General features: G+C 40.8%; 1 long non-coding RNA gene across 2 annotated transcripts; it reads left to right on the top strand.

Annotated features, from left to right (window-relative positions):
• Nucleotides 1-14,765: 14,765 nt before the first annotated feature.
• LOC117802923 lies at nt 14,766-59,944 on the top strand. Of its 2 annotated transcripts, XR_004626429.1 has the most exons (4): nt 14,766-14,889; nt 15,084-15,192; nt 17,890-17,916; nt 59,698-59,944. It is a non-coding gene; the product is annotated as an uncharacterized LOC117802923 (long non-coding RNA). The 2 variants fall into 2 exon arrangements; XR_004626430.1 differs by lacking the exon at nt 17,890-17,916.
• Nucleotides 59,945-72,089: the final 12,145 nt, after the last annotated feature.

Raw genomic sequence — 72,089 nt, 5'->3', positions numbered from 1 at the left:
AGATGGAGCTGGTGTTGAACACAAATACGATGGACCACATTGTTATAAAAACCAGATTTTTAGAAAATACCAGCTCAGTCCTTACCTCCCTAATCAAATCTCTTAACCAAAAGGCACTCCAACTCCAGCCTGGAACACCTCTCCTTCCTGGTGTGAGCCTCCTCCAGCTAGCTGTCTCTTTCCTTGACTATCACTTCTCCTGGCATAATTTCCATGACCTTAGAACCATATGGCACCCCCTTTCAGAGTAGTCCCTCCACCATCCCCATGATGGTATTCACTGCTGAGCTTTCTGTTTTCTCTGATTGTGGCCCCAGTGAGGGCAGGCTTACCTGCTTTACTCACTGCTTGGCCCACCAGGAGAATTCAATAATTGTGTTGAATGAATGCAATGAGGTCCGCAGTGAGCTAAGAAGAGAATGCCGTATATAATAAGGAGTTATTTGGGGGGGTGGTGTTTTCAGAAATAAGATCTGAACAATGACGAGAATATACTTGGGTCTTTCTTTCCAGTGTCCTGGAGCCTGGCTGGGAGAAGGGGAATTCTGTATTGGGCAGCAGGTATGTTTATGGATCCTTATGATTCTCCTTTTTAAAGGCTAGATTTAGCTGGGAGATCCCAGTTGCAGATTGTCTCCAAGAACATCGTTGGTGAGGAGTGCAAGAACTTTGTAGGTGAAAGGGAGAGAAGAAACAACTGATGAGAGAACAGGCCAGGCACCCCAATCTCCTTCCACAGGCATTCAAGTAATTAAAATAAAAACAATTACTCATATACATAGAGCAGGTCAGCACATTTTTTTTCTGCAGAACAAAGGAAATGCACAACTCCTAAGAGGCAGTGATATAAATATTTCAGCCCATAGTACGTCCAGAACCAAAAGGTAAAATAAACTAGATTTAAACAAACAATTTGACATAGAACTGCACAAGGCATTGTGAAATTCTGCAAAATTGCAGATCCGATTTCCCTGGAATATACTCCAACCTAGCAAAACCCTGACAATTATTCATGTTGGAGGACTAGGCAGAATTGCAGACAATGGGAAAACAAACACTCAATCATCAGGTTTCAGAATGCCGTGGAGTCCAGAAAATGCCTATGTTCGCCTCTTTTACCCTGAAGCCTGGAGCTGGCCTCCTGATCCCTATATCTCCCAGGGTATATTTTGCCATGAACAACAAATGTGTGTTCACAGGAAAGGGGACTGTCTGGTTGCACTAAGCTCTTTGCCTTCCTAGTGGTAAGAAGAGGGTCTCTGCATTCCAGACCTCATACTGAGTTTGCCTTCTGGTTTTCTTTGTTGAGAAGTTACTATGTGCCAGGTCCACAGCAACTCCAAGGCTTTTTTTGTTGTTGTTGTTGTTCATTAAAATTTTTTAAAGATTTTTAACGAGACCCTGAGTTATGAAGTTGTGTTCTTCCCCACCTACCGGCCAAACATTCAGATGTTCATTCTGAAATCATAGATATGACTCACACCACTGCCTGCCATCCTTCTGTGACCTCCCATTGTCTTCAGGACAAAGTCCAAATTTCTGAGCCTGGCACACAAAGTTCTCATGCTCCATCTCTGCTTACATCTTCCAACTCATTTCCCAGAATTATATGGAGAGCCTCTGCTGGCTGGATCGTTCTACACCTGCAGCCTTGTTAGGACTGATTTCTCTCCCATCGCACCGGCTGTAATACCTCTCTATTCCAGCAGCCTTGTCCATCTGGGTATTTCTAGATAACCCTCTAGTCTGAGCTCAAGAGTTACCTTCTTGGTGGGGTGCCTGGGTGGCCCAGTTAAGCATCTGAATCTTGATTTTCACTCAGGTCATGATCTCAGAGTTGTGAAATCGAGCCCCATGTCCGGGCTCTGCACACAGCCAGGAGTCTGCTTAAGATTCTCTCTCTCCCTCCCCTCCCCCACCAAAAAAAATTACCTTTTTTGTGAAGCCTTTTCTCATTGTCATAGGCAGACCTTGGAATTCTTCCTCTTCTGTATATGCCCAGCTCCACACTGTTCAGACCTCCACTTGATCACTTAGAATGTTTTATCATTACTTTCTACCTTCAAATTGATTTCTTCCCCAAGGCTACCCCTCTTAGGGCAAAGGCTGTATATTACTCTTCATTGTGGTCCCAGGACTCAGCATACTGCTTAATGCAAAATCAGCACTTAGCAAATAATTGCTAGGCTATAAATCTAACTTCACTTTCCTGATAATTGTGATTTTTTTGGTTCAGTTTTCATTTATGCATTGAATAAGTGTCTGTTGAATTTCTTTTATGTGCCAGCCTTTATGCTAGGTACTGAGGACAAAATGATGAGTAAAAACGAACAAGGTCCCTGTTCTTATCAAGGACACTGGCTGGAGGAAGAATAAGAAATGATTCCAAACATCCCAGTGACGAACATACAGCTACGAATGAAGCCCTAAAAGAAATGCCGTTATCACAGCAATGTGAATGGTGGATCACTGTAGGCTCCATGAAGAAAGGGATAGGAGCAATGATTATACACTACTGATTTGGAGGTGGGGAGACAGATTATTTCAGAGAAAGGAAGTGGCGAATTCTGAAGTTTCATGATGAGAGGAAGCATGGTTTATCTGAATAAACATGGCGCTTAGAGAAGAAAGCTCTAGGGGACATTTGGCAATCTGGAGAAATTTTTGGTGGACATAACTGGCAAGTACTGTCTAGTGGGCAGAGACCAGGGATGTTCCTGAATTTCCCAGAATGCTCAAGACAGCCCGAAAGGAATTATCCAGCCCAAGATGTCAATGGTGCCAGTCCTGAGACACTGGGGAACAGATACAGAGAGACCATAAAAGCAGTTGTAGCCCATGTAAAATAGTCTGTAAGAATACTAGGAAGCTATTAAAAGACTGAGGGTAGAGAGATGGCATCATCTGGTTGCCTCTTCATTAAAATCATCCAGACCTCACTGTGGAGACATACTGGATAACTGTCTGATCTTGGATCAGAGAGGAACAAGAATGGATGAGAGAACAGTTAACAGAGTTTTGAACACCCAGGTAGGATAAAAGGTTTTGGACTATGTTTGCCTTCACTACTACTCTACCATCCATTCCAGTATCTTCCACTATTCCTATAACTATTTCTTTTATTGCTATTTCTTCTTTTTTACTCACATCTTACCTACAAGAGTGACGCCCAATCTGAAAGGTCGTGATGCCTAAACAGAATACCTTGCAGCTGGAAAGAGATCTGTCACGCCATGGAGTCTCAATTCTAGTCCAGCGCTCAAATGCTCTGAAGGCTGACAACCGCGGGGAGCTCGCTAGTCCCCAAGGTAGCTCTACCCTCTTGGAAGAACAGGACATACACCTCACTCTTGCCGGCCAGCGGTTTACGGGAAGCAGAGGGAAGGGCCTCACGGCGTTTACGCAGTCGCATGAGCCGTCACCCAGCTACTTCTCCATCTTTCGACGGTTGTGTTTGTGCTTCAACCTCAAGCACAGGCGCTGGCTTGTGGTTCTCCTAGCATGTCATCCCGCTCCACTGCTCTGCTGTGTGCGCGTGCTTTTCCTCTGCCAAGAATGCCCTCAGCCTGCCAGCCACGTCTGCGTGGTAAACCACAAAGTACCCTCCACAGCGATACTCAGGCGTGGCCTACCTTGAAGAGCTTTGCCAAAAACCTCCTGTGAATTAACCCCTAACGCTGTTCACTGCACACGCTTATCAAAGTAGAATGGGATTCCTGGAAAGTTTTTTTTTTTTTTCTTATTTATCTCTGGTCCTCAGTACTGTTCGCGTAGGCTCAAATTACCTGATAGCAACTTCCAGGGCTGGCATGGACTAAGAAAGGCCCCTTTCTCCTTTTTCCTTCAACCTAGGAAATTTCTCTTAATTCTGCCTCTTAAGCATACTTGCTTCTTCGTTCCTGACCATGAGGACTGACCTCCCGCTGCCAGCATGGCAGGCTGCCTCTATTTGTCCCATGGAACTTCATGCTCTGGATGGTCACTCTCTTCTGGAGGCCACGTCATCCAGCTCTCAGGCTTCAGCTCCCCTTTGGTTTATCACCTGCTCCCAGCTTGCACCTGACCCCGAGACCCCTTTATAGCCCCAGTGTCACCGTTAGCTTTCCAGGGAGGAAAAACCAGAGAAGATAGCACAGTCCTTAGGACAGAGTACACAGGTGCTCTATAATATCTGTAGAGACATGCTACAATCTTATTTACGCTTTTTAGGAACACATTGGATCCTACGTTTTTTCTATATCCTTACAAGCTGTTGAGCAACAAGAACACCAAGGGTCATGTGATAATTACAGTTCACATCCTGGAGATCCTTGACCAACAGACTACGTAAACTCTGAATTTTGGAAATAATTCTTTCCTGGTTACCCTTTTGCAATCTGCCTTTCATTTTGCTACTTGCAAAATAGAAAGTAGGGGGGAGGGTGTGTTCCTGGATTGTATCTCAGTCAGGTCTGTTCAGAAAGTTTATTTGGTGAGTTTCTAAGGACATGCGCCTAAGCCCATTCAGATCTAGTGAATTAGAATCTTCACGGGTGGGACTTAAGCACATGTACTTGGAGAAACTTCTCCAAGCCTTGCTGGTGGTCAGCCCTGGCAAAAAGCCACTACATAAGAATATTTCCAAAGTGTCTGTGATGGACACCTAAGCATAAAGTCCAGAAAGTTCGAGAGCTGATCAATGGATGAAGCACACACGTGGGCTCTCTCTCTCTCTTTTGGAATGCAGTTTATCCTAGTCTGACTGTCAAAATCCCTACTTCTCTCACGTTCCAGATATACACTGACTATATTCATATGGAGGGCCGCTGCTGTAGAGTTCTGCACTGACCCTTGTCCATCCAGAGGATGTGAAAGTGTACCTGCTTTAGCCAATTCTCTGGCACATGCTCGGATTTTATATACAGCTTGGATTACCCATTAAAAATCCTGTAATTGATTATTATTTCTTATTTCCTACTTGGTAACTTAAATGCAGTGCTGCTTCCTGTAAGTTTTTCAGATAAAAAAAATATTTTAGGGGGATGAAAACATGCTTTTAAAAAAGGGTAACCATGTTATAGCTAAGAAAATGGGCAAAATGCAACTGAAAAGCTGTTGCACTCAAACCCAGTTCACATTCTGAATCCTGTAGTTATTTGCTAAGTATTTTATGGAAAATCAGTTTATCTCTGCGGGTTTCAATTTCTAATCTGTGAGCTGGATGGATGAACATATAGATTCTTAACTAATGATGAAGTTCATATTCCATGACTGCAGTGAAATTTTTTTTTTTACATAATTTTATGAGTAGTGATGTGTGTGCTTGCCTCATTTCTATCCTAGCTTAAGGAGACAGTCCACAGGTAAAACCAATTAAAATTAGGGTCTCAATTGAAGATAGTGACTAATAATAAATGAAACAGCAATACATAAGTTGTAAGGATCCCTTACTCTATTATATTCTATTGTTACATTGACCTACCTGACTGCTAATTCAGAAAAACCTAGTGCTTCGGATTTGATACATATTCTAGCTATGCACTGCACAGTGATAGGAAGATTTCAAAACTGTCTGAGCATTGTCATTTTGGGATATTAAGTCATACAATTCAACCCAAAAGTCATCTTTAGTGCCTATAATATTCCATATTTTTGTTCATATTAATTTGTGTCACACCAACTACACTTTAGTCAAATTTCTATAGTATTTGCTAATGGGATGATCATAGACCAGTGTCAACTCAGTAACAAAATGGAGAATAAGTTAAAAAAAAAATCCTTTCAAAGATCATCCCACGTTTAAGATGGGAATATTCTCAATTCTTGGAACACCCTTAAAGATAGAGGGGTTTATAAATTACTACCTCTTTCTAGAATGAGGGAATCTGGGGGTATAGAGAAAGACTTGCTCAAAGCCACATAGAATAGCAACACTGAAACAGTTTTGCCCCTGCAACACTGTTACATCCAAGAGAACAATGCGTTTCTCGACATCCTTCCCCATCACAGCCAGTAATGTCACCCAGGAAAAATGTAACATGTTTTGAGAAGTCATTGGGTCACAGGCAAGAGAAGTAACTACTGCAAACCCCTCACCTCTAGTCCGCTCTTGGAGTCAGACTCTTGGAAAGTCTAGTTCCCTCTTCCTATATGAATGTCTTCATAAAAGATATTTAACCTCTGAAGTTCAGTTTTTTCTACTTATAATTGGGGGATTTCACTGTAGCCACCTCATACGGTGTCAGAAAGTTCATTGAGGGCAAAATCAAGTCCTTCTACAGATTTATCTCCATCTGTGAGTAGGGCACCTTACACATAGCACATGCTGAGTAAATATTCTTTTCTGACGGCTTCCTTGCCCCATCCTTGCTGACCAGTTGCCTTTAGGAGTATCATCTCCCAAATGCCATAAGGTATCAGCAGAGAGAACATGCACTCACACAATTTAAAAATTCAAGTTGATTTTCCCTCCTGATTCTCTCAGTTGTGGCATTCTCCTAGACAATCGCCTATCCCCACAGCCATTTCAACCCCTCTGTCGCACGTTCTCTTAGTATTTCCAGCTGCGTTTCCTCATTTCCTATCTGGCTTTCACGTTCTCCACTGGACCTGAAGGAGTTTCCAATTCACTGGTCATAGAATCTATCAGATCGTTAGTCTCTGTCTGTGAAGGATTTCCCACCTAATCTGGTTTTTGAGAACCTGCAGTTACCTGGGATGAGCCCAAGTAGCTCCCATTAGACTCCGTCAGAAAACTAGTGGGGGAGAGAGGGAAAACACTTGGATTTCTTGGCTCTTTCAGGCCTGACCCCAGTGACTATCCGAAGCACTTTCAAACCACATCATTGGAAACACGGAGTCAATTTCTCCCTAGGTATCAACAGATGTATGCTTAGAGTTGATCAATATTAAAGCCATCATGCCATATTTATATTTTTAATAGAGGAAATCATAATGGATGAGTAAGAGTGAGCAAAAGGTCTTCTGTACCTTTCCAAGAAGCTGAAAAAATTCCTCTGCTCCAAAATACCAGAACACATGCTTTTTTTTCCTACCTTAGTTGAACCTGACCCAGTTTTAAAATCTTGATTCATTCTTTTCATTTTTCAAAAAATCATTGTTCACTTGTTTGTTCATTAAAAAAATGGGGGGGGGGAGGAAGAGGAGCCATCTCTTTAAACAGACAGTACACCAGGCTACAGGCTCTTGCAAATAAATAAGATATGGTTTCTGCCTCCAAGGAAGACAGTGGATAAAGACAGATACACACTCAAATAAATATCAGCACAATGGAATAAGTGTAATGGGGAGGTGTGTGCATCGCGTGAAGAGGGCATCACGGAGTGAATGGCTATTTCTTGCAGAACACTGTAAGGAAGGGATTCTAATTTTGGTGATTTGATCTACTTTTCAAAAATGTAACAATCAACCGATGGAGGAAATTGTATTGAAGTCACCATGAAATTGGGTACATTATAGGAATTCAGACTTGATCTTCTAGGGAACGGGCAGCTAGTGGAAAAACCTAAACAGGAAAAAAGGCACTTAGAATGTTCACTCTGAAAACCAGTGGGGGACAGATTGGTGGGAAAGATCTAGGAAGTGACAAAATAGTGACGGAGTGGTAGCAACCATTCGGGTCAGGGATGACGGGTGTCTGAACCAGAGGGATGGGAATAGAAATGCACAGAAGAACGTGATGTACTTTAAAAGCATTTAGGGGCTGAAACTGATAGTATGGGCTGACTCATTCACAAGAGATGAGGAAAGGAAAAAGAGTATGGTTCTGTACTTAGGACTGAAATGTGGTTCTTAGGTATGAGGCTGGCTCAAAATGTCATATTAAGCTGTTTCGTTCTTTGACAACATTCCCCAACAAACAAGGTAGTCTCTTCCCTGGGCTATAGGTCCGTATCTTGTCCTGCTTTGGTCATAAGTGACCTTCTCAAAATAAAATTAAAACAGAATCCCTGTGGCTAGTTTACTCCCACACGTAAATCACTGACTTGCCTTGCCTTTGCTGAGACTGAAGGCCAAAGTTCTTAACATGGATCACCTGTGGCAAGATTTGGTCTCTGCCTGCCTCCCTGCCCTCGTCTACGGACTACTTCCCCAGTCCCCTGTACTCAAAGCGCCAACCACAGCGAACCTCCCTGCCCTGGTACTGCTTTATCACTGAGAAAGCAGTTTCCTCTGCCAGGAAACGCATGCGCTCCAGCAGGCTGCCTAGCAAACCTTCGTCCTTCCTCTTTACTCCCACCCTCCCCAGGCAGAGTTTCTGCCACATCATCTCCCCCAGGCCTTTTGCATCTACTCAATCAACAATACTTGCCACTTTTATTTGTTAAAACATATCCCTTAAGCCAAACACTATGCTTGTGGTTAGGATTACACCCATAAATCGCACCATCTAAGTTGCTACCATCTTAGGAATCACCCGAAGTAAGGACACATATTAAACAATCACGGGTTGTGTAGGTTAAGAAAAATACTTTGTACTTTGGGAGTAGAGCCTTTGAGTTTAACCAAGCCAGGGGTCATCCGTACTGGGTTATAACATAATTATAAGCATGGAGAAGGGAGCTTGGGTAAACACTCTTTGTATGACACAGAGCGATGGAAGGCTAAGGGACTCTAGAACTCAGACACTACACAGCCACACTGAAGTCAGGATGGAGACTCACTCATTGGAGGCAAGGGCAGGAGCTCCGACAGTCTGTGATACTGCGATTTAGCATAGGAAATCTAGACCGTAGTCTCCGCTTATCCACGGGAAATACGTTCCAAACCCGCAGTGGATGCCTGAAACCTCAGGGAGTAGTACTCAACCCTATTCAGACTACGTTGCTGCCTATAGAAACCTAGGGTATAAAGTTTAGTTCATAAATTAGGCACAGCAAGAGACTAACAATAACTAATAAAACAATTGCAACACTCTACTATAATAGAAGTTACGTGCAAGTGGGCTCCCTCAAAATATCTTACTGTACTGTACTCACCCTTCCTGCGATGGTGCGAGACCAGAAAAGGCCTGCGCGAGGAGACCAGGGAGGTGGGCGCCGCAGGTGTTGCGAGGCAGCGTGACGCCCTGTGACCTTCTGACGCTATGTTATGGCAGAAGGAGGAGCTTCTGCTTCCAGACCCTGGTTGGTGCAGGAAACTGAAACCACGGAAAAAGGAAACCACAGATAAGGGGGGGAATACTATTTGGCTTTTGACCCCATTCCTGGCACAGAGCCCTTAAAATCCTTGTTATTTCCTGTGATAAGAGCCTTAAATGTGCCTTTTTTATGTTAACGAAGTGACTTTTGGAAAGCCCATAGATAACAAGGATGGGGGCTGGTTGCCATGAGAACCAACCACATTGATTAGAGGGTTGGAACTTTCAGTCCCACCCCCTGACCTCCAGGGAGGGGAGAGGGGCTGGAGCTTGAATCAATCACCAATGGCCAATGATGTAATCAACCATGCTTACATAATGGAGCCTCCATTAAAAAAAAATAATAATAAAATAAAAAAGCAGGGTTCAGAGAGTTTCCAGGTTGGTGAACACATCTACACCGGAAAGGTGACATACCCACTTCACCTGGACAGAAGCTCCCACGCCCTGGACCCTCCCAAACCTCCCCCTATTTATCTCCATCTGGCTGTTCTCTGTGTAGGGAGAGTCTTTAATAAACTTTCACAGTCTTTAATAAACTTGGAAACATAAGTAAGAGTTTCCCTGAGTTCTATGAGCCATTCTAGGAAATTATTCCCCCCTAAAAAGGGGGTCTCTGGAACTTCTGATCCATAGCCCGTTGGTCAGAGACACAGGTGAGAAATAACCCAGGCCCACCACTGGCATCTGAAGTGTATAACGTATGTGTGTGTGGGGAGGGGAGGGTGGGCAGACTTGTGGAACTGAGCCCTTAACCTGCTGGCACCTGATGCTGCCTCCAAGGGTCAGAATTGAATTACACTGTAAGACACCAGCTGGTGTCTCAGAGAATTGCTTGGTGTGGGGAAAAGCCTCCCCATATTTGGTCACTAGGAATGTCAGAAGTGAAGTGTTTTATATGCATAATAAAGGAGCCCCCCCCCCCCGGAAGAAACACCCAGAAGGGAAGAAAGAGGTGGGATTTGCCTGACAAGGAAGAAAAATTCTGAGGTTTCCCTTTAGGGAGCCTGAAAGCTAGGTCGAACTTTCTGGGCTGTTTGACGTCTGACTCAAGGAAACAGAATTGTACTCCAAGCCTGGCCTGATTGGCAACTAGAAGCTGCTGTAAATTTTGTTTCTAGGTATGCACGTAGGATCTGAATCACACGTGTAGTGCATTCACAGGTCGGGGGCTGGGAAAGAGAAAGCCCAAGGGAGTAACTGAAAACTGAGAAGGAATCACGGGCTTATTGCCAATCTCTGCCCGTGGCTCTAGCAGACAAGAGGCTTCATGAAGATTGTGTGTATGTGTGCAGGTATATTTTAAATGAATACATAAATGGTCCAGTGATTGAGAGTCATAAATGAGTTAATAATTGATGTAATAAAATATAAGGAAGTTGATACACGCATACTGGAATGCACATGGGTGATGAAGGGGAAGTAAATAGGAGGAAAGTGAATATGCAATTGACGCAATGAATATGTACAAGAAACTTATTAAAATCAATTCACCAGGAGGAAAAAAAAAAAGCAAATCCTGTAATTTGTAGGAATACATGTGAGGATTAGACTTTTCTGTCTCTATCAAAGTCATAAATTCTGAAGTGTGCTCCCACCAGGAGAAGAATATAGTTCGGTGAATGTCTGAAGTTTGACTGTCCTATAGATCCTGTGATAGGGATGTAGGGGCCTCGACAAGATGGCCTCAACTTCCTGGAAAGACCTCTTGACCAGCATGGCCAAAATGAGAAAAACGGCAGGAATGGTGGGCTGGGATGTCACCAGGATGAAGCACACGGGCTGCCTCCCATGAGGAATTAGGTTTAGAGACATTAATTTACAAACATACCAAGGGGTGTGTGTGTGTGTAAGCCTAGGATCCTGTTTTTTTCAATGCTGAAGAGGAATATCTTATTAAAATGAATGCCTGTTCTCTTCAAACTCTCCCAGAGACTGAGATATACACCAAGTGCCTTGGTATTAATTTGCAATGAGAAATAGAATGGCCAAAGGCACTGTGATACGCTCATGCAGGATAGTGCCTCTCAGACATGGGGTTCTCAGGTGGCCACTTCATTGTCTCTTGGGATATATGAAAAATATACCCCCCGGGGTGCCTAGGGGGCACAGTCGGATTGAGCCCACGTTAGGCTCTGTGCTCAGCATGGAGTTTGCTTAAGACTGTCTCCCTCTGTCCCTCCACCCCACTCTCTATCTCTCAAATACATACATAAATAAATCTTTAAAAAATGCCCCTACAGAGTCAGTGTATTTGGAAATATAACCTGGAGTCCTACATTTGAGAACTACTGACCTAAGTCAATCTCTAAGGCTAGCTAAGTTTTAACTGGAAGGCTGGCATCGTTTCTATACTCCCAAGAACTGGTCCTCAGCTAAGACATCTGGGGGCCTCACTGTACCGAACCCTTTCAATGGGAGATCTGCCTGTTCGCTGTGCAATCTCCCTTGAAGTGCTCTTGAAAGGATATGTTGCTCTCTATAGGTCTTCCTTGATAACCCAGGTCTCTTTTTGCCTTACCCGTCTTTGCTCTGGCCTGAGAACTTTACGCTCCTGTTTTGGTAGACTTTGTTGTTTGCTTTTTTGCTTTGTTTGGGGGATTTAAACATATGTGCTCTAATTTAATCTCCTCTTTTTAGTGTTCTAGTGGTTACGGTAAAAATTACAGACGTAATTAACAAAGTCCTCAGTTAACAGATATTTTTATTCCCATGCTGAACAATACAAGGACGTTATTCTTCTCACTCCTCCCCAGCACATGTGGTATTGTCCTCCAGTATGTAAGCTGCAGCTTGAATGGCTTTTCTTTTTTAACCTCAAATTAAACACTATTATTGTTTTTCAGACGGTGTTTGTTTGGATATGCCCAAATGTTTGCTGTTTCTTTGCATCATAGATCTTATTACTGGGATTATTTTTTTTTTCCACAAGTACATCGTCTATAAATTTATTTCATGAGAATTTATTCATGATCTCATTGTTTATGCATATAAACATGTCCTTATTTCAGCCTTATTCCTAAAAGGTCGTTCTGTTGGCAATACAGTCCAACCCATTTTTTCCAGCACTTTGACAGTATTTTCCCATCTTCTTTCATTACTCTGGCCCTACTTGCTTTCTAGGCCTTTGGTAGTTGCTCAAAAAAAAAATCAGAGAACCTTATATATTTCACCGTGATCATGTCACGGTGACTCAGCAAGGGGAAGCTTGCACGAGGTGTTCAATACATGCTCAATAATTTACTATGCAAATAGTCCCAAGTGAGTACAAAAATATAAGCGACTTCAACTCTGGAGTGGCTGGATATTCCAGATGCACTGACGCAGAGCAAGAGGACAGGCAAGCGTGATCCCTGCGATGCTTGTAGCACTGCAGAACCTGGCCTTTTTGAGTGAGGACATCTGTCAGCTGCTGGCGAACGTCTGGCATGGAAAATTACCCAGGAGTCCTCTTAGAAACACGACACGAATCCATTAGGTTGTGTTACAAATATTAGATAAAATAAACAGGCTGGTATTTTTCGGAGGCCCTTTTATTTTTTTGTACTTTCATAAATCACGACATGCCTTTATTGTTTTTAAATGTAACAAGTGTGACTCCTCCTTGGCTTTGGAGGATAGTGATGCAATGGTGGTGATTAAGTCTATAATTATAGCTTAAATTTCTACGATTTCTTATCCCCTAAAGGTTTCCAAAATCTTGGCTGGTTATCATCTATAGATATTCTGACTACAACATTATAATGGTAGAAACCAGCTGCTAGTAACTGTACTTTACTGGGAGCCAGAAACCGAAGAGTCAACTTGGCCCAAATGGAACTAGAGGTGCATTTTGGAGACAAGATCTAATAACCGATGGGCTTCTGGTCCAGTGTTCATGTTTCAGGAAAGATCATTCTCGGTGCTTGTAAAACATAGAGCCATGCATATTTGAGAGCTGGAAAGGGCCCACGGAGATAATGCCATTCTAATTCCTCCTCTCACAAATGGGGGAGCTGTCTCAGTGAAGAAAATGGGCTTTTCAAAGCTTTAGGATTAAGTTAGTGGGACAGCTGGGAGGTGGAGTCTTAGCTAGTCCTACTGACTTTCTGTGGAGGGTTCTTGATTACTCTGGACTCCACAGAGAGCACCTTCATACTGACCCACGTTCTCTGAAGGTTGGTGCAGAGGGTTAGAAAAGTCATTTATTCAGCTCACGGTAACTGGTGCTTGTAATACGCATCAGAAATAAGACATATACTGGGGATCAGAGATGACGTGAATACAGGTCTGCCCTGCAGGACCGGCGTAATAATAGCTAAAATGTGCTGAGTGTTTATTATATGCTGAAGAGCATTTCAAGTGCTTCATACACACCCACAAGCATATGTATGTGTGTCCCTGTCATGTTTACAACTACCCCGAAAACGTGAGGCACATCCTGAGACTTCAATGTACATTTTCAGAATTAAATAATATACCATTTCAATTCAACTTTTTATCTAGAGACAATTGTGGACTCACGTGCACTTGTAAGAAATAATACAGAGAGATCTCATGTGCTTTCTACCTCATCTCCCTTGATGACAGCATTTTGCAATATCACAGTCAGGAACCTGCCATCAATACAGTCCACCTAAATTGTTCATATTTCCAAAATTGTGTGTGTGTGTGTGTGTGTGTGTGTGTGTGTGTGTGTGTGATCCTCTGTAATTTTACCACATATGCCGGTTTGTGCATCCACCACCTCAATCAAGAAACAGCAGGGTTTTCACAGGGGTCCTCCCTAGGGTCCCTTATATTGTCCTGTGTAAACACATCCACCTCCCTCCCTCCACCATCGGCTCCAACCCTAATCCCTGGAAGCCAGTAATGAGTTCTCCATCTCTTTAATGTGGGCATTCGAGAATGTTCTATAAATGCAATCATACAGTGGATAGCCTTTGGGGATGAGGTGTTTTGTGGGTTTTTTTGCCCACTTTCAGACTCTTCCAAGTTGTACACAGTTAATTTTTTCTATTGCTGAGTAATATTCCACGGTATGGATGTACCATAGTTTGTCTAACCATATTCCCCATTAAAGGACATCTGGATTGCTTTTAGTTTGGGGCGGTTACAAATAAAGCTGTCATGAATATTCGTGCACGGTTTTTTAAGAGAACATAAGTTTTCATTCTCAGGGATAAATCCTCAGAGCTACAATTGCTGGGTCATATGGTAATTGCATGTTTAGTTTAATAAGAAACTGCCAAACTGTTTTCCAGAGTGGCTGTGTCATTTCAGATTTTCCCCAGCCATGTAGGAGAGATCATTTTCTTCAGACACTCACCAGAATGTGAGTCTTATTAGACCACTTTTGATAATGTTATTGAGACACAGGACAGTCAAGGAACTCTGATTATTCATTCAATAAATATTTGTTGAGATGAATACCACTCTATGTGCTAAGGATATAGCAGCAAATAAAACAAAAACCTCCGGTCTCGTGGAACAGATATCCCAGTGAGAAAAATGATTTTTACAAGAAATGCAAATAGGTAAAAACCACAGTATGTTACATGGTGATGAGCTCTGAGGGCAATAATTGAGTAGGGAAAGGGGAGTGGGATGTTTGGGGATAGAATTTAAAATTCAGAAAGGGTTGGCTGTGAAGGTGACTTTTTAGTAAAAACCAGAGGGAGTAAGGAAACTAGCTTTCTGGACACCTGAAGAGAGCATGTTTGAGGCAGGGGAACCACAAGGACATGGCCCTGATGCTGGAGCTCCTCTTGGTGAGTGTGAGGGACCTTGAGGGGTCTCTGGAAGCTGTGGTGAAGTGACGTAATACACGGGAGGTGACAGGTGGACAGATCACATAGGGCCATGTGGATCTGGGGAGTGACTCTGGGTGTTACTTTGATTAAGACTGAGAACCACCAGCAGGTTCTAAGCACAGAAATGACTTCATGTAATTGTGTTTTTCCAGGATCACGGGGCTGTCTTTACCCCAGATTCCATAAATAAGGAGAAGAACCTGGAAGACCTCAGGCTTTAGTAGAGAAGAGATGAATAGCAATAAACAACAATACCACTTGGTAAGTGATACTGGAAAATTTATGAAAAAGCTGAAGGAGAGAGGAGGAAGGGACCATCTCTACCTGGAAGGAGAGGCGGGTTTCTTTTGCTTCCCATCTGCCTGCTGATCGGCTTTCAGGTGGGGACCAAAAGCAGCCAGAGATCATCACTCCTCCCCTCTCTCCTCCATCCTTTGCCTGCATCCTACTTCTTTCTGCCTCTCCTCTTTTCTTCTCTCCTTCTTCCAGGTCTTTTATTTAAGGAAATATTATAAGGGCAATCTGTAAATCTACAAAGGAGCTTCTCTCCTGCTTTTCTCCTTCTGATAATGTTATGTTACTGTTTACATAATGATAATGTATGAACCACTAACTTCTCTCACTGCTGCCACAAGAGGCTCAGAGCACACCTCTTTAGCCTGCACTTTTCTGTGGTTAATGCCAAAAACCCTTTGCAACCCACTCAGAGACTGCTAGACGGTGAAATGAATCAATTAATGCACATCTCACCTACCTCCCTGGGGTGTGGCGAAGATCAAAGGAGACGGCATGGGTGAAAACGTTACTAGATGACCACATGTAAAATGCTAGTTGATCGCTACTTTAAAAGTAATTTATTTTGCAGGGCACCTGGGTGGCTCAATCGGTTAAGCATCTGACTCTTGATTTCAGCTCAGGTCATGATCTCAGGCTTCTGAGGTCGAGGTCCACATCGGGCTCCATGCTGGGCATGGAGCCTGCTTAAGTTTCTCTTCTTCCTATCCCTCTGCCCCTCTCTGGCTCATACACACATGAGCTCTCTCCAAAAGTAGTAACAATAATAACAACAACAATAATAATAATAATTTCTTTTGCAATCATTTCAAACCTACAGAATACCTGCAAGAACAACATGAAGAACTTCGGTATCCTTTCCAGTGGTGTATGGGTTTGCTAGGGCTGCTGTAACAAAGTTCCATAAACCGGATGATTTAAACAACAGAAATGTATTGTTTCACAGCTCTGGAAAGACTGAAATCAAATTTGAGGTGGAGGTCAAGGTGTAGGCAGGGTTTATTCCTTGGGAGAGCCGTGAGTGGAGGATCTGGCACAGACCTCTCTCTGACTTGTAGATGGTGGTCTTCTCCCTCGGCCTCTTCACGTGGCCTTCCCTCTATGTGCCTCTGTGTCAGCATCTCCTCTTCTTATAAGGACGCCAGTTTTATTGGATTGGGTCCTTGCTAATGATGACCTCACTGGAACTTCATTACTTTCATAAAGACCAATATCTCCCAATATGGCGTCACCTTGAGTTATTGGGAGTTAGCGATTTCAACAAGTGAATTTGGAGGGAGAGAACTTAATTAAACCCAGAACATGTGGATTCCCCACATTTACTCTTTCTCTACACTCCTCTCTTGTTGGCCACATGCGATATTGTCTTCTTCTGAACCATATGAGAGCCACAGCAGACAGGATGCCTGCACGACGCCTTCATTGTCCAGGGCGTATTTCCCACAGGCAGACACTCTCACGTCAGCATCAAGCAAACCTCCCTGTCATAAAATCAGCCTTAATATGGAACCACTCAATCTACATGCCTCATGCACATTTCTCCAACCGGCTCAACAGTGTCCAATTTGCTTATCTGGATGAGGAACCTAGTCAGGAATATGTTCCTTTTAGTTCCTACATCTCCTCACGCTCCTTCAGTCTGGAACAGTTGCCTGGCCTTTCTCTGTCCTTCATGTTCCTAACAGTTTTTAGGAGCACAGTCCTTTCATTTTGCAGGACAACTTTCCACTAGAGTCTGCCTGATATTTCCTGAGGACCTGATGTGGTCCATGCCATCCTGACAGGAATACCACAGACATTACACTCTTATTCTCAGTGACTCACATCAGGAGACACAATGCTGACTGGTCTAACCACTGGTCGTGTCAACCTCGAGCGCCTGGTCACAGTGCTAACTGCCAGATTTCCCCACACTGCAGTCACCATTTTTCCTTTGTAGTTGATGAATATTTGGGGGACAAAGATTCAGAGATTACCCTGGCATCTTGTTTTTCCCAGAACTCTATCCTCCGCCTTAGCATCCATTGATAACATCTGCCTAAATCAACCCCAACTGTGATCATTGCCATGTGGTGACTTCTATTTCCCTCATTCCTTCCACATTTATTAGTTGGCATATTGCTAAAAGGAAGAACTATCCCTTTACTCTAATTATGTAGTATCAGTGTGGACTTATGTAGTCCAATTAATTCAATGGCTTGTTACATGTGAATACCACTATCTTATTTTGATGTTTAAATTTTCCATCTTTGGTAAACGGGGAGCACCTCCTCACTGACTCCTGTGTCTTTTTGACACATTTCGTTTTCTTTTGAGGTTTTCCTTATTTTATGACGAAACAACATAGCCCATGCTCATCTCAAACTTTCTATTTCTCGGACTTGGAATCAGCTATTTCTCCAAGGACTCTATTCTTTTTGGTGGAGGAAGATATTTAGAAGCCAAGATTGTCTAGGTGTTCGATGTTCTTATTACTAGTGTTCTAGAGAAATTATTCATTGTTCTAGAAACTCTCAAGGGACTGAGTTAGGAAAAACATACATTTATGTGTGTATATAACTTATGTATGTACACATGTATACATATTTACATATATGCTTATATATGTGTATATATACATATATGAATGTTCATGACAATCTCTCTGTTTTTAAATGTCCACAGATTTGTTGTCACTCTTCCCATCAATGGGTAAGTCTATGTCCCTTTCTCTTAAATGTGGGTAAACTTGTGTCTCATGTGTCACCAGGGGAATATGGTAGAAATGATTACCTGATTTCTGAGGCCAGGTCAGAAAAGGCTATGGAGTTTTCACCTTGATTCATCAGAATACTTCCACAGAAGCCTGAGCTAGCATGTAAGAAGTTCACCTACTCTGGGGATTCCAGATGATTCCAGTCCCTGTGGTCAGGTCACCCCTACCCATCAAATCTTGCTAGCTGAGTCCCCAGACATCATGGAGCAGAGTCAGTGTGTGCCATCTGGTGCTTGTCTGGACTCCTGACCCACAGGACATGCAAACAGAAAAAGTGATGGTTTTATGCAACAATTTTGGGATGGTTTGTCATACAGCAATAGATATAACTGGAACAACTTCCAATTCCAAAACTCAGGGTTCTTTCTAGATTCACCCCTTTTTATTTTTATACATCACGTTTCCAACACTGAGAAAACTGGCTTTCATTATTCTCAAAGTATTTACTCATTTGCTCAATCATTTGACTTATTTGCTTAGAATAAGCAATCTCCTAACCACATAGACTTTGTCCTCTGCCCTTCCTCTGTCCCCTCAGTCCCTGGGCACACCCTGCCTTCCCACACTCACCCTCTGCACGCTCATCAGCACCTCTGGGCAGCCAGGTGCACTGATTTCCTCTTGGCCCCCCACCCCAGCCCCGCTCTACTTCTTTGGCTATAGGACATGCTGATGCCTCTGAAGGAAAGGGAAGGGAAAGATGGAACGGGGATGGGAAATTCTATTACTTTCATTTTGTTATGGCTGCAAGGACTCTCAAGGTCCAAATTTACACCACAGTGGGCAAATGACTGCTATACCAACAGGGGATTAGTGTCTGCTCTGATCCCGTGCAAAAGGACATTTCACGGTAAACCTTATCACAAGTGGGTTTCACTGTGCATTTCTCTAGCTGGGTTCTCCAAGCTCTGACCTTTAGCTCCTCGCTTATCCATGGATCTGCTTTTCATTTTACTTACATGCAGCCCTCTATATCTCCCCGGGTTTTCAGTTTGCTCAGTTAGTTTCAAACCGAGGCAGAGAAGGCTCATCAGGAGAGCATAGTGTACTCTCCTCGCATCACCCCCGGAGTACCTGGACCGGGCTCTTGAAGGACTGGGATTGCACAACAGCGAGTGGGTGAGAGCCAGAGGAATTCTTTTTATTACGCACAAAATGACCCTGTTTTTACAACCTCAAGAGCAGCTCGTGCAACGCGTACGCACTTTGAAAAGGAGAGTGCTGTTGATCAGATGTGTGGTCTCTCTTTATCGTGTAATGGAACTGGGTTTGAATCCTGGTTTGCATTTTACTAGCTCAGCAGTCTCAGTTGAATCATGTCCCTCTCTTGATATCAGGGATTTCTTCTGACAAAATAAGGATTCCAGTTCTTACCTTAGAGAATTGGTACCTAGGAAATTACAGAAGCATTCTTAGGCTTTCTCGTCAGTTTCTTTACCAAGGAAGGATCTTCATTAAACCGTGTTTTTTCATGCGATCCCTGTAAGCTCCATGTTGTGTAGACACTCATTTGTGTTCATGCATATTTCCCACAGATTGTTGAGTCTAGAGATACAGGTTCTATTCCTGACTCTAGCATGAAGTCAACAACTCAGCGTTTGTGTATGAGACTCTTCCCAATTGAGGCCCTCAGTTTCCCACATCGATATGAGGAGACTGGATTATCTGAGGTTCCTAAATCTAAATTCCCACTAGAAACATCTGGGGAAGCTTTCGAAAGTACAGATCTCCTTGGTGTCATCTAGACATAATTAATCAGAGTATGCACAGTTGGGGCCTGCTTCTCGGTTTTGTCCTAAAACTCTGATGTGAGCTTTGATTTAGCCAGCCGAGCTGACGCCACTGGATGTTCTGGAGAATGGTCTGAGTGAGAAAACAAGGCATGGTAACCAAGGGCTCCATTTCTGGGGACATATGGACACAGATGGAAAATATTAGTCTCCCCCCCACCCCATACTTAGCTGGGTGACCTTGGACAAGTCATTTAAATATTTTCCAGCCTTGTCTGGAAAACAGAAATAATAATACTCTGATTCATGTATAACCTCTGGGTAGCTCAGAGTTCCCACCACACGTGTGCGCGCGCGCACACACACACACACACACACACACAAAATTCATCAAATTGCTTCACACTCTCAGATTGGCCTGTGGAAATCCAAAGTCCCACCCAAGGTCTGTGGGAATCCCTGGAAGATACTTAGTTTCTCCTATAATCTGATGCTCTACCTAGCACCCCTTCCTTTCCCTGCATCGATGTACGCACCATATTCTCCAGTTTACACAGCAGAAGCAACAAGATCACTCCCACTGGCATGCAAGGGTGGTAGATTTTACTGGAGAATTTTGGGGGCCTCCCTGGAAGGCTATACACAAACCTCTGTCGTCAGGAGGCTCCCTGCTTCTCTTTCTCTTTTCTTTTTCTTCCATTCACCCTCTCCATCCTGGAAACTCCTGGGCACCCTAAAAGCAGGGCATGGCCACTTTGCTCAGGTTTTAATATCAAACATGCATATCCAAAGCCATTTAAGGTTTCAAAAGAACAAAGCTCTTTCTATCTGACAGGCTTCCTTCCTTTGATGGCAGTTGTGGTTTAGGGATAACAAGCAGATACTCTTGGTTTGCTGTCTGTCTTTGTTTTGTTCTTGTTCCACATGTAAAGTACTTAGCACAACTCTGGCATCTGGGGCTTTCTGGTCATGTGGGACACAGCTACACAGATGCAGCCCAGCCACACGCTCCTTCTGAAGATGTTACTCCTTCTATCCCTATGCAGGCAACTCACATTTCTTCTTATAGGAAACCAGCTTGTATCAATCGCTTTCCTCAAATCCAACTTAGTGTGTGAAAACAACACAGGCAGAAGAAGGTATCTGAGTACTGGAGCTCCCAAAGTCTCAAGTCTAACTCTAAAACAACAATACTGCTAGCATTAATTGAGTGCCAACCAGGTACTTCCTGTACAATTTCTTTCAACCTTACTAGTATCTTTGTGTGTGTTTGTTTCCACAAGGAAACTGAGGTTCAGGGAGATTAAGTGGCTGACTTAGGATCTGAATTCAGGGTACGTCTCTACAAAACCTTGGCTTGTTCTGCTGCATAACATTCTTTTGTAAATAATTAAGAGAGGTCTAGACTTTGTTACATTACAAAGACATAAACTGATCTGTAAGAGGTGTCCATACACAGAGATCTAATAATAAAATAACTGTAATTTTAAAATAGTCCCTTTTTTCTTCAACAAAACTCAATTGAACTTTGTAATTTGATATGGCATGCTCTTGTCAAAAACATAGGCAACTTAAAACAGAAAAAAAAAAAGATGATGTTTCCCTATATCTTAATGACTATATAATAGAACTGATGAACTTTGTGTAGATTTATCAGAAAAATGACAGGGAAAATAGTACCTTGGGTAAAATGTAATTGGCTCACATAATTGATGCTTTGTGACTTAAGGAGACAGATATAAATATTTGTGGCAATTTCTATCTTAATAATTAATATAAACACAGAAGATTAGCATTTTACTTAGATTTCTCACTTGTTAATCCACTTCGGAAAATAAAACAGGTAGAGAGGGGAATAGAGTGGATGTAATACATGGAAATACCTATCAGAAAGACTCTGGTCATAGATACAACTGGCATTTATATATTATTTTATAGGCTATAAAATACACATATATTGGCTCATTCCCTCCTCATAACATGAGGAAAGTCTTATTATCATTTACTTGGTGATAGAACTTAGAGACCTGTGCAAGTTTTCTCAAAATGACAGTCGGGAAAGGACAGAACCAAGAATTAAACTGGAGTCTTCTGTCACTGAATTTCATGTTCTTGCCATTCTATCACCCTAGAGGGAAGCAGATAAGTAAGTAAGTAAGGGCTGCCTATAACCTATGTAATTTTTAGTAACCCAAACCTCAGGTTAATCAATAGCAAAAAAAAAAAAAAAAAAAAGGAAAGAAAAAATCAGTAGGAACTATTGTTTACTCATTAGTTCAATTACTATTGATTTATTTCCCACAATGTGCCAGGCAAATGGCAGTGGGTATCCAAGAATGAACAGGATACCAGCTTGAGAACAAACAGGGAAGGTAGCAATGAAGTAAATATAATTTTGCCCCGTTTGAGATCCATTAGGAAGAGTAGACAACAATGTTTAGATCTATGTTGATGTAAGTTTCCCACTGTTTTTATCAACAAATTCCAGGATGAGAGGCATGTACAAGCCTGGGCTGCCCGGTGCATGAGCTGTAGCACAGAACAGACGTCAGTGACATGCGGCATTCTCTCAACCTGGGGCTTCTGTGGTTCTTGGGTCTGACAATAGCACCTTTTGTTCAAACACACCAAACATTGATTTACCCGGGAAGGTCTACCAGAGACTTGTGTAATACAGACACTTGTCACTTGGCTATTTTATTTGTTTGTTTTTCAATCAAAGAAAAAGAAGCTTATTACTGAGTCTTGTAGCCAACAGTCTCTAGAAACTTAGGGAAATCCATTTTCCCATTTCCCAAAGCTTCAGTGTTCAACCAGATGACATCTCCTGTCTTCATGTCTTTCTCTTCAGTTGTCTTTTGTTTCTTTAATACACATACATACATACATATGTGTATGCATGCATTATGCATATGTGTAGTATGTGTAAGCTTTATGTGTGTATGAAGTACAAGAATATAATCAGCACTTTTGAATTCAGCACCCAATTCAAGGACAAGAACGTGATCTTGGCGTCCCATCTACCAGGGTTTTCCTCCTCATTCCATCCCACTGCTTCATTGTTTATATGGAGATATTTGAAAAAGCCAAACAATAGTATGAGACTTTTATCAAAATAGCAAAACAGCAATCCTTCACCACTTCTCACCACTGAGTCCTACTTCCCTGAGGCTCACAGTTTCAACACTTTCAAAATATTTATCTGGGTACTTGCTTCCATTTTCTAAATTATGCAATATATATTTTTAGTCTTAATTCTGAACATGATCCAATGACTGTTAACTTTGTACGGTGAAGATCTGGCTGCTGTCTTCCAATGTGCCCCATGGCCCATTCCTTGTACCAACATACAAGCACCCGCATTTTCTTTTCCTTAACTTCTCAAGATAGTTCTATCACATTTTAAATTAAATCAAGGTTTAGTGTTTATATTATTAGACTATGCAAATATTTTCAGAGCCATGAAATATAGCATAATTATTTCCTTTCTTTGTATACATTTTCTTTCCCTTGGGTTTAAAATTGCCTCAACAATCCATTTGTTCAGCGATGTTCTTAAACCTCTAAATATCAACTAAAACAATAAAACTTCTGTTATTTTGGTTAAGAGCAAAAGAAATACATCTATATGTATGTATGGATGTCTGTATGGATGTGTGTATGTATGTATGTTATGTATGTATGTATCATCTATATTTTACCCTTAGAGACCCCTGTCCTGGAACCTGCCATCCTTGGGCTCTAGCCCCAGCTAACTACTTACTCACTGCTCCCCCGGTTTTGCAAACAGCTCTTCCCCTGGGTTTCCCTTCATCTGCATCCTGGGGACTCCTGTCTTCTCTCCAGTAGACAAACTTCTATTTTCTGAATGCCATCCTTCTCTTATTTACAGTTTGGTTCCTTATTTTATTGGAACAAATGAGCTTCCTGTGTAAACTTAATTTTTTAGTTCTTGCATATCTCAACCTGTCTTTTGCTTTTGCGTTTTGCTTTTACATTTGAATAAGAATCTAGGTATTCAATGTTAGAGATTCTTTACAATTTTAAGACCTTGTTCCATTTTCTTCCGGTGTCTGGTATTGTGTTGAGGACTGCGATGGCATTCTGATCCCTAATATTTTGTACATGAACTGTTTTCATCTGCTCCCTGAAAATTCTCATCACCTTCCCAACATCATCAATGTTCAGAATTTTCACTACGGTGAACCTTGATTTGTACTCGTATAATTATTTCACATAGGCACACATGTGCGCGTTCACACATGTACACACACACACACACACACACACTTCCTCCCTTCCATTATCTCTTGTCTTTCTTTCTGGAAACTCTAATAGTTATTTCCTGGACTTTCTGGTTGATCCTCTAATATTATAACAGTTTCTTCTCCTATTTTCTCTACACTCTGGGATATTTTCTCAACATTATTTTTTGATTCAATTTGAAAACATTTTTGAGGGGAAATCATGATTTTAATCTCAAATAACTTTTTTCTTTGTTCTCAGATCATTCCTTTTCATAGCACTGCATTTTTGTTTGGGGGATGTAATAATTTATTTTACAGTTATTATAAACCTGTGAGTGTAGTTTTACGTTTGGGTTTTACTCGACTATTTATATTTAAGAATAAAGAATAAAAATCTGCCACATTAGTGGAGTTTGTGGATTATTGGGCTCTCCTCTTTGTATGTTGATCTAATAGTACTCAGTTGTTTTACCAGGATCCTCAAAAGTCATTTCTGTTTCTTCCTCTGGGCCAATCAGGATCCCCAGAGAGGAATCCCCCATCTCTTGTCTGGATGGTAGTTGGCTAGAGAGGGTAGGGAGTATGTGGTCACCTTTCAGAATATTTACTCAATTTTCCTTATTTTCAAAATGGCATCTCACCCTCTGCTTGACTGGCCTTCCAACTTTGAAGCATCCCTCACTGTACATCCCCATATAACAAAATACTTGCCTTTTGCTACGATCCTGAAGGGACAGTTGCCTGGCAGCACAGGGCACAGAAAAGCCTCTGGGGGTCTAACTCCTTGTTCAGATTCTTGACCAGTCTGTGCTTTTGGCCTAACACCTTTCAAGTTATCTAGCAACTCTAATTTTTAGCTTTTCTGGGTTCTATGATGCAAATAAACTTGTGGGTTTTTTATTTTTTATTTTATTTTATTAGGATCCCTTTTGAAAGGCACTTGGGTTTCAGGATTTTCCAGTCTGTTAGGCCAGTTACAACTTACTCATCTGCTTTCTATCTTTCAAAAACTTGTTATTGCCCCTTTTCCAGGTCATTTTGTCTTGGTTTTCTTTATCCTTATGAATTTATACATTTTAGTTTCATTATCATCATTTTCAGGTGATTCAAAAGGAAAAATAGAAAAACACATATGCTAGATTACCATTTTAACTGAAATTCTTCTGTCCTATATTCACATAATATAAATTTGTATAATGCAAATTATATGAATACAGGCTATTTAAATAATATGATTATAGACAATGATAATATAAACATATTATCTCCATATCTCCAGGATTGCAGAATGTAATAGAAATCCTGGAACCCATCCCTTTGCTACAATTTCTCATGGGAACTACTCTATACAGGAATTTTTAGGTTTCGTGCACTTTTTCAAAAACATGTAACTCAAGCATCTTGAAGAAGCAGCACGTGATTTTACAAAAATCCTTGTGAATACCATGCCAGTGGAAGTTCAGAGATATATGAGAATACATGGAAAGGGAACCTTAGGAACTGGAGGAGGGGAGGTTTCCTGAGGAAATGACTTTTAGATGAGACACGGAGGATGAGTAAGAACTGGTCAGGATAACTGGAGCATGTGGGGGGGTGCACGCATGTATTTACTGGAGGTGTAGTGCAGAGAACTTTGGGGAATAAAAGTACTTCAGCCAAAGGCCTACATACTTTGAATAACTCTGAGATGTTAAGGATGAATGGAGAGCAAAGAGAAACCATGGGAGGATCTTTAAAAAGAAGACTGAAAAAAAATCAGATATTAACTTTAGAAATGTATTTCTTGTCTAGAATAAAGAATGGCCTATACAGGGACAAGAGTAGACATTGGGAGTTCAGATAGGAGGATGCTGTTGATACTCAAGCAGGAAAAGACTGGATCATAGCATGCTCATGGTGTTCTAGAGAAAAATCAGTGGATCATAAAAACAGTAGATAGATGAAATCAAGTGACTTGATGATAGATTAGGTTTAAGATAAGACAGAGTGAGGGAAGTTGAGTATTACTATTCATTCATCCATCTACCCACTCATTTGGCTTAGGAAACTGAGTGGAATTTACTCTTGAAATGGAACATGGCTGGTAAAGTATATTGAGAGTAGGAGATTGTTAGCAATTCTGCTTTTGAGATATTGCAGGTCATTCAAGGTGAAATTTCATATAGGAAATTGGATGTACATTGAAGTCACGGGTTCTTCTGGCCTGCACGTAGATGTGGAATAATGAGCTTAAAGGCTTATAAGTGAATGCATGAGAGTAGATGAGCTCACTCAAGAAGAGCATACCCATTGAGAAGAAATATGAGCCAGGAGTTCATCTCTGAGGAGAATGAGCATTTAGAGGACAGGCAAAGGAAGGGAAGCCTCTGTAGGAATTTGAGACAAAGTCACTAGAGAAGTGGAAGGAAAACAAGTCGAGTGAGTTATCAATGAAGCAAAGGGAACAACACATCTCAGGAAGAAAGGAATGGTTAATTAAATAAAGAATTGAAAGGTGCTCCAACATGCAGCCACAAGGAGGCCGCCAATGATCTTGTTGAAAGACCTTCAGTGGCAGGATAGGAGAAGCCTAACTGGATAGGTATGAAAAGTGGCTGAGAAGTGAAGATATGTAGACAGCTAGTGTAGACAAGATTTTCAAAATGTATGGCTAAAAAGGAGAAGGAAGAGAGAACTGGAAGAGAAACAGGGAGGAAAGAGGGAGGAGGAAGGATATTATAGATTGCTAGTTTAAAGGGTGAGAAGTAAACATGTTAAGAAATGGAATTATCCAGTGGGAGGGAAGAAGCAGGGAATGAGACAGGGGTATGGATAAAGGGAGGAATGTGACAAGTCAAGAAAGGATTGGGGTATGCAGCACAGATGCAGAGACTTGTTTTTCTTTAATTTCTTTTCTTTCCTTCCTTCCTTCCTTCCTTCCTTCCTTCCTTCCTTCCTTCCTTCCTTCCCTTCTAAGATTTATTTATTTATTTGAAAGAGAGAGAGGCGGGGGAAGGGTGCAAAGGAAGAGGGATAGAGAAACTCAAGCAGACTCCATCCTGAGCACAGAGCCCAAGGTGGGGCTCAATCTCAAAACCCTGAGATCATGACCTGAGCCAAAACCAAGAGTCAGATGCTTAACCAACTGCACCACCCAGGTGCCCCCCCAACTTTTTTGTTTTGTTTTTTTGAGATAAACAGGGAAGGTGTGAGGATGGGTCACATAAAACTAAATTTATAAATCAGGCTGTAGGCAGGTGAGGATGTTTATTTCTAATGTTTTTATATAGTTGGTTAAAAGGAAGTGAAATAATTTTCTGTGAGTGGGGTGGCAAAGAAAAAGTAGAAATTTGGAATAATTGTTGAAATAGTAGAAAAAAGTAAAGTGAATTAAATAATATAATTGGGACTCCTGGCTGGCTCAGTTGGTGGAGCATGTGACTCTTGACCTCGGGGTCATGAGCTGGTGCCGCTTAGTGGATGCAGAGATTACCTAAAAATAAAAACTTAAACACACACACACACACAACATACACACATATATATGTTTCTGATATATAGATCTATATCAGAAATTGCTTCGAAGAGTGAAGGGTTAAGACTGATGATCATCATTTTATAATGACATCACATCACGTGTCTGATGTTTAGAAGAATACTAGCCTGGGACAGAGAGATTTGGATTTGCATTCTGCTCAACAGTGTGACAGTAAGGAAATGAATTCAAATTTTCTGAATTTCCAGTCTGTCATCTATACAATGTGGTAATCTTATCTACTTTGCAGAATTGGGCATTGGCAGCCCTTGACACATGGTAGCTATTATTTTTATTAATACATTTTTTGTTTTGATGAATATCCAAGATGTATGTAAATTTGTTCCCAGTTTAAAAAATATATATGTTCTCCAAAAATCACCAAAGACATTTACTCCTTTCTTTTTTTTTTTAAGATTTTATTTATTTGAGAAAGAGCGCGAGCGCAAAAATGGGGTGGGGAGGGTCAGAGGGAGAGCGAGAAGCAGGCTCCCTGCTGAGCAGGGAGCCCAATGATGCGGGGCTCAATCCCAGGATCCTGAGATCATGACCTGAGCTGAAGGCAGACACTTAACTGACTGAGCCGCCCAGGCCCCCCTACTCCTTTCTGCATAGTTAAAAAAAAAAAAGTATTTCTGTCAGTTTATTTCATTGTGTGTTTTTCAGAGACATTAACTCCTTATGATGTTGCTAGTTACCCAGTTTTAGTAGTCAAATATGTTTAAGAAATATTTCTTTACATTACAGTAAAGAATTAGGTTTCTTTACTACAAGACTTATCAGTGTCTTTAATATACCCATGTGCATTATGAATTTTCATAAAAAACATATAACATGTGACAGTACCCAAGGTTTTCGGATCAAGATTTTCTTTTCCTTGGGACAACCAAGGGACCAATATTCTGTAGAAACCATCAGTAAATATTCCTACTGATCCAGAAGGATAGCAAAGATTATTGCAACATGCAATAAATTACCCCCGTGTTCACTGCAGCACTATTTATAATGGCCGAGATATGGAAACATCCGAAGTGTCTGTTGATGAATGAATGGATAAAGTAAATGTAGTATATGTACAAAGGAACATCATGCAGCCATACAAGGAAGGAACTCCTAATATTTGTGACAATATGGATGAAGCTGCAGGACATTATGCTAAGTTTAATAAGCCAGACACAGAGGGGCGCCTGGGTGGCACAGCGGTTAAGCGTCTGCCTTCGGCTCAGGGCGTGATCCCAGCATTATGGGATCGAGCCCCACATCAGGCTCTTCTGCTATGAGCCTGCTTCTTCCTCTCCCACTCCCCCTGCTTGTGTTCTCTCTCTCGCTGGCTGTCTCTATCTCTGTCGAATAAATAAATAAAATCTTAAAAAAGAAATAAGCCAGACACAGAAAGACAAATACTTTATGATCTCACCTATATGTGGACTCTAAAAAAAAAAATATTGAAATCCTAGAAAGAGAGAATAGAATGATAGCTGCCAGGGGTTTTGGGGTTGGGAGAATGGAGAGATACTGGTCAAAAAGTACAGACTTTCACTTGTACAACCGATAAATTCTGGGGATCTAATGTACATTATGATGACTATTGTTAATAACACTGAATTGTGTCCTAGAAATTTGCCAAGAAAGTCGATTTTAAGTGTTCTCACCATACCAATAAACAAACAAACATGGTGACTAACATAACATAATGAAATTTAAAAAAATAAAAGGCATGCATTAAACTAAAAACGAATAAAAGTAACTATGTGAGGTGATAGATAATTCATTAGCTTGGTTGTGATAATCATTCCAGAATGCATAGGTATATCAAAACATTATGTTGTTCACCTCAAACATATATAATATTTATTGGTCAGTTATACCTCAATACAGCTGGGAAAAAATAAATGGTAGCATGCTTTGGCTCTCTTACTGTTGAGAATCCCTGGTGTGAATCATTAATTCTTCACTTGTTTATACACATGCTGATTCTTTCACATTTCTCTGGTGCATGCATTCAGTGGTGTACCAAAGCTGGCTTGTATTGCCCCACAAGAGACCACTGTTAAGTTTTCAGGAATTTTGCGAGTCAGTTGACGTCATGTTAATAGCCTGAAAACGACCATGGTGGGAGCATTCACACCACAGAAATTGGCAAACATGACAATCTGAGCTTCCTTTTTTGGAGAGGCAGTTGCTGAACATTTACCAGCACACCACTGAAATCTTGAGACAGTACAAGGTTAAGGTGAATCTCACATGTTTTCGCACTCGAAACGTCCTTTCTGTTGAGGAAGAAATAAGAAATGGACCCAAGCAAGTACCAAACACAATGGAAAGGGGTTCTTAATAATTATACCAAATACTATCTGTCGAAGACTTGCTGTGTGTTGGGCACCATTCTTCGTGCTCCCTTATATAGCACTACCAAATGCTTAAAGAATGCTGTGAAGCAGATGATATTATCCTTGTGTATGTAACAAAGAAAGAGATACAGAGAGCATAATTTTTTAAAAGAAATAGTAGGTGACAGTGTCAGAACTGTGACTCAGGGTATCAGAGTCTGGCACCCCAGCCAGGGGCACACGCTGATGGGTATTCTGATATGGGAAAAGGAGAGGACAGAGCTGAGGAAAATGGCAGACTTTTCTGAATACTTCATTTATGCTTCCAGTGAGGAGACACGGCCCTTTCCCCCCACCTGCACGCTTCACACAAGCACAAAGGAGTGAGCTGAGGTGAACCATGTCAGGAGAGGCCTCAGCTCCGATTGTCCTTCTCTCTGGCATGGAGCCAGATCCCCTGCTTTAGTCCGTGTCGTTTTTCTCTGAGGTATGCACAAAGTAGAGGTTACTCATGTCACATCTGTTCCTGCTTTGTGGGTCCATTGGAAAAAAAAAAAAAAAAGCACTGACTTTATTTTCCAAGAGAGACCCTTTAAGAAAGGCCGGATGCAGAGTGGCCGGGAGGGAAACCTGTGTACGTCCTTAAAAGTGATTCTTTCAGCTTTAGCATTCATAAAGCATACCTTGGCATATGTGTTCAGACTCTAATGATTCCTCCCGACCCCTGCTCAGGTTTAGGATTTCAGAAATGTCACAATGCTACATTCCTTCTCTGCAAAGGAAAACCTCTATGTCTGTATTACACACCAATATGCAAAATCTTCACAGATAGGATTGGCTTTTCTATGGTTTTTCACCAGAACAGCTTCTAACTTTAAAGCAGCCTTATATTTTGAGTCCTGGTTTTTCTAACTCAAAGGCTTTCTTCTGCTAAGAGCCTTTGTTTGAAATGAGTAGTGTTTTTACGGAGCCTTATTTCTAGGATTCTTCCATATCTTATGTATTCTCTATTTAAAATACTCATGGTACACAGCTGGATATGGTTATAGGCAAATTCTAGGTCTACGTGGCGATTCATATTTGAAAGTAAACTGAAAAGATGTGGACAATTTTCAGGTTAACATGCACATGACTTCTTGAAATGGGGCACACTCTGGCTATAGGGGTTGATTTCAAAAAACCTGGATATTCTTTTCCTCTTCTCTTATGGCAATTTAGTAGTAATTTGGATATGCAAAAACCTCATGGTTGTGTAAAGCAAGATCCTTTATCTTTAGGGGACAGAGGAGCCACTGAACTGTGATCTACAGAATGTCACCCTGTGGTCTATGTTTTTAGGAGGCTCCCTCTGAAAACTGTAGAGAATGTGTTAGATGGGGAGACCTTGAAAGGAGAGATCAGAGAAAGACTTGAGAAAATAGGACATTATTCATATTCGTCACCAAATTAGTTAGGAGTGAGGAGAGGTCTTCCTTCAGGTCAATCTTGACTATTCTATTTGAAACAAGCTCTTGACTCTGAACGTATGATGTGGGGGTTGAAACATTCCTACCTCACTGCCCTGGGTAGCTAGTTCTCTTTGTATGCGCTTATGTCCTGTCTCCCAACTATATACCTGAAATTGTATATGGTTAGGAAATATGCTTTGTAATTATACATGTCCTCCTGTTTAGGCCAATGCTTTCTACTCAATAAAAAGGTTTTTTTTAAATTCTTACTCATTTTTGACAATTAAGAATTGCATATATTTCAGATGTACAGTGTGATATTTTAATATATGTACACATTGTAATAGCCACAGTCAAATTAACATATCCACTATTTCCCACAGTTACCATTTTATTTTGGGGGTGAGAACATTTGACATTTACTCTCTTAGCAAATGTCAAGTATACACGGTTATTAACTATTGGTACCGCGCTGTTAATTAGGTCTATGGAATTGATTCATCTTATCATTGGAAGTTTGTACCCTGTTCAATATCTCCCTTTTTCTCTTACCTCCCAGCCTCTGGTAGCCACCATTCTATTCTCTGTTATTATGAGTTCAACTCGTTTGGTTTTTTTCTACTTCTGTTTTTGTTTTTTTAGTTTGTACATGTAAGTGAGATCAGTATTATTTCATTACACTATTGCTGGTAATTGTCTCTCTCTTTCTCCCTCTCTCCTCCCACCCCCTTTCCTCACCCTTTGAACAATCTACGGGCCATCCTTGGCGATTTGACATGCTGGACATATTACAGTTCTACATGTCCATTTATTCATGGAGACAGATTTGCACATTGGAGACAAAATACCTGACTTTCTATTTCCACCTCTGCAGCCTCTCTTGTACGACTCATGGCAGATCACCAACCAAACTATGCCTCAGCTTTCTTGTCTGTGAAATGTAATTACTAAATTAAATATATGCTAAGGGCTTAGAACAGTGCCTGATATGTATTAGGCATTTAATACATATAACTTCATTTTCCTTCCCAAATTTTTCTACCACTTTTTGGTCTGTCTAGCTACCTCATTGCCCTTTGTCTTTTGGCAGATCTCATCGGGCTTTCTTATGAGGAAACAAAAATAAATTAATATAGAGCAATTGTAATTCCATTTTAAAAAAAGACATGCTTGGTTGGGACATTAAAAAAAAAAAAGACATGCCTGGTTTTGTACCACCTGACTGTGACAGGTGATTAAAATACGGTCCTGTTTTCATTTAATGGGCCAGTTACTTGGACATGTTTATGTCCTGCAGCAATTCATTTGAAAACAAATGGATCTTCACTAAGTGGGATATGGTTTACCAAAAGAAGAGGACAGTTGAAAAGAGGGTTATGGAGTGCCATTCATTACGTATTCCTCACTCAGAGTTACCTGGAGAGTGTCTGTATGGCTTTATTTATTGAACACCCATTTATGGAATACCTTCAAGGCTCCAAGACCTGGCAGGAGATGCTGCAGGTGACTTCAAGGTGAAACACAGTGTCATTAATCCAAAGGCATCCATCAAGTAAGAAGACAGACACGCTAAAGCTAAATGACTTTGCACTTGGAAGGGTTTTCTGCTGTGAAAGCAGGATGCTTTGGGAACACAGGGAAGGAAACAAGTTGCAGAGGAGTCCTAGTGGGTGCAATAAGTATGAATGGAGGCAAGGGAAACTTGTGCAGAGTCAGCCCTGCAGGGGCCCTTACAGGTTGTCTGGCCTAAGACCTCCCACTAGAAACCAGGACACTAAAGGCTAGAGAAACACCTGAGCTCATGTAGCACACTCCAGGAAGCTGAAATGAGTCTTTTCAATTTGCACATGGGTCTGTGGGATATGGGCAGATGTGGCAGAATGGGTTCTCTGGGAGCAGACACTGGGATGCGGTTCAGAAGGCAATATGTTTATTGGGGGGGATCAGTCTATGTGAGAGGAGGCGAGCAGGTGTAGGACTGAGAGAGGGAGAAGCACAGCCACGCAGGCCTGACCCAGGCTCAGCCCATCTGGAGAAGAGCTCGTCAGAGTGTCCCGCATTAGGTGCAAATGGCTGAGACTTTATATCCCTCTCTCTGGGTCCCTGGAGGCAGACTTTCCCAGCAGGGCATGCTCCACGAGGCCATTCTCTGCCGCTGGGGTGGCCCTGTGCTGCTGGCAGTCTGAAGTTCTCTGGTGATGGCATTCCCGGTACCTGCATAGCATGCTGTTACTCAAAAGGGATCTGGGTGGTGTATATCTGTGCCCATCGAACTGGATTCAACTAATATTTATTGAAAATTTACTATGTGCCAGGACAATTTTATATACATGATCTCATTTGATTCCCCCAGCCAGCCTTGGAAGAAAGTGTTCTTATGCTATCTGTAAGTTAACAAATTTATGGGCTAGTTGCTTCAGAACCGTGAAACTGTCAGTGGCAAAACCACCTTTCAGGTGAGCATCCCAAGGGGTCTGAGAGCATTTACTAGCATCATTTGTATCTGAGATCAGCAGCAGACACTGCAATAACCATTCATCTTAGGAGAGAGCACAGACAGAATCAGGCTATGGTTTTGTTTAAGGCAAACTGAAATCTCAGTCACAAGGGCTAATGTCTGAGTCCACTTCCTCCGCGGAGGATTTTACAGAGATCACTTTTTATCCTGCAAACGCAGGCTCGAGCTTTGGGAAAAGAACCCTCAAATTGGCCACCCCAACCCCTCCACCCAAATCAGGAATCTCATCTATAGCACTCCAGACAGGTTCCTTGAATGTTTCTAATGACTGGACACTCACAACCTCACAATGAAGCACTCCCTGACTAGAGTTCTGCTCCCCTCTGGAGTCACCTGGAAAAAGTCTCCCTTCCCTGTGGCTGTCTTTTCAGATAAGTGAGAGCAGCTTTCATGCAAACTGCTCTTCTTTCCCCCAAATTGCTAACCCCGGCTATGGCACTATGAGCTTGGTTGACTCACCCACCTCCCAGGTTTCCTTCCTCATTCATGCAGTGGAGGTAAGTATGTCCACCTAGTATGATTGTGAAGCTTAAGTGAAACACTGCGTTTACTTGATAAGCATTCAATAAACAGTAGTCCTTATGGTCCATGCCAATGGTCTTACATTTATTCTCATGGTAATTCTCGTGGTGAATGAACTGGAGGACACTTTAATTTATATGGACACAATATTCTAGTGACAAAGATCATGAATATACATAAATGTATTTTGTTTATGTTCCCCTCCCCAATGGAAAGTGTGGCGGATCCAGTGACGGTCCCTCAGTCTCTGTGCACATCAGATTGCTTATGGGGTATAGGATTCCCCTGCACCCTATAGCTTTCTACTGGGCATGTTTAAATATGCCAGACACTTTGAATTCATATCTCCATGTTGTGAGGAAATAAAATAAAACTTGGGAGTGACAGCCTCATACCAAAACACAGTCAGTCAGAGCCAATACTTGAATTTAAGCATGCTCTTTCTTATGTCCCAGAGGCACCGCATAAATGTACGGGTTGTGGCCTTCTTGGAAAATCTCATGGATTGCCTCCCTAGAGGAAGGGAGACTTTTAATACACACACGCACACACACACGCACACAGATTTTTGTTTAATTTCAGGAGGCATATAACGCCCTAAAATGAGAACTCCTCACTTAAAGACACTATGGTTAATAGTCTCAGTAATTCAGAAATCAAGCTGGTAGGGAATAATTTTGCGATCGCCTGAGTACAGAGAATGGAATTGGCAGAGAAAATACTAAATGGGTAGTGGATCCATTGTAAGAGAATCAGTGAAACTTGTATGAAAATTTCACATCCCTTCTATATTAGGAGAGGCTAATATTCTTGGAATAAAGAATGAAATCATAGGCACTCAGAACAGAGCTCCTAATTTTAAAGCTAATGCATGTTCTATTAGCTGCATATGTCAGAACGCTCTGATTCATAATTCCATGAGGCCCAGAGCCATCTGTCCCAGGGGACAACAGAAATAGAAAGGGAGAAAAAAAAAAAATCAGATGTTTGTTATGTCTTTGGCCAGGCCCAGACACATGGCAATGTTTGTTTGTTTCGTATGACTCTGTTCTTTTAGTCATCTCCTCTCCATGCAGACCTGCTGTTACTACCCAGATCCCAGGCATCTCTTTTCCCCCCTCTCTTGAACTATTACGAGAAATTCTCAATTCTAGTTGTCTCTCTGCCTCCCTGCCTCTAGGATCTCCCCACTTTCTTATATATCCTCCATATAAATCTTGCCCCAACTCAGGGCTTCTGCCACTAGTGGCACCTGCAGAACTGGTTACAAGCACAGAGTACGGTGCCACACCATCAAAAACTGAGGTTAGTGTACGGTTTGACTTTGAGCCCAGACATCCACATTTATAATTAGTGACCTCATTGATTCTGTGGCTCAGTCATGTTTGAGAACTTTCTCTAAGCCATACCAGTCACCTTTCTACACTTCTCCAACCTAGAGTATGCTGTGTTAGTTGTTCATGGTAGCTCTTCAGCACCACAGCACTCAACACAACTGTCTCGTCTTCCATGACCCTCCACAAGACGTCCCACGACAGCCATCACATTTCATTTCTTAGGTATTTTCCTGCAGATTTAGGACTTCCTAAGGGAGAGTAATGTAGTACAGCAATGACATTGCACATGAAAGAAGCCCGTTACACAGGTCTCCTCTCACGGCTCTCCTCCTCACCTTTAGCCCGTCTAGGTCACTCCCATATCTTGATGCTGACTCTTCCTCCACCGTGCCAGTCTTTGCTCTGGTCTTCCTCTCACCTTAATTAGGCAGAGGAGACCCTTCCTCATGATACCTGTTCAGGAACCAGGGCTGACTTCCGCTATAAAGGACATCTTTTAAAAAGAAAGATCTTTCTCTCCAAAGCAATTCATATATCCATTGCCAAGAGGGTACATCTCTTTCCAACTCATTACAAGACTATTACCTTGTATAGAACTATTACGAATCCTATCCTTCACCTGCCTCCCACCTCCCATAGCCCCACCATAACCTAAAGGATTGATTCTCACCTGTAGCTGCATGTGACATTGATCTGTGGAGTTAAAAAACTGTACGGAGGGGCACCTGGGTCGCTCAGTAGGTTGACTCTTGATTTCGGCTCAGGTTGTGATGTCAGGGTCCTGGGATTGAGCCTCACGTCCAGCTCCATGCTCAGCCCAGGAGTCTGGTTGGGGATTCTCTCTCCCCTCTACCCCTCCCCCACCACTCTCCTTGCGTGTACGTGCACTCCTGCATTCTCTCTCTCTCTCTCAAATAAATAAATAAATAAATATCTAAAAAAATATATGGGTACCTGGGCTCTGATGCAGACCATGAAATAAGTTTCTGAGGAAGGACCCGCAACACAGATATTTTTTAAATGTTTCCCAGGTGATTTCCAGCGGACAGCCAGGGTTCATAGCTACTAATTTTAAAACACTCCAGACTCCTACACCTGGCGCTGGCTCCCTTTCATAATTCAGACTTAACCTCCATTTCCAGTTTTATGCCCCTCTCATAGTCATCACACTCTACATATCAGTCATAACTCTGGGAGGTTTCCAACATGAAAAACAACATGTATCCTTCAAGTATGGATGAAAACGCCACCTCGTTCATCAATCAAGCAACTCCCCTTCTGAACTCCCCAGCCCTCTCCTTTTATCTATGCCACACTCATCACAACACGGCCATTCTCTCTCACATTAGAGTTTTCATTTTCCTGTACCTTCCTCTCCATTAGCCCATCAACATTCTTTATTATAAGGCATTAAAATTAGCATTTGTTCTATTTTAGTTGCTATATTAATACAACCTGTATTTGATGAATAGTCTTATTAATGGAAAATTTAAACATCCATCACACTACATTTATAACACTTAAGCTTCCCATGCCTTACAGGAGACAGCAAAATTAGGTGTAAAAATGGTAAAACCAAAAATAGGTGATTTCAAAATTGACAGAGATCTTTACATGTTAGAGCTGAAAGGACCTGCGAGATCACTTCCACCACCTTATCATACAGATCAACACAACAAAGACCAACGAGAGGAAGGAACTGACTTTAAGCTCAGACAGGCAGTTCCTAGACAGCTGTGATGAGGTTCCAGATGACCCTGATAAGCCCTCCAGTTGCCTTCTCTCCTCTACCAGGCCAAATAATTCATATGTAAAGCATCCACAGACATAGTTATTTTACGCCCCAAGAAAGTTTACTCTGAAAGCAGTAAGATGGCATTATACCGCGCCATACATGGCTGCGGAAAAAGTAGATTTCGAGCAAAGATGTATAGGTTTTTTGTCCCTGTTAGAACCATCACCAAGCATCCCAATGCACTTTGCAGGAAACCCTGCCATGGATAAAGCTCGATTCATCACAAACACATCTGAACGCATCAAGTAAACATGAGTCAAAGCTCCAACTTAACCTGAGGCTTTGAAACCCTCCCTTGGAATCCAGATGGGTTTTCATGCGTAGGGATCCAAGAACATGATTTAGCATAAAGAAAATAAGACTAATTAGGGCCTTCTACATTCTGAGCATGAAGCTAGATGCTTTAAGGAAAACTGAGACGTCTATGTCGCAAGTGCCATCTTGAAATTTCCAACTAGCTTGGAAAAGATCAACACAAATATCCAATTGCTTGAAACTAAGGCTAATAGGTAAGTATAAGAATAAATAGACCATGTATGGATGTATGGTGGAGAAACATGTTTGCTATTTAAAACCAAACTGCCTTCTCAGGACAGTAGGGTCTGCCAAGTGAGAGACATTTTAGTTGTTCAGAGCATCTTACTGGGTTTGCTATCCTAAGAAAGTCTGGAACTGAGTTCAGGGATGGGAACCATAAAAGACCCAACTCGCTCGGGTCTTCCTTGAGAGCAACATTCTTATCCAAAGCTCTTTACTTCACAGTTCCCCTTTTTTTAGGAGTCTTATTAGAAGTCAAAAATCTGCTTTTTTCCCCTTTAAGTATTTAATTGTCATATGAATCAAGAAAAGCAAAATGGAAGCACTAATTCAGTCCTTAAACAAACAATAACATTTGAGATGAGGTTGGCTCTATATTATGGATTCCAGGCACCAAGTTATTGCTTGATTTGCCCTTTACCTTGAGGATTTTCCAGGTATACTAACAAAGTCTCTTGCCAAGGAAGCGCTTTCTTCCTTACATGCTGTTTGTCCTTTTTGATGCTTGTTGGGCTTATGATGCATTATCTGTTATGATCTCTCAATAAAAGCTTCTGTCTCATACACTGGGCTTTAGTCACGGCTGAAAGCACGATGGAAATTGTTTTTTTTCTCCCATTATCATTTATCTTTTCCTTTACTGCCCTAAAGAGATGCTAACGTGACTCTTAGCAACGAAGGGCAGTTTTTCTTATTGTGGCCTGGGTTTCAGCATGCTAATGTAAGATATCAGGGTGATGCTAAATTATTCCATTTGTTTAAAAACTGACACATAAAAGGTATTTCACATGGCAGCACCAACCAAATCATATCTGACCTGCCCCACTAGTGACATTTATGGGGAAACAGGGCTATTGTTGGCTGGTTGCAGAGAGGAAAGTGTCTTTGTCATATAATTGATATTCCCAAATCCTATAAACATCACGCTCTCTTGAGAGCTATATTTTAGAGTCTGGTGAGCTCATGTTTTGTTCACAAAGTTTAGGGACTTTGCAGGGGGACTTGGAGTTCTGGATGTGAGGCAGGCTTCTGAATACCAAATACTCAGGACTGGATGCTTGATTTTCTGTGTCTTTGTAAATATAACCTCAAACGCCAAGATGTGAATCAGATATATCAGAAGGGCAGTTTTGAGGGGCGCCTGGGGGCCTCAGCGTCCGACTCCTGGTTTCCGCTGCTCAGGTCATGATCTCAGGGTCCTGGGATTAAGCCTTGTTTGCATCAGGCTCCTTGCTCAGCAGGGAGTCTTCTTGGGATTCTCTCTTTCCCTCTCCATCTGCCCCTCCCCCCTCAAATATATAAGTCAATAAAATCTTTAAAAAAAAAAAAGGATAGTTTTGACTCCTGAAATGATACAGAACAGTGATTCACAATACCTAGTGTGCATAAAAATCACCCACAGAGCTTCCTGAAACAGATTCCTGGACCTCTAACCAATAAGATTTTAATTCAGTGGGCCTGGGGTAGGGCCTGAGAGTTTTTCTCAGAAGACTTTAGGTGATGCAAGTATGCTGGTCCACATATTCAAATAAGGGCATAGGCTAAGTTAGGTGACAAAATACAAGATGAGCCTTCTTTCAGATGTACACTGTTTATTTTTTTATAATTTCCACCATAGCTAGGACCCTTTTGCAAGAGTTGCCTTTTTTCGGTTGCTCAAACTAATCAGGTATTCTGAAGCCTCTCGTGTTTCGACCCTATTTTATCTCTTTGGAACCTCTTTCATCATCTGTTGGTGTGGCTCATTTTTCAAGCCTCAGTTTAAAGGAGATTTCCTATGAGAAGCCTTTCCTCACTTCTTTCTATTGCTAAGTACCCTCTACTTCTGTGTTTCTGTAGCATCCTGGACTTTATTAATCAGAACAGTTTCATATTGTTTATTTAATTGCATGTCTAACCACCTACATTGTCATCTTCGGGAAGTTCTAGACTTTTTCCAATAAGCTCACTATTAACGCCTTCAAAACCAACCAAAGGATTAGCATAGGGTAGTTGTAATATAACTCTTTGTTAATTGCATAAACTGGTTCAAACTCCCATTTAAGGGATAGGAGAAGAATTGATGAAGTTCTGGAAAAGAACAGAATACTTCAGGATAGAGCCACACAATGCTTCAGAAATTATCTAATTTGATCGATCCATTGTATTGGTAGGGAACTGAATCCCAGAGGGAAAATAGGATGGGTCTAGTACGTTCCAACTAGTGCTCACTCTATTCTTATCTCTTCTCCCTAGCCCAACTTTATGAAATTTGAACATACCTAAAGAGAGGACAAGAATTCTATGTCCAAATAGAAACTGAGTTAAATCCAGGTGACACAGAGGCCACTTAACACCTGTTTTCTGTAGACTTCTCCACCCCAAGAGAGTACGAAGTGAGGGCACGTTGCTATTATTACCTGAAATTGGCTAGCTCATTGTTCCTTCTGACATAGCTGCAAGACCTCACTTCACCTCCCTCCCACAAATTCCTATGTTATTTCTGAGTGTCCTAGTTTGAGTGCTCTGAAAAGCAGACTCTCATTCAAGATTTGCATGCAGGTGGTTTATTGGAGAGTGCTCTCTGGAACAGCTGTACAACAGTGAGGGGAGCAGGATTGGATAGAGAAAAGTCAAACTGTAACTTGCTAACATATGAGGAAGAACTAGAACTCAATTCTCTACAAGTTGTCAAAAACAGAAGGGCAAATCACCTCCCTCGATATGGTCCTCTATTTTTCCTTATCTAACCAAATGCTCACAAGATAGACCCAAAGGATGCTGCTTCAGAATAGATTCCTACAGATTAGTAAGATTCTGGGAATGAAGATGCCGGGGCTAAACTATCTTGAATATTATATTATAGATCATACCTGCGTTCTTATGTATTTATCACCATAGTTTTATGGGGTCGACTTTACCAGTTAGAAAAAAGATAAATACCTCTTACCAGTTAAGTTAAAAAAAGAAAAGAAAGATAGAAAAAAATTAGATTAACAACAACCATGAATTTTTCAAGAATCTCACACACCTCCAAGTGGAGTAGCTAAAAATCGAACCTAGATTCATCTAATTGCATAAAAGCTAATGACTATAACTGGACTCAGTGGCTAGAATTGTGAGGAGACTTGAAACCAGTGCTGTGTGAGAAGCAGTAAAAGAACTGATGAATGTTTAACAAGGAGAGGTTCTAGCTTATGAAAGAAGAGGAGAAATGATTAGCATTTTAAAGTCTTTGCAAGGCTATAATCTTTATAGAGAGAAGATCCCTATTGAGAGGGATCAGGACTGCATCAAGGCAACTAGGGCCAAATTCCTCAGAGATGTTGCAAGTTCAGCTGTGGTCCATTGCAGTAAAGCAAATATCACCAAAAAACTGTACATGCCTTAATTTAAAAATGCCTTATTGCTTAAAAATGCTATCATCTGGGGCGCCTGGGTGGCACAGCGGTTAAGCGTCTGCCTTTGGCTCAGGGCGTGATCCTGGTGTTCTGGGATCCAGCCCCACATCAGGCTCCTCCACTAAGAGCCTGCTTCTTCCTCTCCCACTCCCCCTGCTTGTGTTCCCTCTCTCGCTGGCTCTCTCTCTCTCTGTCAAATAAATAAATAAAATCTTTAAAAAAAAAATGCTATCATCTGAGGTGTCAGGAAGTCATAATCACTGATAACAGATCACCAGAACAAATATAACAGTAACGTAAAAGCTTGAAATATTGAGGGAATTACCGAAATGTGACAGACACACAAAGTATACGAATGTTGGGAAAACCGTGCCAATGGACTTGCTTGATTAAGGGTTGCCACAAACCTTCTATTTGTAAAAAACACTGTATCTGTGAAGCGCCATAAAGCAAAGTGCAGTAAAAAGAGGTATGCCTGAATTAGGACTGGCATCCTGATTGTTGGAATTGTTGAAAAATGTGGCAGAGATGCCTGTGGGAGCAAAAATCACATAATCATTATATATGGTGATAGTAACTCAAAGAACTTACAACTGATAAGGGGTAACAGGCAATCAGGTAAGTGCCTCAGTCTACTGAAGCTAGACACTTATATGGTGGTCCTGTTAGTGGAGAAACCAAGTACCCAGTGAGAACAGACAAACCCAGCACTTCCAAACTATATTCTGCCAAGTCTCTGTTTCCCAGTATGCCAAGAGGTGGCCATAAGGAAAACAGCTCTGCAGTCAAATGGGTTTGGGAAACAATTAAAATCAAACAAATGTCTTTTCTGCTACTGCTCAGAGCTTTGAATATGGGTATTATGGGTCTCTAAAGAATTAAGATTGTAAGCATTTAAACTTACTCAATTAGGAAATCCCCTTTTCATGAAAACTTACTAATACCCAGTTGGGGGAATGCTGGTGAGGTGATGATCTCTGAGGTTCTGTCTTATCCTGAAATTCTCTAATTCCTGAAGCATCAAATGAGTCAAGGAACTCAGAATTTTCATATTAATCTTGGAATGGAGCCTCTATGTTTTCTTCAACAATTTTCTTCCCTTTCTTGAGTCTTGGTTTAGTGTCCCTGACTAAAAGTATTCCTGAGACCTTTTAACTCCAATATTTTGTGGTTTTATGGAGGCTTCAGGGCATCAAAGAGGAATTTCACCTACTTGACTGATCTCTGTGGCCTGCCTTTTTCTAACGCTAGTGAGTTTTCAACCTGGGGGCTTTGAGTGAGTACGTATTGTTTTCTGGTTCCTATTCTGTTGGATAGCAGCTTAAGAATGGGAAGCCAAAAGGACCTCCCATTCTGAAGGTTTCCAAATTAGTTTTGCAGACCTCAGCAATTCAGAGTGTTTGAAGACACTGTAGAGATGTGCAGTTCTGTGGTTGACCCCTCTCAAACAGTACATAATTCTGAAAAACTTGGAGCTCCTCCATAAAGCCATATTTCAGTTGCACATTTTAGGCATGAGATTTCAGCCAAAAGCCATAATATAACACTGCCGAGGTTGTTTTTTTTTTTTTTCACTTGCAAAAATATGCATTTGGACACAACCTAGGAACTTAAAATTGCAGGAATTGAATGTACCTTCTACATTAACCAAAGTGCTACAGGTCAAATGATAAATCAAGGAAATGTAGAGTTTGATGCCTTCCTAGAGATTTCCCTGTCCACAGTCCCATTCAAGGCTTCAATCTTCCGTATATCTCTGTGAAGTCATTGCTTAACTCCTTGATCACACTTATTGTAGAAAGCATGCAATTTCTGAGGCACACCAATGAAAATCACACATCTCCTATCATTAGGGTGGGCTCTCTTAAGTATGTCTTCTGTTACACCCATCTGTATTTCCTGCTCAGCATTCTAAGGCTACAATGGGGGGAAAAAATCTGTTCTCTCCTCTGTGAAGTGATTTGAGTTTGACAAGAAAAGAAAAGAAAAGAAAAGAAAAGAAAAGAAAAGAAAAGAAAAGAAAAGAAAAGCATCCCCCTCCAACATCTCTAAACAGAGTTTCCATATTTCAGCATAATCATTCCCTTGCCTCTTCACTGGAAGTATTGTGAGCAACCAAAATAAAGCACAGTCTTTGAATTCAAAAAGTCCCCGAGTCCTAGAACCTAGTGGCTTCAGTGAGCTGCACACTAATGACCTTGAACAGTCTACTTCATAACAGGGCGCCCAGCTTCCTCATTTTAAAATAATAGAGAATCATGATTATATCACAGGACGGTTATAAGGAATAAATGAGGCAAAATACATGAAGCCTTCTCCATGGTACAGTCTACCTCTTCCCAATCAGCACTGGCTCTTCTCTCTTTATACAAACCTAGTATGACATGACATGACTTCATACCCTTTTATCATTCCGTGCTCCTGCTTGTCTCCCAGAAAGTCGGGGGTCTGGAGGTAAACGTATTTCCAGGTAAACGGCAGGGCTGGAGTCTCACCCCCATGATTTTGGTCCTCACACTTCAATTAAATGAAACTACTCTGCAGTATTAAAATGTTTCATTTCTCTTCAGACATTGTAATGCAGACCAAAGAAAGAAGACCTTGAATACTTTTCAACACAATATTAATATTGGTGAGAGTGCATTTGAAAAAGTCAAAGCAGCCAGTGTGCTTGGACACTAACTAATTTCCTTAAGGATGATGTTGTTATGCACTCAGTGTTCTGAAACACCAGGATCTGTAGCGGCAGTTTGATTACTTTGCCTTTCTCATTTCAATGATTCTTTAAGAAGAGTGATCATTTTTCATCATGGAAGAAAAACTCGTATGCTCTGGACTAACATAATAGAACAAACAACAAAACATCATCTCTCTGTGAAATCTGACGTCAGATTTAATCATGCAGGAGGCAATGCAGGTCACTGGACTGGGACGCAGGGGCCTGGGTCTGGCCCCCTCTCTGCACTCAATGGACATGTGGCTTTGGGAACCCAAAGCTTGGTCTTTTGTGATCGCTCTCATCTGTTCATTAAGGGCTAGGTGATATTTAAGGACAATTTTACCTCTTTATTTCTAGTGTTTACAATAGGAAAGAACCGAATCAGGGGAGCTACAACCAATGGTCAGCCCAAAAAGCTTCTCACCTTGCCCAAGATCTTTCCAAAACAAATTACCTGCCAATCAAGGACCAAAATGTATGCTTCTCACCTCCCAGGGAAACTGTCTTTCTGTTCCACTCCTCTAGCCCTCAGATACTGGCTTCCCAATTCTCTTGTCTCACCTATCTACACTTGCGCATCGATAAGAAATAAAGATGTAGAAAATGCTGGTATGGCATTCACAAACAGGGAATGATGCCTTGAGTTTTAGCTCTTGCTTCAGGCAACTTTTATATCTGAAAGCTTTTTCCCTTCTCTTAAAATTACTTCATAACATGATGAAAATTCTCTCCCAAAACAAAGTTTTCTGATTTGTGTGGTATAAACTCTAAAACTCTACTCTGAATTTCTCTTGCAAAGCCTGTTTGATTGAAAGTATGGAATGGTGTTGTGTCATGGAAAAAAAAAAAGATAGGGGTAAGGGGGATTCAAAGTCTGTTGACCCTGAAGGTTAGGAGTTCTGTGACTTTGAAGAAAAATTTCACCGGAATAAGCCTGTTTCCTTACATAGTAAGCACATAAAAAGCCTCAGTTTCCTTATATAAAAAGATAAAGTTTCCATCTCACAGAGTTGTTGTAATTCTTAAATTAGATAGGATATTAAAATCCCTTGCGTAGTGCCCAGCATACAAAGGATCTCAATAAGTACACAATAGGTATTGTAAGTGAGATTTGAACCAAAGCAAAATTTCATAAACAGTATTTCCCATGCCCTTCAGTGAGGTTTACCTGAACTACCTCTAGGTAGGGCTCCTGTTTCCAAAGATGTATCTAACAAAAATATTTCAACAACTTGAATTTATATTTGGGGATGTGAACTATCACCAGCCTACAAATCAGGTTCATCTATTCTTCCTGAGATATAGTTCAATTATGTATTGATTTTATACTACCTTTTTTTACCCATAAAAAGAAAATTGTAAAAGCTCTACATTTAAGTAATAGTGTATAAATTCTCTAAATTTGCAAAAGAGACATCCACAGGAAGAATTTGTAAGGGGATTGCAAGATCTGATTCATATCACTTCAGTGCTTGGGCCAATAGAGAAGAGGGAAGACAAAGTTCCCTGATAGTCCCAAGTCTAAATGAGTCAAGGCTTTGTCAGTACTTCAGCAAGGACTTGATCATACACCTGCAACAACGCAATTACACAGGTGGACAGTGGCTTGCAGCTTTCAGAAACATTTGCACAATGTAGTGGGTTATTCAAAGGAAACAGTTTCTTTCCCCTCTAGTGCCAGCAAGTTCCAAAAGGGTGGGAAACAAACAAACAACACTCCAACTCTGTGTCAGGCTCATGTCAGGTACTTTACAATCATCATCTCATGAAATCATCACAAGAACTCAGTAAGTTAGATACTTCGATGCCCATTTTACAGATGAGAAAACTGAGGCCCAGAAAGGGAAAGTCGCTTTTTTTCAAATTCTCATAGCTTGAAAATTTAAATCTACCTTAAATTTGAAATGGTTCTAGCAAGATTTGAAATCACACTTCTTGGTTTGTTTTTTTTTCCCCAGTATTTCAAAAGAAATATTTTTTGATCATGACTTAACACTGAGAGAAACAAATTCCCCCAAACAATAAGTAAAGAAAAATGCTGAATTAATAAAACAGGATGGAAATAAAACAAATATTTTCCATAGTTCATTTTCCCACCTTTTATTTTTTTTTATTTTTTTTTTGATGTAAAGTTTGATGATTCATTAGTTGCGTATAACACCCAGTGCACCATGCAATACGTGCCCTCTTTACTACCCATCACCAGTCTATCCCATTCCCCCATCCCCCTCCCCTCTGAAGCCCTCAGTTTGTTTCTCAGAGTCCATAGTCTCTCATGCTTCATTCCCCCTTCGGATTACTCCCCCTTTCTTTATCCCTTTCTTTTCCTACCGATCTTCCTAGTTCTTAAAACCATATGATAATTGTCTTTCTCTGCTTGACTTATTTCACTTAGCATTGTGGTGGGAACGCAAGTTGGTACAGCCACTCTGGAAAACAATGTGGAGGTCCCTTAAAAAGTGAAAAATTGAGCTACCCTATGACCCAGCCATTGCACTACTGGGTATTTACCCCAAAGATACAGACGTAGTGGAGAGAAGGGCCATATGCACCCCAATGTTCATAGCAGCATTGTCCACAATAGCTAAATCGTGGAAGGAGCCGAGATGCCCTTCAACAGATGACTGGATTAAGAAGCTGTGGTCCATATATACAATGGAATATTACTCAGCTATCAAAAAGAACGATTTCTCAACTTCTTGGTTTTCTTGACTGGAATTCTATTATTTAAATGTTAGAGCTACAGAAACCTAAAATTTAGAGATTGATTTCATTGTCCATGCTATTTTGTTGTCTCATGTGCCACCATTTCCATGTCCATGCTACTGCTAACCCTGAACTTTCTTCAAGTCTTTGCTTAAATTCCACCTTCTCAACAAGGCCCACGTTGTCCACCATATTGAACTTTGCAATACCTCTGCCAGCTTGCACAACCCATCTACCCTGTCTTATTTTACCACAGATCTTTCTAATGTCTAACAAGCTATACAGTTTTATATTTTATATTTATTGTTCCTTGTATCTTCCTCTAGAATACAAACAACAGAAGGGCAGGGATTATGTCAATTTTTGCTCACCAATGTATCCCACTCATTTATAGCAGCACCTGGAAACTTTAAAGAGTTAAATCATACTTATTGTATGAATTCCTACTTAAGCATGCCATTCTATCTATTGTTATCAAATGTGACTTCAGAATTCTTCTCAACATGCCCTTATGGTTAGCCACTATCATTGGGTTTGACTTGTAATTTTAACTGAAATTCAAATACTGTGCTTCTGGTTCCTTTTCTATAAAATGAATATGTGGCCCCATCTACCATAGGTTGAGGAGGACTAAGTGAGTCAATGTCTATAAAGTGATTAGCACAGTGTATGATCTGTAGTAGGCACTCAATTATTTTTTCTATTATTTACTGGCTTTCATTCATCTGGCCTACAGCCTATATATCTAAATAGTTCTAGTTAAAGCACCTGTGAAAATCTGTATAATCAAGAGAGTCATCTTTATTTTCCACATCATTCTTTTTTTTTTTTTAAGATTTTATTTATTTCTTTGACAGAGAGAGAGACAGCCAGCGAGAGAGGGAACACAAGCAGGGGGAGTGGGAGAGAAAGAAGCAGGCTCCCAGCGGAGCAGGGAGCCCGATGTGGGGCTTGATCCCAGGACCCTGGGATCACGCCCTGAGCCGAAGGCAGACGCTTAATGACTGAGCCACCCAGGCACCCCTATTTTCCACATCATTCTGATACAGGAAACTTTATTACTACCCCACAGAAGCCTTCCTCAATCCTTTAATGCAAAACCATTTGTTTATTCACTTTTATTCCCATAGTACCTAGTATCTATCAGCCTTTACAGCCTGTTTCATGTTTATTAGCTGCCTTATCTACAGGATGTTAATTCTTACAGGGCAGTGCCTAGGTCTTATTACTTTCTTTACTCCATTTTCTCAAATGGTATCTGACTTACAGTATACATTTAGTACATATTTGTTATATGATTAACATCATTACAGCATGTTGGTGCAATCCCACGTGAACATGGAAATTTCTAAATTTCATTTCTGTGGCACACATGGGGATACTGAGGCTCACAGAATAAAAATGAATCAATGAAATTATTCAGCTATTGTCCACATTAAGCCTAGAACCCAATTTCACAAACTCTAAATCTTTTCTGGTATAACATTTCCACTTTCAATTAGATATGGCTTGACATAATTCATTAACTTGCTTTTCTTTCCTTTAATTTCATGGTTAACCTTGAGGATGCACTTCCACTAAAAGTCAAACTTTTAGAAACAAATCCCTACTGGATGATGCTACATAAAGGGATCTACACAGGGTTGACAATTTATAATATCTAGCCTGTGACTGAACTGACTAATCCTTTGGGAAGGCTGAGTCACAGTCTGTCCTAGAATCAGAGAATGTAGATAGATATGCCTGTGTGCTTAAGAGAAGAGAGGCTATTTCCTTTGAATCTGTTTGTGTCCCAGATTACAGTCAGAGACTTATATGTAACAGACCCTCTTACATATTTCCTACCTTGAATTACATCTAGTAGGACGTCCCACCAAGTGTGGGGATTTCTTTACTCATTGCTTAATTGTCCAGTGTTCACCCAACCTCAGCTTCCATACATCAGTAAAAGAGTACTTACTGCTTCCGAAGAGTCATTCTGGGGCTATTAGCTGCAGTAAATTTAACTGAGAAATGCCTCATGGTAACTTTGACCTATTAGCCAGAGTTCTTTTGTCTGGACCACAAAGCACATCATCCCCCAACTCCCAGAAGACCATCTGATATTTGGAAATGGTGACCACTGCCTTTCCCCCCCACTCTCAACATGCCAATCCAAGTCATCTCTCCTCCAGGCAAAATGTCCCTCTGGCTCAAGCTATTTTCATTGGGTAGTAAACCAAAAATGTTTGGTCCCTTTCTTCCCTTTGATGGCAAACTCCCTTTGATTTACCATAAAAGATTGTTTTTGGACTCCCAAAATGAAAGGGTGAGTTGACCAATAACAAGCATATCATTCAATGGTGTCTTTCAGAGACAGTCTCATTCCACATCATTTAAGTGGTATGTGGGAAAGGAAAAGGAAAAGGAAATAGCATTTATCAAATGCCTACTATGTTTTGGTCACATCACATTGATTAAGTCCTGGGATACTCCCAATGTCCTTTGAAGTACATAGTATTATACCACATTTTATAGGTGAGAAAGCTGAAATTCAGCAGTTTTAAGGAACTTGCTCCAAAGCAAACATCTAGAAAGTGGTAGAGCTGGAATTTGAACCCAAGTCTGTAGAATTCCTTAGATTGCTCTCCTGGCATTCTGCCCAGATGTCTCCTGTCTCAGGGTGCAAAACTGTGGTCAAAGTTCTGCTTCTTTTATTTGCTGTGAATACCTCCCATGAACCATAAACAATATGGTCTTCCAGTAAATCTGACATAAATTTACTGCAAGGGCCACAAACTGGCCAGTTGAATGATGCATCTTCCCCAAAGGTCTATGTCTGAACATGGTCCCAAAGGGCAGAGCCATGTGATCATTGATATTCTGTTAGGAATACAAGACAAAATTCAAAACTAAAGGACTTACATAATATTTTAAATTGATTTCCCTTGTGCATTTTTCCTCTCTATGAATGACATAACCCTTGTATCCTTGGCTATATTTCCTCCACACATCTAAACTCTCACTACCAATTCTGCCTACCAAAGACTTCTCATACTTGTACTCTTCTCTTCATCTCTTAATTAAGACTACCCTCCTCATTCATTTGTCCTCATTACTCTAATCCCTCCTACTTGGTCAACCTAACTGCAGTCATATTTACTCCATTCCCTCCTTTAAAGTGCATCAAGAGAGATATTTCAGAAATAGATCCAAGCACATCACCGCCCTCTTCAAAAATCTTCAGTGCTAATAGGGGGAAACAGTCATCCTATTTCCTTTTTTCAGAAGACTCTACTAATGTAACAAACCTTGTCACTTAGACTAATTTCACTCTCTCCTTCCTAGAGAGGTGGAGTAAACCAATTTCTGGGTGATAGCATTCAGACTGCATTTCTTGACTGGGTGGAGCTAATCTACTGAAAGACTATAAACATTAAGAATTTGCTTTCTTCCTTTTCTTCCAGGCACAGCACACTATGACTTAGGACATTCTAAGGTCAGAATGTGCACTTTGCAGACTAGAGTTTTCCCTTATCCTGTATCAGTCAGCATGGGTAGGTTTTGCTGCAGTAACAGAAGGCCCCCAAATCTAGTGACTTAAAACCATGAGTATATATTTCTCATGTATGCTCTATGTCCATGACAGGTAAGCAATAATATAGCTTCATGTCATCTTCACCCCAGGGCCCAGGCTAATGGATTAGAAACAAAGGACCACTGATGGTCATCAGGGCAGAGGGAAAGAAAACAGATACAGTGAACCTTTCACTGGCTCTCAAAGCTTCTGCTCAGACACATGTCCTTCTGCTTAATCCCACTGGACAAACAAGTTGTTTGTTTGTTTGTTTGCTTGTTTTTGGTCACACCTGCGTTAAAAAGAGTGGGGTGTTGTATCCTGTCACAGGTGGGGTAACGCAGAGAAGGGCACCAAATATGAGTGAACAGTAATGCACAATACCACACCTGCAGCTCTCTGAAAGTCTAGACTGGAGGGTGAAACAGAGAGTATTTGCAAGTCCATTTAGTTCCATACCTCAGCTAAATCGTCTTAGTATTTAGTCATTAAAAAGAAAAGGCTGACATTTTGAGCTGATGCTCAGAATGGGGAAGTTATTTGTCTCACTCTGAAAAGACTGTGAGCCTCACAGTAAGAACTAGAAGCTAAAGCTCTTTCCACTAAATCAGATTGTTTCCTCAAGCTTCATTGCCCATATCTGGCACAAAGTAGGTGTCTAGCACATGCCTGTAGAGCTTAATCAAATTTATATGACCCAGTGGTCAATCCTCCCTGAAATGTGTTTTTTCTGTTCAATAAACACAGCTTCCACCTGTGTTCTATGGGCTAGGAACTCCACCACACTCTTAACGCAGAACTTCCACAGTAAATAAATCCCCTATCCTTCATCCAGTCTGTCCATACACACATTTTGATTCCTATATTGGTGTCATATCACCAGACCCCCAAAACAATAAATGAAAAACAGACAGATGTCTTAGGAACAGGAAAGTCTCCACGTGCCACCCCTCATTCTTGGTTTAATGCTAATCCCATTTCCCTGCTTCTAAGCCAACAATCTTCTCCCTCAAGCCCCAATCCCTTCCCTCTCTGGAAGAAAGACTAGGTATTTCTTGAATTCATTTATTGTGTTTTTCCTTCTCTTTAGTCATCTTCCCTAGTAACATCTTCCATATGTCTGTGAGCCATTGTGTTAAAGAGCTCTGCCCAAAGTCCCTATTTATTCTGAGCAGATTGGAATGGCAGCCTTAAGTCTGGTATTTCCTCACGTTTGACAGCTTGAATTACAGACTTTGGGTACATTTAACGTAATCCATTCATGTGGAATGGCTGTTGTTCCTCTCATAGTAGTTTGAAAATATAAATATTTACAAACCCCTAAGACAAAAGCTCTTACTGACAAGGTCTCTAAAGCAACAGCTCCATAGATAGGAACCTTTCCACTTAGAGTTTTTCACTGACAGAGTCTCAATTCTCCTGGGTCATGTGCACTCCATTTAATGTTAATGGAATCTTAGTGAAATCACTGGAACTTATCTCTCTACATGTCCAAAGAGGGAAGGGAGTAGAACAAGAGTATGGGGGACAGATTTTCTCATCAGGATACAGTCAGCTAGAAATGAAGTTCTTGGAATTGAAGAGTGTCTGACCCTCTAGGAATTTCTACTACTTTGTGCCTTCTCTGTTCCAGGAACTATGATAAATTCTTTGCATACTGTAATTTATTGACAACTCATAATCCATTTTATTGATGTAGAAATAAGGCTTTGAGAGATAATGAGTTCATACAATGTCAAACACCTGGCAAGTAGAGATTCCAGGGATTTTACTACAGACTTTGTTTTTTCAGCTAGAACTGGAAAGACTAGGAGAGTATTACATGTAAATTTTCTGAATGCAGACAGAAAGGAAACACTGGAAGGATCCACATTTCTGAACAAATTTGTTAGCTCCACATGACCTACAATAGCCACATTAGATCTCCTCTATTCATGTCAATTTCCTTTACGCTATCAATATCTAGAACTCTCTCTCTCTAGTCATCCTTTTAAAAGATCTATCCATCTATACTAGTTGGGATTGGTTTCAGCTGTATATGAGGGAAATAAATAATATTTTGAAGTAAGATAAAAGATTACCTCTCCTTCATTTTAAGCACAGTGTGGGGAGGAGATCTGAATTTGGCACAGTGACTTTATGTCTGTGACACAGGATCCTTTTACCTCTATTCCACTATCTTTTCAGTGTGTACCTCATCCTCATTGGACCAAACTGGCTGCTACAGTGGCACACATCAGAATCTTGCTCCAAGCATCAGGAAAGAGAAAAAAAGAGAAGGATACACAGATTCTCTGTTGAGAACTTCCCAGAACTACCTTCTATATACGACTTCAGCTTAGATATCTTTAACCAGAACTTTGTTGCACGATGGCACCTAATTGGACAAGGGAAAAGAGGATGGGAAATTTAATCTTATGGGTGAGTGGTAATGTGCTACACTGAAAACTGTGGCTCAGTGTTACTGGGAATGGAGTAATGAAAATTAGCCCAGTTGACAAACACTGGGGCCAAAAGTAGAAATCCTAACTCTTGCTCTAGAATTTTTGTCTTGGCTAAAGAGAACTTTAGCAGAATGAATATTGGAGAGAAACTAGAAGTCTTTGACTCACCACATTTCAAGTCCTAGCTTAAGCACCACCACAAGGAGTGAGAAAGCGTGGTTCCGCATCAAATAGACATGGGTTCTATCCTATTTCTCTCTAGATAGACGGTTATGGTTTCTCTCTAGATAGATGTCTCTCTAGACATAACTGAACTACTTGAAGCGTGGAGCCAGATATGAAACTCCTCTCTCAAACAAGCCCTATCACAATGGACAGCGGATAGTAACAGAGCAGTTTTTGGTTTTGTGTTTGCTTTTTTGTAATCTAAGTGAGTCAAATAATATAACTGGTACAATATGCTAAACAGAGCTCAGGGTCTTAGAGAACCAAAATTTCAGGGCACAAGACACCACACAAAGTGTAAATGATAGAGCAAACCCTGAGTCAATGTTTGCCCTGCTCTAGACCTAAGATTTTATTGAGGCAGAGAAAGAGGAAGAGCCTGCAGATAAGCCCTGCATCCAGGGAAGGTAGGAGAGAACATGAGTCTTTGGAGAAGGTGAAAGGACATTGTATTTTTAAAGTATTCACGTAAAAACAGGGTGCAAAAGTGACCTCAGCTGGGGACGTGAACTAGCTGTCCAATATCTACGTATGAGGCCAAGGCCAATCAAGGAGACCAGTTCTGAGCCCTGGCAATAGAAGGTCCTGAGGGGCGCTGGACAGGATGAGGGTAGATGGCAAACAATTGAGGAAACGAAGTTTGGCCACATCCTGGAGAATCTGTGGTCAGTGATACATTAACCAGCCTTGGCCTCCCAAAGTTTTAATTGGAGTCATTTCCCATGAATGTGGCCAAGAAAACTGTAAAAGGAAAGAAAAGGGACAAAAACAAAGAAAAACCAAAACCATTCAGTGGGGCCCCACTAGCTTCCAGGACCAGCACAGACAGAATTAAAGTCCATGGGATTTTAACCCTTTCTCTACTTGGATTCTGGCGTTAGACTTGGATTCACATCCTACCCCACTACTTACTAACCACAGACCCTTGTGGAATTCTTTCATGTTTCTGATCCTTAATTTGGGGATCTTTAAAAAAGAATACTTGCTTCACAGGGTGGTTGTGTGCATTATATGAGATGAGAGTTCCGAAAGATCTTTGCAAGTTGCAAAACATAATATTCACGCGAGTACTTAATGCAAGGGAGATTGATAATGGAATTCTTTGTAATTCTGGTGATTCTGTGTCCAATCACTTTCTGTAGCTTGTCCTCATTCTAATATGGTTTATATTTTGCATTTTTGGTGGTTTCATAACACTAACAAATTCTTTTGCGATAGTAATGTCTTCTTAGCTTAACACTTGGCCTGTTGAATAGCTTATGGGAATAGGGTTGTGACAGTTGGTCAAGGCGACAGCCATTGAGACAAAAACCAGAAACCCTAATATTCTATACCTTCTGTGTTAGAGAAAAAGGACTTCAGGAGACTCTACCAAACCTGACTATAAAATGTCAGTTGTTCCACATATGACTGCATACCTTACGAATAATAAAGAGTGCAGACTCAGAAATCCTTATCCTGATTAAAATCTCAGTTTGGAATCAATGAGCATTCCCTATATTAGGGGAACATTATAATGTGTTAATGATGTGAAGACATTAATTTGGTCGTGGATGTGGTAAAAAAAAAATTCAAAGGCATCATAAACTTCAAAATGAGTCAAAATAACATGTGTTTACATAAGTTCTTCCAACATTTCCTTAAATGTAACATGGGTTTATGCTGTATCTAGTGACCTGTGATTTATCTAATACTCAACTTCTCTTGCGTGTCACTCTACTCTTGCTCAGAGGAGAATGATGAAAATATAATGGGAAGAAAGTATGGAATGGGAAGCCTTGAAATGGAGAGTGGGTGCATGAGGAAAATACTATGGGAACTAAAAGATAAAAATAATACTGAAGTTAAGTTTTAAGACTAAGCTGAGTGACCTTGAGAAGGTTTTATACACTCTGCAAGCTGTAATTTTCTCATCTGAAAAATGGCGTTCGTAATCCACAGCTCTCAGTGCTTGTTAGGAGAAGTAAAAATAATAGGGCATAGGAGAAGCACATTGCTCCCCCTGATTCTCTACTTTGCCGTATGTTACCTGTGTGACCTTGTGCAAATCTTCTGCAGCTCTGTGCCTCAATTTTCTCACCTACAAAAGGGTGAAAATAGAAGCCCCTGTATTATTTGGATGGTGTGAGTACAAAGTATGTTGGTGTGTTAATACATATCATTTCTTAGTGCCTGGTACATATTGAGAGCTAAATGAATGAATGGCCCTTGATGTCTATGACACAGAACCTGACACATACTAAGAGCACAGAATAATTGTAAATATTATTATATTCATTCAACAATATTTTCCCTTTTATACTCACAACAAAACGGAAAAAATTAAACCCATTTCATAGATGAAAAGACCAAGATTCAGCATCTGGAATCTACTGGAATTAGGTTATGGGACCCTAACCTAAGCTTTTTAAATTCCAAAATTAAGTATCATTCCATATAAAGTATTTCAGAAGTCAGGCAGACCCTCTGGTTTCTCTAGGAACATGCTATTTCCATTAGAGCTTTCTCACCCCAAATTTCAATCCCAAATTGAAAAGGAAAGTTACTGCTTTAAACTGACAGTTCAGAATTCATTCCACTTGTCTAAGTTCTTAAATTTCATATATATGTATATGGAAGTTAAATACATTTTCTTGAATGTGATTTATGAGGACTTTCTGACAAGGTTCAAGAGGATCACTCATAATATACCCTGGACTGCATGCCATAATCTAAACACTGGAAGGAAAGTTTAGGAAAGCAATTCCCCAGTTTCACCACTGGTGAAATCACAGTATCTTATACTTGAAGCACTGGCCTCAATGATTCAACTTTCCTTAGTTTGAATTGACTAAAGTTATTATAAGTTTGTGGCTTATCTGGTTTACATTAAATACCCAAAGAGAAATGAATATATCTATGGCGTCAGTGGAAGAGAGAAAAATGGTGTCAGGCTCCAAGCCCAGGGGAGGTGGCTTTTCTCAAGGAAAGGCTTAAACAGGATTACTTCCTTTCCTCTTCTGGGAGACAGAGACACAAGTTAAGTGACTAGGCAAGAAGGAGAGCAAAATAAGACTAACTCAACTTAAAAGGCTGGCTGACTTTCACGGTCTCTGTTTTTGGACTACCTTGATTTAATGGTGTTTTGCATCGTCCACAAACATGAGGGTTACTTTCCAGAATATGACACCCTTGGGGCCACACATATCAGTAGAATCCTACTGCCAACCAAAGCTTTAATGTGCTTCTAAGAATTCTGTGTCAAGATGCTTTGAATGGCAAGTAATAGCAAACTCAAGTCAAACTGGTTTAAACCATAAAGGGGATTTATTGGCTCAAGTAATAGAAAAGTCCAGAAATAGCATTACTCTCACAGGAGTATTAATCCATTGGCTCAAAAGAAAATGTTAGAACACAGTTTTTGTCCCTCTTCATTTTTCAGCCTTCCTTACTCAGTGTCAGATTTATTACTATTTTTTAAACTCACTGTCCCTTTGGTCCCAAGATGACCGTCAGAAGCTCCCAGAGCTTCAGGTTTCCTTATCCGAATCCAGTGGAAAAAAAAAAAAAAAGAGCACGATCCCTACCGTACACTTTGGAAATGAAGAGGTTTTCTTGCATAAAACCAATAAAAGAGTATCTTTATCTACTCCTGCCGTCTATAATCTCTGAACCAATCCTTTTGAAAAGGGGAATAGGATACACTCATAGGTTTAATCTAATCAGGATTTGTCCACCCCGCTCCCCTCAATAAACTGGGAGTGGAGCTAATCCCATCAGATCTTTAAAGCTCAGAAATTCAGAGACTGGTACATTGGATACTGTAGAAGCAACCAACAAGTTTCTTCAACTTCTGAAGTCAAACTATTTTTCCATCCTTACCCTCCACTTTGGATTTTACTTTCCACACACTCGTAACTACTTCTAGTTTGGCAAGCACACATTGATCTTCTGTTCATTCTGCTGTCCTCCTTCTCTTTCCATGTTTTCTAAAGGCCCAGTACAAACAGGCCCTCCTCCATGAAGATATTCCATTTTATTCTCTGCTGGAGATTCTCTCTCTCTTTCATCCTATTTCCAACAACAATCGATATGTCCTGACTTTATAAGTCTGATAGTTCCCAATCTTGTATTCTATTGTACTCCCTGCGTGTCTTCTGGATGCTGTAAGTTCTCTGAGAAAGAAGGCTATGCTTCCATTGTTATCGATTCCTCTAAAGAGTACAGACTACTTGCTCTGAATATTGCAGGGAAATAAGTCAATGGGTTTTGGAGGTCATTTTCCTGATGACACAGTCTGTATTTCCATTACTATCAATAGCCCCACTCCTGCTTCTATGAAAAGGTGTAAGGGTTTAGCATCCTGACAATTTGCTTATCTAGTAGCCAATCCCTCACCCTCAGCTAGTTAGTGCAGTGAGCTTGTCAGCTGAAAAGCAAAAATCCAGAGGCTTAGAAAACATTAATTTTTTTTTACTTTTAAAAATTATCTCTAATGCAACAGCCTTGACCCAGAAGTCAATGATTCATGGAGCCGAATAAAGCAACACTTCCTTTTCCTTTTCACTCTCTTCTTTCTCATAATACTACTGTTTAGATGACATGTACCTGAGAGGGGAAAAGAGAGTCTTTTGTGTTTTCAGAAATGAATACTTTATAAACAATGGGACTGTCTACAATGTTGGAGCATAGGATAAGTAAAGGCAGTATAGCAGGGGATACACCACAGAGAGCCTTAAGTACCAGGCTGAGAACCAAGATTCTTATCCAGGAGGTTAGGTGGGGTCATACACTGGCTTAACCGAACAAGTGACCTGATCACATTTTTGTTCACCTTGTTGAGAGTCCTACCAATTTTCTTACCACAGAGAAAAGGATTTCTTTTCACTCTCAAATTTTGTTGCTCTTACCTTTGACCACATCACTTACAGATATCCCAAATTTACATACTTAAAATAAAGCTGTGAATTTTCCTCCAGAAACATGGCTCTCCCTCATGTCCTCTTCATCTCAGCAAATGGCTCCACCACTCACCTCGTTTCTCAAACAAAAAACCTGGAGAGACATCCCTGATTCTGCCCTGTCTTTGTCTCTACATACTGACCTACAAATAACCCCTGTACATTTTATCTCCACATATATCACTGAATCCATCCCTATGTCTCTTTCTCACTGATGGCCAATATCTTAGTCCAGAAACTCCTGGATGGCTATGACCATCATCACGTCAAGATTCCCAGGTCCCTTCTATTCACCTTTAATCCATTCTCCACACCAGGTAATAATCTGGCTTCTGACCCATTCTCTCACTTCAGTTTCATCCACTCTTTCTCTTATTCAGCCAGATCCTTAAGTTTGTCCAGCTTTCCCTCCCTCAGAGCCTTTGGATATTCCATTCACTTGGCTTGAAATGTTTTTTCTTTAACCTCTTCATAAGGCTGCACTTTTTCAGCCTATGCTAAAATAGTATCTTCTCAGAATGGCCTCCCCTTACTACCCTATCTAAATGGTGAGCTCCTGTTATTCTCTATTTTAATTCCTTGTTCACAGTATTTATCACATATTTGATACGTGTGCTTGTTTATTGTCTTTTTTTTTATTTTTTGTCTTTCTCCCATAAGAATATAAATTCACAAGGCAAGGGTTGTGTCAGCCTTGTTCTCCATTCTACTCCAGCCCTAAATCCTGTCACATGGCCAGGGCTGGATTAAATACCTACCGAATGGAAGGAATTTCTGTTAATTTCTGCCTGTCTATTGTATTTCATAGGACATTTATTGAGTCTAACCTCCCTTTGAATATGAAAACAGTGGGTAATTTAAACTCCTTTACTATCTAAATAATCAGTCTTTTCTTTAAAAAAAGAATTCTTAAGACTTTGTGGGATTCACGTTTCCTTCACCACCAGGAAACGTCCTTGATGAAATTGATGAATGCACTTGAGGCATATCTTGAGCAAGAGAAGGGTGGAATTTGTGAAAATGGCAATCTGTGCCCTTATATGGCAAACCAGACTCTGCCAAACAAAGATTCTCAAATCCACAGAGTCTTTGTGGTCTGAGATATGCCACTGTGATTCACTCAACGACACTGAACGGTGTTCTCTGCAGGACCAGTGCATACACTTGCAGTTCCTTTTCTAGGTCCTTCACTCCTAATTCTTTTCCCTAAGTGGGGGTTTGCCAAGGTCTTAGCCTATACACCCTTTACTTCTATTCTAATTCTATGCACTATCTCCACAAAAGGAATTGCCCCCATCTCATGTTTCCCAACTATCAACTTTCTCTTGACAAATCTAAAACCCAAATTTCTAATCTCAACCTCACTTTCCAGTCAGGTCTATTTTCCATCAGTCTGCATCATGAGTTCCTAATACAGTTTGCAGACTGGATTCAGATCTGAGCCTGACAAATGTAAATCTATCATCCGCACCTCTCAGCCTCAGCTATACAATTTGATCCTTTCTCTCATCAATGCTCTCTTTGTCCACAGCTTTGCGTTTTCACCTTATTAATATCTGCTGTTCATATATAAACACGTGGAAGTGGGGAATGCTTCCCAATCTCATTTTAAGCAGTTGTAAAGATTGTGCCCTGCACAACTCTAGAGGGTGTCATTTATCCTGCAGTCTATGTGAATGGTGCCCTCTGGAGTTGTGTCTGAAGTATCTCTGACTCTTTTCTACTTTTTTCCATCTTCTGTGCCAAACACAAGCCTTTCTACATTGCAGCCACCAAGAAAATACTGTCGACAGACTATTTTGGCCAACGGTGGTGAGGAGTGAAAAGTGCCAGCAAATATCAGATCCACACCCTAAATCTTCTGAATGGGATTCCGTGAAACACTTGACAAGCCTCTCTCCTCATGTAGGTTGCTCCATTCTGAAAAGAATGTGTTTTTGTTAAGTGTTGTCAATTTATCTCTTACTTCTTTGTATAATCCTCCCATTATGATGGCATCAAGCTCAATAAAGAAAAGTCAAGCTGAATAGCAGTTATTTCCTGATAGCCTTGCCCAGAGATTGGTCACGGTGGTTACTCAATCAGAAAACTGGAACATGGGTTGCCTATGCTGAGCAGATGCTACATTTACAGTAGGAACTGGCAGAGGGTGCTTACCCAAAGTCATTCAAGGAAGAAACAGAAACCACTTCTGTGTCCTGCTGCCTAGCCCAGGACCTGGCCTTGGTAAGGGCCCTCTAAACACATGCTGAATGAATGAGTTGGAGTCACCTTTGCAATGGTGGGAATGTCCTTGTGTAATTATCCTGTATATAATGTGATTCAGTAGAAGAGATAGGATGGGAGACTAGATACATGACAACGGGTGACTCATAATTTTTAAGGACTTCAGCACTCTTTAGTTACAGTTCATACTCACTTAGATTTTATACACTTAAATTTATGCCTTTTCATGATTGGATTCGTCAGTCTATAGTTACCCCAACATTTAAAGCTATCCGTGGTAAAAAATTATATATCTGTTTGAGTGCTCATCATAACCAATTTTCAAAATAATTTTCATATGCACATAATTTATTATCAACAAATGCATGTTTAATAAATTATCAAAAGAATGAATACAGAAAGTCTTTTTAAAAAATGTTTTTATTGTCTTTAGTGCTCCTGGTAAAGATTCTGGCACATGAAGGATAGTCAATAACTTCATGAGCTAATGAATGAATCAGTGAGTAAACAGGGTATCTCTCATTACTGGTCAGAGTTCCCTGAGGCATTTACATAGAGCCCTCAGGGAACCTAAGATAGTCTTTGAGACACTGTAGCTATTCTGGATGCCTTGCCAAAGAGGGGGAGACAGGGATACAACCAGTATCTGATAGGTACTAGCCACAGCAATTGCATGTTAAATTAAGCTCTGAGCTTCCTAAAGGTCAAAGCAGGAGGGGCTGTGCAATGGATTGAGAAGATCTCATAATGTAAAAACATTAAAAAGTGAGTGTATGAGGTATATGGATAGATCAAGGAAAGGAGTTCATACTGGAACATCTCCAAGACCTCTTCTAGCTTTGTAGACTGACGCTATGGTTTAGAGTGTGCCCATATCTATAATGAGACCAACCTGAAGCCGCTCTGTGATTCAGGATGTTTCACTTGAACTGTTACCCTCAGCTTTCCCAGATGGAATCGCCCAAGTTCCCTTAGAAACTCTCAGGGTTTTTCAGTATTGGTCAACCACCTGTCTGCAATCCAGTTATTCTCCCAAACTAGTCTCTTACTATTCCATTTTCTCTCCCACCCCATTTTTTTTCCCTCCCTGCCTCCCTTGGTTCCTACAATCTTTTCACCAACATTTCTGAACATCAACCGTCAGATTCCACAACAGGTAACCTGTAGGGCATTAGTGTGTAAAAGTCAGTAAGACCTCCTCCTTCCTCCAAGGTGTGTTCCAGTCTTTCACACCTGCTGCTAAAATGCCCAAGCTTGTAGACCACACCTCTCAGGTGTGAGCTGCATGAGAATAGGACAGTGGGTATGTGTTGACCACTGTACCTCTGTTACTCAGCACAAATGCTGGACACATCAAAAGTATTCAATTCCTATTTCCTGAACAAATAAATCTAAGCTAATATCTTAACCCAGTGCTTCCCCATTTACTCTACAGAACACTACTAGTATGGGAATATAGTCTTAAAAGAATCCATTGGCCTACTGTATTTGAGCAATAGAACATTCTGTCTCCTGCTGAGAGTCACAAATCATTATGAACTTACTAAAGGCTCTGAGAAGTCCTGTAAAAATGAAATATGTTTAATCTGACTTCTGCCAAGTTTATTTGACCACAGAAATTTATGTTTTTAATATAACATCCCATAGAACTAACAATCTGTGGAAAATGCCCTCAGAGATACTTCCTTTTCAGAAGTGAAGAAAATGACGGGAAGCTGAGTGCACAGATTTGAGGACAGATAGCACTAAACCAGAACAAAGTTGTTCAAGGAGCATCACATCCAGCTTTTTATGTTTTGTTTCCCTTCCAACACACTGTGTTCCAGTCACTTCCTAAGGACCAGAACCACATCCCTGTTCATTCCTTTGTCACTGCTAATTTTTTTTAAAGATTTTATTTATTTATTTGACAGAGAGAGAGACAGCCAGCGAGAGAGGGAACATAGGCAGGGGGAGTGGGAGAGGAAGAAGCAGGCTCCCAGCGGAGGAGCCTGATGTGGGGCTCGATCCCAGAACGCCGGGATCACGCCCTGAGCCGAAGGCAGACGCTTCATGACTGTGCCACCCAGGCGCCCCTGTCACTGCTAATTTCTCCTGAAATGGCCACCTTCTTTCTCTCTCATCTTGCTCCCAGCTTCCTCTTGCTGTCTCCTTTCATCACAATAAAAAACCCTGTTCCTAAATGTTGGCTCAGATACCTCTCCTTTTTGAACATCATCCCCAGTAGTTAGCCTTCCACAAGCCCCCCACCCACACCATACCCTGTGTCACCAAGAGGAAATCATTTCTCTTTTATTTGGCAGTTTTTGTATCAATATATTTTTGGCAGTTTTTATATCAATATATGTTTAATATTCCAATGGCACATATCAACTTACCTCTTTGTATAGGGACTTGTAAATAGGAGCTTGTCAATAAACATGGATTTTGGATTGAAATCAAAATTTCATTTTTCCTAGATCTTCCACCTTGTATTCTTCACAATTCCTAGGACAGTTCTCTTCTTATAGTAGTACTAAAAATTGAGGGGTTGTACCAAAGTATGACAATAAGCCAGTTTGGGAACTGACCTACACCACTTCCCAAGTTGTTACTAAACATATATATTCAGTGTGATGTGTTTAAGTATACTATTAATCTGCTCTTATTCAGTAGTTTGCACATGGCAGGAATAGCAATGGGTCACCTGTCCATTTCATTTAGCACCAAAGTGCTTCCACAATAAAAGGGGACTTGCCATTACTGACCTCTGAGTTTATGGCTTAAAGGTATTATTTGAATATATAATTTATAGGGAGACGCCAACTGTGGAGAGTATATGATATATCTGTCTCAGGTTAAAAATCTTGGCAGATTAAAAATAGCTTTTGTAACTTATAATTTCTTGGTGTCTATTTATTCACCTAATTTCGGAAGGAGGGAATATTTACAATGAAGTGTTCGAAAGCCCAGGTCTGCCGATCCATTCCAACAAAAGACATTTTGGAGAAAGGTTACTATACATTTAACTGAAAATATCTTAGAGAGAAGAAAATTATGTCCCCAAAATGGTATGAATAGTTCTTTCGGTTTTTTAGCTTATGATCCCAGAAGGATTTTGGAACAAGAGGGCACATTTTTCCCCCCAGTTTTAGAGAAAAAAAGCATACTAGCTCTACTAAGCCTTTATTTTCCATCAGTACTTTAAAGTTTACAAACTGTTCTCATTTATCCTCCCAGGAGCCTCAGTGGTTGGCACAGAAGTAAAAATAGCTACCATTTATGAGAGGCGCTATTCTCAGAGATCTGCCTCACAGATCCTTAAGCAGGCCTATGAAATAAATACTATGATTATCATTTTGCAGATGGGAAGAGTGAGGCATGGGGAAGGTAAGCAACTTTCCCAAGGCCACCACACAGCTACAGCTAGTTTGGGGGTGGAGCTGAGGTACAAACCCAGGCAGTCTGGCCCCAAACATTGTGTTCTTAACCAGGGCACTAGACTGTCTCCTGTGACCACAGCAATGCCCACTCCTCATGACCTGCATGAAGAAAGATACATTGACCACAAACACGACAGAGTAGCCTCTTGACAGGCAGAGAGCAGGGCAGAGGGTCAAATCTCTAACAGTTCAGACACTTCTGGGACCTCTTAGCCTAGCTGAATGGGGCTTCCACTGTGGACACAGCACACCAAATCATGTGTCTTAAGGAGCTGTTTTTTGAGTGCAGGTGGCCCTAGAAATTCCATCTGTACATCTATAAACAGGAAAGCCTGGAAAACCAAACAGCTTACCCAAGGCCACTGAGCTCCTAGATGAGAGGGCAGGGACTGGAAAGTAGTCTGTAGATCCCCAAATCTGTTGTACTCCCCACTACTCCTTCTCTACGGCTGTCTCTTCTGGCTTCCAGCTGTCACTTGACTGTGAACAAGTCCTCACTGCCCCTGGTTAGGCTTGATCCCTACCCACCTCCCAGTTTTCTCATCAGAAAATTGGGGAGAGCCAAACCCCCTCTGCTGAGAGGGTTTGGAGAATTAATGATGCAGAAAAAATGATGGCAGATAACACTATGAAAACATATAAAGCAGCATAATTTTCCAGGATCCTGGTGGCATGCTATGTTCCCTAGAAGCAGATTTTTTTGTATTACTGAACTATTCATCAGATGGAGATAGACAGACATACATATATATCTCCCAGCATTTCCTATAATCTTCCCCTTACATTCTTCTTCAACTTTACGTCTACATTCCTAAGAAGAACAGTAAAATACACACATCCTACCTTTGAAAGTTTTCCAGGCAAGGACCAGAGACAGTTGACCACAAAAATAATGAGAGACAGGTTACTAGGAGAATAACTGAAAAAGTACAGTGTGAAGAGAAAAAGAATGATGAATTTTCACCAACAAATTTGGGGATGGTTTCAAGAAAGAGGTAGCACTTTCATGGGTATGAGAGGTCGAACTTCAGCAGGCTGAGACAAATGAGGGCAAAGGACATCCATTCCAGGTGGAAGAGGGTCTGTGGACAAAGGGCAGTGATGACTGCCAGGCATATTCGGTGAATAAATATTAATTTAATGAAAAGACACTGAGGCTTGCTGTAGTGTCTGGTGAAAATGAAGTCAAAAGACAACTTTGGAAAGCCCTGCACTCCAGATTTAGACATGAGGGCTACCGTTCAGAGGCAGGGATTGAGGACAGAGCAGACTTGTTCTTTTGAGCACAGCAAGCAACTCAGAGCAGGAAAAGCGCTGTGCAGGAGGCAGTTGAGGCAGACTTGGGCAGGGAGACCAGGTGCGTAAGATTACATGCAAGTAAATGTGTGCAAGACTAAGGCCAAGGCAGTGGGCTTGGGAAAGAGCAACAGGGAGTGGGTCTGACTTTCAGGACACCCTGCATGGATGAATAACAGTACGGTAAGTCTCTTACCTGTAAGAAGGGCTCAATAAATGGACTCCTGTGTGTGTGTGTGTGTGTGTGTGTGTGTGTGTGTGTGTGTGTGTGTGTAAGAGACAAAAAGCGGGTGATAGCTTGCAGTTCATTTTGTCATTAACAACCATTTCACGGGAAAGATCTGAATGCTTCAGAGCATCATCAATTATTCACCTGGTTTCTGGCAACCTTTCAAAACATCTCATAGGTTTGCATATTATTTACTCCTTTGCCCTAATGCATCTCCTCTGTTATCCCTACCTCAACCCTGAGATGAAACAAAACTAATTAATTTTATAGCATGTAGAAAAATAAAGTCCAGAGGAACGTTCTTCATTTCCTGGAGGGCAATGACTCTCAATTGCCTGAAGAAATGGAAAATGATTTTTACCATCTTAGGGAGAAGAAAAACAGCAATTTCCAATTAAGCTGTTTGCTCTCTGTGTTCAAAAGGAGGAATGAACTGGTTTGGACCTCTTTCTATAAAACAGAATTAAAATGACGGTACAAGGTAGAGGACATGAAAAGAGTGATGCAAAATTGAGTAACACAGGACATAAATAAGGTGGCCAGCATAGTGCTTGGCACCAAGTGCTAGGGTTTTGCTGTTTTTGTTACCCCGAGATTCTAATTGTGAATTTGCTGCTTCTGTGATTCTGAGGAAATCAGACAGATAATCACATTGAATTACAGGCACAGCAAAACACTCCCTCAGGATTCTGGCGAAAGATCTTATGACCACTTTTTTCTAACTTCAGGGACCTAGTTGCATGAATGAAGCATCTATTTTCTTTTTCTTTTTCTTTTTTTTTTTTTGAGAAAAAATTAGTCTTACAAAAAAGTTGAAAAAAATAGTACAAAATGTTCCTGTATACCTTTTAGCAGACTTTTCCAGAAGCCAACATCTTATATAACCTTGGAGCAATGAGTAAAATTATGAAATTAACATGGCTGCAATTCTATTAACCAACCTACAGACCGTATATGACCGATGTCCTTTCTCAGGCACAGGATCCAATACTGGATTACATGTTACTTTTGGTTGTCATGTCTCCTTCGTGTCCCCCAATCCAGGAGAAGTCCTCAGGATTTTTTGTTTTGTTTTGTTTTTTAGAAAGGTCAGTGGTTCAGTAGCATGTCCATCATCTGCCGTTCCTTCATACTTAAATTCAGACGATGCATTCTTGTCAAAAACATCATAAAAGTAGGGGCGCCTGGGTGGCACGGCGGTTAAGCGTCTGCCTTCGGCTCAGGGCGTGATCCCGGCCTTACGGGATGGAGCCCCACATCAGGCTCCTCCGCTATGAGCCTGCTTCTTCCTCTCCCACTCCCCCTGCTTGTGTTCCCTCTCTCGCTGGCTTTCTCTATCCCTGTCAAATAAATAAATAAAATCTTTAAAAAAAAATCATAAAAGTGATGCTGTGTCCATCTCATTGTATCCTATTAGGAAGTAAATGGTGTCCACACATTTCATTGCTAGCCATTTGAATTTGATTGTTGGTCAGTGATTTCTGCTGGTTTACCACTGTAAAGCCAGTATTTTCTCCCATGTGTTTGCTAAGTACCTTGTGGGAAGATACTCTGAGACTATACAAACATCCTGGTTCTCACCATACCTTCTCCCGCAGATCTTACTTCTTACTGATTAGCCCTGCCTCAAAAACTACTGTTGTCGCGTTCGCCAAGTGATGACGTGCATCTCAGCTTCTTCATTTATTCATTGGAATTCTACTAAAGAAAGAGCCTCCCTTCCCCTCCACTCAGTAATTTATTAAATTACTTGTTTAAATCAGCATAGAACAATAAACATTTTATTTTGTGGGTTCCAATCCATTAGCATCATTTTAAAATTTTACTGTCTGTCATGAAATTAGCCATTGGAAGCTCCTTCCAGTTGGCTCTTATATCCTTTTTCCATGCCCTTATCATTTCTGAAGGATTCTCTTATTTTCCAGAGCCATAAGTTGTCCCAGGCTCACCTTGTATACTCCCTGTCCTAATCCTAGAATCATTCGTTTTCCCAAGGAGTCTGTGTTCATCTTATTAAAGAACGGCATTTAGAAACTGTTTTTGGCCTCCAGGTGTGCTCACTGTGAGTTTGGTATCATTGCTTCCAGGACTTCTCAGCAGACAGAGCTAGAAAATATAAGTATGCATACATATACATACATTTATCTATTTCTACATCTATCTACCTATATATATACACACATACATATGTATGCGTGGGTGTATTACTGGGTCCATGGAAACAACTTTGCCAACTAGAGTATAGCACTGTGCACAGCTCCTTTTGTCATCTGATTTATAATTTATAGTCCAAATAATGTTTTTGCAAAATTACTTAGGTTAGCCCTCATCTTCCTCAAGTCCTTTGGTGTGATTTTATTTATTTATTTATTTATTTATTTATTTATTTATTTATTTATTTATTTTTAAGTAGGCTCCATGCCCAATGTGGGACATGCTCTATTGACTGAGTCAGTCAGGCACCTGATTTTATTTATTTATTTATTTATTTATTTAATTTTATTTTTTATTTATTAAGATTTTTATTTATTTGTGAGAGAGAGAGAACACTGGAGCAGGGAGGGACAGAGAGGAAGGAAGAAAGAATCTGGAGCAGACTCCGCACTAAGTGTGGAGCCTGATGTGCGGTTCGATCCCAAGACTATGAGATCATGACCTGAGCCGAAACACAGCGTGAGATGCTTAACTAACTGAGCCACCCAGGGGCCCCTGATAGTATTTATTTTTAATGCAGTTGATTTGTTCCTGTTTGTATTCCACTCGAGATTTATCTCCCTCCCAAATCATGGTTGTTATGTATGCATGTATTTCGTATGTGATTTACTATCATTGCTCTAAAAGTCGCAACTTCACAAACAGGTAGACCCAAAAAAGGTCACTCGACCTTCATTCCTTCCAGTCCATTCCCATTCTCGCATTCTTCCCTACCCACCCTCTAGGCAGTTAATCTCATTAGTGTCTGGTTTACTCTTTTCCTGTAATTCTTTTTTGAACAAATGTGCAGATATACGTGTGTTAATTTAAGCCACCTTCTCTGTCACATGAAGGATTGTGCACTTGAGATGTTAAGAGAACAAACAGACTGTGGACTCTGGGAAACAAACTGAGGGCTTCAGAGGGGAGGGGCATGGGGGATTGGGACAGGCCGGTGATGGGTATTAAGGAGGGCACGTATTGCATGGTGCACTGGGTGTCATACGCAAGTAATGAATCATGGAACGTTACATCAAAAACTGGGGATGTACTGTATGGTGACTAACATAACATAATAAAAAATTATTATTAAAAAAAAGAACAAACAGAAGAACAAAACTCCTATTTTTAATGTTTCCACATACTGAATAACCTGGAAATACAGAACTGGAGAACAGGAGTAGACAGTTATTGAAGCTCCATAAACACCGGGTTGTGAGAACAAAGGGCAATAGCTAAAAAATACGATTACTCCAATATCAGCCTACACCTCTCCTGACAGCATATACAGCAAAGTTTTTATTTGTTCTTCAATGCTCAAGAATCCAGAAAAGTTGGAATACAGAACCAACTTCTACAAAATTTTAACTATTAACTTGCCTACGAATGATCCTTTGTAAGTTTTTTGGATGCATTATTTTACTGGGCACCCCCATTATCCTGTGAGGCAGCTGCAAGAGGTTTTCTCACCTCCATTTTACAGATGGAGATACTGAGGTTCAGTTACTTACAGATTTGTACACCTTCTTCACCAGATGGTGAGGCCCCTGGAAAGCAGTGTATTGTGCCTTATTTACCCCTCTGATGCCCAGCAGAGCTCCCTGGTGCATATGGAGTGACAAGGAAATACTGACTGGACAAGCTTAAATGGTAAATCCAAGACAAACACCCCAGTTAGTGGTCAGGAATCCTAAATGTATTTGGTGAGCCACAAGCACTGGGCATTCAACAAGGATTCGACATTTACTATACGCTTGGCACTGGGCATACAAAGATAAATAAGGAAAGGGCCATGTTCTCAAGGAATTCTCCATCAGTAAAGACAGAGGAATAAACAAGTAATTAGAATATGATGAGCATGCCATGGCGCAGATAATTGTTATAGTATTCAGAAAGTACTTTTGAGTAAATATGGTCCTTCGGGATCTTGGGATAACAAAGAGTGTAAGACAGACACCTTTAGGGATAAGCCCTTTTACTTGGGGCCTGGAATTTCTCCCGATCCCTTTTCTCCCATTGCATTTCCCCCATTCTTCCCTGTATAACTCATTCTTTGTTTCCTCCTTGAAGATGTACCTAATTCTGTCAGATTTGAGGATCCCCATTAGGAGTTTGCTATTATCCTGTATTTTCTAACACAAATATTTTTTACACTGCATAAATGCTGGAGGTAAAAGGCTGCACTATTCTCTGCCCTCCTGGAACACTGTCTGGTGGAGAAACACAGACTAAGTTACTGAAGTCTCGGTTTTCCTGCTAAGGCAGAATGGAGTAGACATTAGGTGATCCAAGGTCAATTGCCCTGTTTGGAATCTGACCTTTTCTCCTCCCAGCCATGTGACTGTGGACAACTTGCTTTAACCTTTCTAAGTGTTACTTCTTCTTCTGGAATTTAAGAATAAAGATGATACTCCAAGGTGGTGGTTAAAATTAAGTTGATTGTTACAATAAATATAAAGTGCTCGTAAATGTCTCACACTTAACCTGTTAAGAAAGTTTCTATTATTATTCTCTCCTTTACCAAACTACTAGCTGATAGCTCACTGTGATGTCTACTCTGCCCCAAGCACCCTGATGTGAACCAGTAGGCAGGACAAGCACTCCAAGAACTGCCACATTTGACCCATGAATCTTTTCACCTGGTGGTCCCCAATTTCACTTCTAGATTTTGGGTCTATGTCTGTCTGCTACCTCTCCCCAGAAAGTATGATTCCAATATTCTGCTTAAGTCATCTCTATTCCATTATCTTGGTCATGAGGCCAGTGAAAATGTAGACTCAATGAGCTTGGAGCGTCCTTTGGATTTTGTTAGCAACCGTCTATGCCAAAAGGACTACAAATGCAAATCCATACATCTCAGATCCGTAGGATATCAGGGTGGGAAGGAATGTAGGGAGAAGACCTCATTTTTCAGATGGAAAAAGCTGAGGTCATAAAGCAATTCAGTAATATTACCAAGATTAGAACTCAATCTGCTCTCTCCAAAGATTGAATTCTTTCCGACCCATAAATAGGCACATGAAAAGAACAAATCGGGTCACTAAATCTACCCTTTTCAGACAAATTAGTCCAAATTCTCTCCTAGTATATAGATATGGAAATCCTTGGGAAATCTAAGCCAAATGTGATTACTCTTTAGGGACCTATCTCTGAAGATTGGGAAATTAAATGAAGAAAATTTTGAAAATTTCAGTGCTATGGACTGAATTGTGTCTCCCTCCTATCTGCTCAAATTTATGTGTTGAAGCCCTATCCTCCATTGTGATTATATCTGGAGATACGGTGTTTTAGAATGTAATTAAGGTTAAATAAGGTCATAAAGGTAGAGTTCTACTCTAATTGGACTGTGACCTTTCAAGAAGAGAGGGAGAACCTTCTCTCTCTGTGTCTTTCTCTCCCAAACACGTGAGGACACAATGAGAAGGTAGCTATCAGCAAGCCAGGAAGAGAGCTCTTACCATGAGAACCTGACCATGCTGGTACCCCGATCTTCGGCTTCCAGCATCCAGAAATGTGATAAAATTAATTTGTGTTATTTAAGTCACCTAATCTATGGTATTTTGTTATGGCAGCCCAAGCTGACTAACATACCCAGAACGACATCCCATCTGCAATATCTTTTTAAGTCTTTAACAAATATAACTTAGAGTTTATTTCTGGAGAATAGGGCATGAATTTGCAATGACATTGTTCCCAAGTGCTCTCCAATTTGCTAGAATTAATACCAATGAATCTACAATGCTAATCCTAGGTGAGAGGTGAAAGAGGGAAGGAGAGACTCAAAATAATATTGTGCTCACACTGAAAGGGTCAGTGCTTGAAATGACAATCACCAGATTTGGGGAGACAAGAGGCAATGATGGAGAGTCCTTCTTATATTTCAGCAGCAAATGGGCATGTCTCCCCTCCTATACTCCCACTGGTACAGAACTGCTCCCAGCGGGACACTGGGATTCCTCACTCTAGTCTAATTTTAAGTGAATCAAATGAGGTGGCACTCTGCCACATCCCTCTGGAAACTATTCGAAAATCGAGCAGATCTCATCTTCTGAAAATGTTCCCTGAGTAATGGAAACATGAGGAAGGGGAATATACTACAGACCCCGGATGCATTTTTCAACCACAGTGGAATGCAATATGCCAGACACACTTTTATAGTGGTCAGGATGGACGTGGGAAAGATTTGGGGGAATAGAACAATAAGCTTGCCTGTCGTCTTAAATCACTTTCACCACTAGATACTCTCGAGGATTAAATGACACAGTGCTAGGCACGTTGGGAGGGGCTCAATCCCATTTCAATCCAAGGCACGTGGATATCGTTGCATGGCAGCTACCATCTAGGTAAAAGACTAGGGTTTTATGCTTTTCATACAGATATTACAGGGTGAGAAGAGATGAGTTCAGTTAGCAGTCATTCTACCTACCAATTACATAGACTTATAGCCCAGATGTCGGGCAGGGCCTCTTTGAATCTTGAAATTTTGATTATATTTATTTCAGACCCTGGATTTATATTCCAATCCAAAGCCAATTCCAAGATTTCGGTGAGTTCCTAGCAAGATTTTGTTCTCAGTATCATCTCTGGTCTCCTGACTTCAGTGTCTTTCTGTGCTTCTTTGTTCTACATCTTGTTAACACAATTGCTTTTATTTAGCCAAAAGCCCCATTACGTAAGTCCCTCCCAAGTTTGGTACTTAACAACCTCGGGGAAAGACAAAGATGTACTTGAAAGGCAGCAAAGTCTCTCGCTCTCTCTCACTCAAATAAATAAATAAATCTTAAAAGAAAATGGG

The sequence above is a fragment of the Ailuropoda melanoleuca genome, chromosome 7 (genome assembly GCF_002007445.2).
Source record: "Ailuropoda melanoleuca isolate Jingjing chromosome 7, ASM200744v2, whole genome shotgun sequence".
NCBI lineage: Eukaryota > Metazoa > Chordata > Mammalia > Carnivora > Ursidae > Ailuropoda > Ailuropoda melanoleuca.
Note: the sequence above shows the minus strand (reverse complement) of the source record. Positions and strands in the feature narration are given on the sequence as shown.